Source organism: Gordionus sp. m RMFG-2023, chromosome 2 (genome assembly GCF_954871325.1).
Source record: "Gordionus sp. m RMFG-2023 chromosome 2, tfGorSpeb1-WG-v2, whole genome shotgun sequence".
Lineage (NCBI taxonomy): Eukaryota > Metazoa > Nematomorpha > Gordioida > Chordodea > Parachordodidae > Gordionus > Gordionus sp. m RMFG-2023.
This window is the reverse complement of record NC_088776.1, coordinates 27196217-27256623: the sequence shown is the minus strand read 5'-3', so window position 1 is coordinate 27256623 and position 60407 is coordinate 27196217. Positions and strand designations below refer to the sequence as shown.

At 27.1% G+C, this 60407-nt stretch overlaps 2 protein-coding genes and 1 long non-coding RNA gene across 12 annotated transcripts; all 3 read right to left on the bottom strand.

Annotated features, from left to right (window-relative positions):
- Positions 1-17767: 17767 nt before the first annotated feature.
- Positions 17768-18380, bottom strand: LOC135925135 (uncharacterized). The gene is made up of 3 exons (XR_010571549.1): positions 18158-18380; positions 17959-18109; positions 17768-17896 (listed from the first exon to the last, which is right to left on the bottom strand). It is a non-coding gene; the product is annotated as an uncharacterized LOC135925135 (long non-coding RNA).
- A 471-nt stretch (positions 18381-18851) lies between these two features.
- Positions 18852-44406, bottom strand: LOC135925475 (uncharacterized). 10 transcript variants are annotated; one of them, XR_010571649.1, is made up of 6 exons: positions 44267-44406; positions 44044-44227; positions 43876-44004; positions 43714-43834; positions 19469-19642; positions 18852-19285 (listed from the first exon to the last, which is right to left on the bottom strand). XR_010571649.1 is itself a non-coding variant. In XM_065460809.1 (6 exons), exons 1-6 carry the CDS (start codon positions 44365-44367, stop codon positions 23386-23388), a joined length of 1413 nt encoding a protein of 470 aa, XP_065316881.1. In that variant the 5' UTR covers positions 44368-44406; the 3' UTR covers positions 22692-23385. The 10 variants fall into 10 exon arrangements, 9 of the variants coding, with proteins under 9 accessions (XP_065316888.1, XP_065316887.1, XP_065316881.1 ...); XM_065460809.1 differs by lacking the exons at positions 18852-19285; positions 19469-19642 and adding exons at positions 22692-24158; positions 24207-24311; XM_065460813.1 differs by lacking the exons at positions 18852-19285; positions 19469-19642 and adding an exon at positions 22692-24311 and having other exon boundaries at positions 43876-43904; positions 43946-44004.
- A 670-nt stretch (positions 44407-45076) lies between these two features.
- LOC135924224 (uncharacterized) lies at positions 45077-46243 on the bottom strand. Its single transcript, XM_065459276.1, has one exon. It carries the CDS (start codon positions 46241-46243, stop codon positions 45077-45079), a length of 1167 nt encoding a protein of 388 aa, XP_065315348.1.
- Positions 46244-60407: the final 14164 nt, after the last annotated feature.

Below are 60407 nucleotides of genomic sequence, written 5' to 3'. Positions count from 1 at the left end.
TTATAATTAGCTGAACTGAACTGAACCTTTAATTTTTTCTTAAGAACCGTAACCTAAACGTAACCATTATAATATTTTACATACTGAACCGTAACCAAACTGAACTGTTACAAATAACGGTTCGGGTCCCTGATAAAAATAGATTAAACCACTAGTTCTGAACTATTTTTAATGTTTTTCAATCTGTTTAGCAGATAATATAAAGAAAAATATTAACGAAATAAAAAAGGGGCCAAAATTGGCATCAAGCCAGGACAAAAATTAATAACTCGGAACAGGCGCGTACGCAGGAATTTGGTCTGGGGGGGGGGGGGGATAATAAATTTTTTTAAGAAATATTATTGTTTTTTAAAAATATTAAGCATAAATTTATTAGGACTAAAACTATTTTTCTAATACACAATTTTAAATTAATGTGAATTATAGAAAAATTATCTGTAAAGAATCACTTAAATGACACAAAATAGAAATTTGAATTTTTTAAGCCTATACAAAAAAGGTTTCTTAGGAATAATTGCATTTTGTGTGTTATACATTTACAATGTAAAATCCAATCTTCGTTGTGATTGAGCTAATTTTTCAATTATCTCATCCTTGCTTGTCGTCAAATGCCTCAAAAGATCCAAACCTTTCAATCTACTTTCAGATGTTGTACTTCTTGGTATGTTTTTTAGAGACCTATAGGCCTGGCCCCCGGTCCGAACAGTATTTTAATTTTTTTAAATATATCAGGGCCGGGCCCGATATTTTTTTAAAAAAAACACCCAGGCCGGGCCTGAATCCTTTTAAAACACCCAAACCGGGCTGTATTTTTTAAAATAGCCAATATTTGAAATCGTTATTATTAGCTATAAAAATCAAAAATAAATATAATTTATTTTTAAAAAATCTGGGCCGGGCCTGAAAATTTTATTTTAAAAAAATCGGGCCGGGCCTGAAAATTTTTTAAAAAAAGCCGAGTCGGGCCTAAAAAATTTTTTAAATAAAGCCGGGCCGGGCCTGAAAATTTTTTTTTAAAAACCTAGGCCGGGCCGTAAAAAATCTTTTAAAAAAATCCGGGTCGTGCCCTGCAAATGGTACCTCTGCAGGCCTCTGTTATTCTTCTTAAAAAAGAGAATGTTCTCTCATTAGTTTACTAATGGGAAGAGTTTATAAACTCTTTTAATACATTGGGAATTTAATCTAAAATGTTTTTGAAATAATACAGAGCATAGCGAGCCAAAAACGACTTTCCCATTTTTTTTACCTATCTAACTAATTTCCAGAAATTTTTAACATTTTTAAAAGAGGTCGGCCGAAAATGTGTCTTTTTTGATCGATTTGACATGGAATAAATATGATTTGTTGTATAACATTTTCATTTTGTAACAACTTTCTTAAAAAATTGTTAAACTTGCTATATTTATATTACTTTAAAATGTATTAATATGATATTTTTTTAGCAAGTCAAACAATTTTATATGAAAGTTGTTACAAATATATGGAAATGTTTTATAACAAATCATTCACACAACTGTATATGTCAAAAATATTTTTAATGTAATAATAACATAGGAAAAAAATTTATTTATGTTTATTTGAGATTTGAAATGACAGATATAAAATATTCTTGTAAATTAAATGTATAAAAAAATTTCATTAGAAATTGAAACTTTCAAATTTGAACCTAAAGATAACAAAAAAAAATTTGATAATAATAAATTTATATATTTGAATAAGGCATTTAAAAACAATAAACTCCAACTTGCAGATTGAATATCAATTATATATTTTAACGTATTTATTAATGAATATTATACGTAATCATTTAATTTTTATAACTTGTTTATATCATAAGAAAATGAATTATATCAATTAATAGAATATATAAAAAACATTTTTACCTAAGCATTTGCAGTATACCTTCACATTTGTAGTTTACCTAGGAATTTGCAGTTTAGTCAAACCCTAAAAATAATGTAACTTAAAAAATAAATGATATACTTATAATTTATATCAAGTGAAAGTTGTTTACACTTTTCTCTATCATGTGACATATGTATGTATATAATGTATCATGGTAGAATATGAATTTTTTTTAATATTAACTTTTGTTAAAAGCAAGGAGCAAGAACGTTATAACAGGCACATTGGAACATTTACATGTCAATCTGAAGGTTTACATGTAACAATTTTATTAGAGAATCTTGTCAAAGTTTACTTACAATTTGATAAATAAAATATTGGATTACAAAAAGGTAATTATTAAATTAATATAACAAATAAACATTATTAACTTGTTAGCATATGCTGAAAGGAGCAATTCTTGTTCTCAGGGCTTCTACCTATATTTTTTTTCAATCCTTTACCCTGGCCCTTATTCGTTTATTTTTTAGGTTTTTTTATTATTTATAAATATTTCCTTTATCAATAATAATTTATATATATATTTTTTACATTATGTTAGTTTTCCATTTATTTTTCAAATTTAAATTAATTATTGAAAAACTCAAAAGTTATTTTTTACATCATACGCCGTTTTACAGTATTATCGCCATATTCCAAATACTCAATAATCTTTTATTGAGTGCAACCACCATCTTTTTTTATCCAATTCTATTCTGACAAATAGGTATTACAAGCGCAAGAGACTGAAACTCATCTATAATAAATGTCAATGTTAACTAATTCCATGTGCAAATCCAATCAAAATTTCTGTATTTATTTTGTTCCAAAATGGTCCCTCTTTGATATAAATGAATCCATTTTATTTTCTTTTTTGTATTAATGTTACATAAAATATTATTGGATTAGGTATATTTTTAAAATTTTATTTCATACTTTCTTTTCATAATGATAATGATAGTTTTTATTAGTTGCATGGATATATCTGACTACGCTCCGACCGAAGTTTAATTATTTCTGTTTATTTATATTTTTATTGCTACTGTTTTAGACACCAACATTAGGTAATATTTCCACCATAAATTTTATTGGAGATCTTTAAGTTCATTTATTATAGACCTTTGGCTATGTTATATTTTTATAAAATAATTTTTGGTTTTACACTTTTTTCTAAAAATTCTGAATTAGTTGTTATTTAAAAACATTAATTTTTACTTATTTTTCTTTCAAATTTTGACTTTACATTGTATACAATGGGTGGGGAGGGGGTTGAACAGCCTGGAATTCGTAAAAACAAAAAATGAATGAATACCAAGTAAAAGCTTTGACCAGTTTTTATTACCGAAAGAACTACGAATAGCTATAGGATTCAAACAAATTGTCTCATAGTCAACTCTTTTCAAATTCTTTGAAATATCATGTTGCATCTAGCAGACAGTACTCTTTTCATTGTAAATACCAAAAACGGTCAATAGACATAAAATTATAAATATAATAATTCGCCAGTCCTCAACAAAAGCCAACAAAAGCAAAAATATCATCTCTCGAACCAACTTGGGTGAAACTAGAGGACAATAAACGTCCAGATAAAATATCCCATCCATCCATTGGAAATTGGATCGACTTCTCGCGGACTCATGTATAAACATTTTCGCAACAACGGGTAATAACAACCTTTCTACAGAAATTGCATAAACTAATAAAATTCTTTTATTTCATATTAAATTTTATCCGAGCACCACTATCTGGGTAACTTTGAGAACGCCTTTTGAAATTTTAAAAAATATTCGGTAGAAAATTTACCACAACACTGACAGAGTTGCGGAGAGCTTCTCGGCTTAAATATGACAGTCAAATGTTATTTCCATATATTTTTTTACATATTATATTTTTTGTTTTTTTGCATGTTATATTTATTTTTAGTTTATAAATTATCATACTTTTTTAATGTTTTAACTTTTAAACTGACTAAATGTATATAATTAAAAAAAATCAGTAATTTGTTATATCTATTTCCAGTATATAATTCATACCTACCAGCTAACGGAGTTACAAGCAAGCGAAGTGAACTATTGAAACAAATATTATGTTTTTGTAATTTATCTTCTTCAATTATATATATTTTACAAATCAATCTAAATACATCAATTAATCATCATACACAATTAACAAATATATTTGAATACAATTAATCATATTAAGAATTGCCTTTATTTTCAAGGTTATGATTCTATTACACTAAGGAAAATTTTAAACCCTTTATTACATATGACTACTAATAGTTAAGTGTATTTTTAACCTAACTGGTGTATATTATTTTGGAGTATAAATTTTAATTGTCTTAAAAGTAACATTCTCATTTTATAAAAATCATCTGTTTAAATAAAAATTCTTATATTTATTTCAAGTGCGAGTATTTAATGTTTCCTATATTTCAAAATTGATACTTTTCATAATTTTTAATTACATTTTTTTTATACAAAATAATGTTATTAATATTTAAATAAACAAAATATCCTCTTATTTATTTCCGTTTTTCTGGAAAAGGCACTTCATATATCTACCCAATAAATCGAGAAACCTAATTTCAAATTTTGTTACAAGACTTATCACAAAGTTAATGACAAGGCTTACTAAACCTCTATCACAAATGTCTTATACGTCCCATCAACAAATAGACCTCATTACATGAACAAATAAAATCACACATTGATAATTTTAGCAATATCCAAATGATTAACAACACCCATATCAATAAAAAGCAAGTAGATGATATAACACACAAATGTAATATAATATCAAATAAAATAGATCAAGGTGACTTGGTGATGCGATTGAACTAAGATCTTCAGATAACCATCTTTATCCTATTAATGAAGAAACTAACAACTATTAAAATAACTGCATCCCGAGGCTTCCATAGATAATCTACCCATTCCCCCCAATCTACCAGATTATAATTTTTACAAGTGAAGAAATAGTCAACGCTATCAATTCTTTCAACAAAAACTCAGTAGGTGGTCTTGATGGTTTCAGACCCTCTTATTTTTAATATTTAATTAATTCAAAAACTAGGTTTCGGGATTAAGGGCGAATGTGAAATATTGCGGCTATTATTTTAAGAATATATATAGAAAACCCGCTATTCATGAGGCCTTTTTTTTACTATGACATATGCCTGTTAACCATTCCATTGGTTTACATAATAATACTTATTTTCAAAACATATACAAATATTTCATTTATTTTCACGACATATATTCTAATATATCTTAAACTATTAATAATCCCAGCAATATATAATGGTTCCTCCTCTTATATGCCCCCAAATTCTTAAAGTAAACCAATCTGGTAGTATAAAATGGTTCCTCCATTTATAGACCCCCATTGTAAAAATAAATAACTTCTATTAATAATGTCTAAGCAATATATAATCATATTTTGTCATTTATTATATTATGCATACAAAATAAACTGGCATATAAATACAAGACATTTCTAAAAATAATATTTTTTGATACAAAATCTATTTATTACAGTATAACTATATTCGATTGCTGATATAAAAAATTTTGCGTTTAAAGAATTACAATTGATAAAAAAGTTTAATTAATATATATGCCTCAATTGATAATGGTTTTTAAAAACACATAAGGCAATATAATTCTTAGCATCCTACATTGACAAAATGTCATGAAACTAATATAACTCTGTTACCATTTTACACAATGTTTTTTAGAATGGATTAATAAGGAAAATTTTATAAGCCTAACCAAATCAAGTAATTCTCTAAGAAGAGAATATAAACGACTAATCCAAATCAAAAAACTATATGGTGGTTAGAGCTTCCTCTTAGATGACATGATGGAACCTAGATAAGTAATCAATATAATTATTGTGAGATATTAAATCTCTAAAAGATCATCTTCCATTTTTAATGATATATAAACGACTACAGAACAGACCATTATTGCTTATCTAAAATATGCAATCATATCAGTGGCGTAGCTATGAATTTTCCTTAGAGGGGGTCCATACATATAAAAGCTGGGGAGCTTCGCCCACCAGACCCCTTTTAACGGGTCTTCGGCCCTTTTGCCCGGCCTTTGGCCGAGTTTATCTTACAAATCATAACCATATCTTCGATAATATATAACAAATATATTTTTTTAAATGCATCAATGTTATTATAATTTAGTAGATTATTCTCAATGACTTTATAATAATACTATCCAGAATAATTACAATAGTAATATAATATCCTTCGACAAACATCAAAACCAGAAAAATATAATAGATATAAAATCACTTTTAAGTCTTTTGAACGTATAATCTAAAAAAAATTTTTGCTCTGGGAGGGGTCCAAACCCGAAAACCACCCCCGTAGCTACGCCACTGAATCATATGCTCTCAACAGCTGTAGTAATAATCTTAACTTACATATCCATACAAATAATAGGTGTTGGTTAATTTGCAGTCATAGCCATGACACTCACGATGTTGACTCATATCAGAATTTATTATGTTAAATAAATTGTTAAAACAAAAACACTAAAAATCTTGAAGAAATTATGCAAATATATTGAAGCCTTAAGTTATTTACACGACAAGGATGCCATATTAGAAATGAAAAATTTTGTAACTTGAAAATAAGAACCAGAGTGGTATGATGAAAGCAATTAAGATTTATATATTATTGTCGCACCACATCTAGTTGGTATATTATATCTTAAAATAATAGTAATTTGTAATAATATGAAAAAATATACTCGTATTAAAAATTTAACTCAAAACTGTTTTTCTAATAAGAAAAAAATAGCCTTCCTAAAAACACGTAAAAAAAGAGAAGAAAAGATATTTAATTTATTACATCCATTGTAGGATGATGAATAATAAGATGTTTAATTTTTAATAATATTTTTAAATAAATAGATGGCGTTAAAGAATTGAAAGCAAATTGTTTCTTATATTTATTATCAAAAGCATTTATTAATAAAATTTATTTAAATATTTACTGTAATATATTATATAACTGTCAAATAAAAGTAGTATTTTACCCAGTGTGCTGAAAATGTCTAAACATTTTAAATTATATTTGAAAGGATAGCAGAATGTTTTATTTGAAAAATAATGCCTATGATTATTTGCTATATATAGATTTGATTGATGAATTGTATTATAATAGGTCTATAATAAGAGTATTAAAATTTAAAGCAAAAAATTTTGTCCTATTCGATCTCAAAATTTAATAGATAACCCCCAAAAAAGTTTATCCTACCCCCATTAAAGCCGCCTACCCCCCTAAAAAAAATAGTATGCAAACTGCCCCCCCTCCCCCACGTTCATATAGACGCTGATTTTACCTAATATTTTATAACCAATTATATATAATATGTCTACTTACTTTTTATAATGAAATCTCTTATACTTATATGGACCTTGAAAATATTTTTAGGAATAGGCATGCTAATTAAATTTAAATATGAATAATATAGTCTATTAGTGATTTTGAACTCGGCTAATTACAATATTAAATTTGTTAAATTTCAATTAATTAATGATTATATATATTCAATTAGGGTTATATAATAATTTAATTAATAAAAGTCAATTAAGCTTCAACTGTTAATGCTAAATTAATATTTAGTGAATGATATTGTAATTCTATTTTTAACAAAGAATTTGATTGCAAGCTGACATAGTGAAAATATAACTTGTATGTATTAATCTAATCTCATAATTAAAATGGTATTCATTTAATAAAAATTTATAGTCTTATTAATTTTTAAATAATAAAATTAAATCTATATACTACGTAATAGAATTATCAAAGAAATAGTTCAGGGGGCAATCAAAAATATTTATTTTTAGTTCAAAATTAAATTTTTTTGCTTATGGAGGCTATTCAAATTTTTTTGGAGGCTCGAGCCCTGCCTCGCTTCCCCCCTGCCTAGTGACGCCACACTTTATTTGCTTATTACCTTTCTTTATACAGCCGAAATTTTTATAAACATTTAAATACTTTAATCTGTTACTTCTTTTTATTTAAATTCCACATTATCAAAAAATACACATATTTTTCATTAAAATATCCACGTTGTCAAAAATTCCAATATGTCATCTTAATAAATATTAACACTTTTTTAATATTCCATTTATCATAATATTCTTTTTCTTAAATAACACATTTAACATCACTAATTTTTCTTCACACATATTTAATCCTTTAAAAATATTCCCTTTTTATTTATACAAATTTCCTTTTTTTTACCAATTCAATTCTATTAATAATTTTTTTCTTTAAATATATTCATTACATATTCCACACCACATTTTTATAAACTTTTATCTTCATAATAATACATTCACATTCACATTTAGATTCAATATTTTAATAACATAATTACTTTTAACCTTATTTTCTCATTTTTTTAATTTTCTCTTTCTAAAACAAATTCAATTTTAACTTTTCTTTCTTCCTCTTCTCCCTTTTTTCCAGGGATGTGAACCCTTCGACAAAAAATAAGGGTCAGTAATAAAATTTAAAAAGGGTCCGGGTTCAGTTAAGGGAACATAAAAAAATGACTCAAAATAAGACTTTTTTTCATTCATTTATTATTATACTTCAATATATACACATTCATATATTTAAAAATAAAAAATTTAAAATAAATGTTTTATTCAATCGCACAATCATAATATCTTCTAAAATATCATCCTTGAGGTTTCCACGTATAATAGACAATATATATTTTAAAGATAAATTCCACTTTCTACGCTTACCTAAAATAAATAGATTTGTATCCTACTTCTGGAAACTTTCCCATTAAAGTCAATCTGATGATAATTTGATTTTTTTTTCTCTATCCAAAAGTATTTCAAGATCATCAATGTTGCTATCATTATTATCCCTAAAACCAGTAGCTAATTGTCATAGCCTCCAATATATTGTAATAATGAAGTTTGCGTATGCCATAAATTCTTAATATGGACTTTAACCATTTGTTTTTGTTCATTACTTATTAAAACTTGATATCGAGGGTAAAAAATATAGAAGCGTATACAACACTATTTTACAAATATTGCTGCTCTCGAATTTTTCTGTTTCTAATATTTCATATGAAAAAGGACTAGAAAATTTTTCTAAATCATCTATATGCCATGAAAATCAGATTAACATAATTATTCTGATTGTAATCTTAACGTTGTTATTTTTAAAGGAACTAATACACTAGTAAGGTCTTATTTGGCACCATTCATCTTCCGACTAAATGACTTCACATGCTCCTATAATAAAATCCTTACAGAAATCTTTCAAACTTAATAATCGCTCTAACATCATACAAATTGAGAACCAACGTGTTGTGCAATCTAATATTTCTATTGACCTTTTCATTGACTTAATATTCTTACAATTGTGGGAGTTCTTAAATATTTTGCAACATATCCCTTACTTTATCAATGATAGTTTTAGAGTGATTTTTTTAGACAATCATTAATAACTAATTGTAGCGTATGGGCTGCACATCTGATGCAATATATATTTGTCGGGAAATCTATTAATAAATTTACATAATAATTTATGATATCAATCTCTAAATAAAATGGAAGTCCAGGAAGAAAATTGAAAGAAAAACGCGAAGATAAAATAAATAATTCCACGAAAAAAAGTTAATAAAAATTTTAAAAAAAATTATAACACCTAGACCCCTCCACTTGAGAGTTCAGGGTCCGGGTTCATAGCCCTGATTTTTTCCTTCCATCTATTACAATTTTTCTTTATTTTTATTTTCCTTTTATAACATTAATTATAATATGATACATTTATCTTTTCATTTTGGCTGAGTGATTGTATATTGGTAATAATTGCTATTATTTTGCATTTACCTTTAAGGTGTTTTATCACTATAATCAAGTTCACCACTGTCATAAAATAGTAATAATAGTGGATTCTAAACTTTCTTAAAATTTTAATCTATAATAGTCAATAATAATAGATCCTAAATCAATGTCAAATAATAATATCTATTTCTTTATTGAATCCTTTAATAGTCGAAAATATTTTCAAAATTCAGAAAAAAATCAATAATGTTAAACATGTGATTTTTTTAACAAAGAGAAAAAACAAATAAAATCAATACATATAAAAATATAATACGATATTACTGGTTTTATTGTATATTAACATCTATATCGGTCATCTGTAACTGACAAATGCAACAATTTTCATTTTCAAATATTTGGGACAAACTTGGACCAAGAATGGCTTGATGCTGTTCCAAGGGCTAATCTTTGTCTATTGTCATTAAATGAAGAATTGAGGATGACTATAGAGTCTAGATTAGACTGTGACATATGTCTACCTCATAAATTTAAAGAGTCCGAACTTAAAGGTAGGCATGGCCCGATTTGTATTCTATGCTGGTTAGTCATTATTAGTGTTGTTAAACGGCTCTATTTGAACCGGTTATAGCCACCTCAATATTATATCCAGAAAATATTGCGCAAGCCTAAAGATTTTGCTCGTAGGTGGCACAATGGTTTGGACATGTTAGCGAAATCTCGAGGTTTAGACAATAATTTTTTGGTTAAAATATTGAGTCAGCCGCTTTTAAAAATCGGTTCAAATCTAGCCGTTTAACAACGCTAGTCCTCACAGATAAATTAATGTAAAAATCACGAATAAAGTAAGTTTGGTTAAGATCCAAATCTCCTTGAACCCGTTCACTTATTCCTGTCTGATGGCAAAAGGCCACAATGCCTTACACGCATCCTTTGGTTTAGAGGAAATGTTTGGGATTTCATCGGTTTCTCCCAGCTATCCTCTAATCATGATCCGATTATGACAGCTGGAAAATTGAAAATCAGAAAGAATCACGACCTCTCAGATTTTCATTTTACCCTACTAATTATTTCTACATATGCTTCCTTTCCTTTGGACTTAATTTTTTTCTCAAATCAACTCAACCCAAATATCTGTATACCGAAGCAACTTCTAAGCTTTCGGAATTCAATAACAGCCTTATTTAAAAAAATATTTCATTGTTTTTTTATTAAGGATTTTTATAAAATTAAATTATAATACTTATTTTTAAATTAAAATTAAAAATTTTGATTAAAATTTATTATAATTAAATGTTTGAATTTAAAATGCTACTCATATTCGTCACTAATTTTATATAATTTTTTGTAACATATTATCGTGTTAAAATCTGTGATTCATTCCAAAATAGTTCATTCAAAAATGTTACATCGGTGTAACGGCCTATTCAAACTTCGTTAACAACACTAGTAAAGATTAAATATAATTTAGTGATATTTACATTTATGAATGACATACAGATATTATATTTGCGAAGATCATACAAATTATTTAAAAATATCTGTATCTTAATCATTGCATTCAAAAAGATACAGATACTTTAAGAAAAATTATAGTTAATTTAAATATTATTAAAATTATTTTATTTTAAAATTCAAATGAAAAATTTAAACTGAGTTAGATATTTTAAGATAGGGTATAAAATATTACGTTAGTAGCCATAGAAAATTGCTTAATAACTACCATTTTGATAAAATTGCTACATTACCCCCAAAATTATGAACCAAGTTATAGAAGATATAATTCTAAAATCGGAAAATGAAAACAATGCTTAAAGAGGATACAATTACAAATATAAATTAGCATAATAAATGGAAATTTTTTAAAATTCATTTGCTAAATTTGGAAGTTTTCTAAAATCAATTTTAAATTAATGAAGATAATAAAAGAAAATAATTTATAAAATATTATATAGAATTGAAAATAATAAAAAAAAAATGTTACTTATCGTGGCCGGAGAATTAGCTTATTCAATATGCACTTTTTATCAAAAATGACTTTTACATAAATCAGTTTTTTATAATTATATTATTCTATTTACATTAAAAAATCCGAAATATTTATAAAATAACTCTAACTAAATCCGATACAAGGTTAACCATCCTATTGAAAGCAATAGAAGCTTAATTTTTTAAATTCCTCTCCTATAAAGTTACAAAAAGTGGAGATAGAATATTCTAATTATCAGGCGACGATATATTAAAAATATTTTAAAAAGTCCATAATTTAAATATTTTATTTTTTTGTTTCACGATCTAGACCTCATCTAGAATCATATAAAAATTACCTGAATCATCATAAAGTATTACACAAACAGAAAAAACAAAAGAAATTGTGAAAACTCTAAAATATTAACAAAACATAATAAAAAGAAAACAATACCTCAGGAAAATTTAATAATCTTTATATTTCGTTTAGGAATGGACATTATCTATAGTTGAACATAGAGAATTTAAAAATGTTGGAAGGTAAGTTTTATTTTATGTTTTCTCATATCGTTATCTTCGCTTGTTAATTTATTAGAATGTAAAGGATATGATTACCAATAAAAAATTTCAAAAAAACTATAAGCTTTCCTGGAATGACTTATCACTGGGCAAATGATATGCCATTTTATATATAAATTCAATTTATATTTAAATAAGCTCTCAAAAGATAGTTTAAAAAGACAATCTCCGATCCTTGCTGTAAGAAGAATTTTTGGGAGCCACACATGGAATGAAATAGCAGTTAGTGATGAAATCAATGACTTTGTAATTGATGAAAAATGATTGCTGAGATAAAGTACGAAATAAGCAGTTTATAAATTTTATGGAAAAAGTTCTGAAGAATTATTTTGACATCAATGCAGATGAATCTATTAATTATTCTCCTAACATTTACAGAATTCATCATCCCGTACTAGTCATACTAGTAATAGGCCTCAGAGATTTTGGATAGTACAATGAAAGGAGCACCAAATATTAAGAGTAGAATGCGTGGTGAAACGAGATTATTAAAAATGTTATTAAGAAGCATGGTTAGGGCTATTAGGCTATGGTGGCATGGAATAGCTGGCTTTGTGAAATCCTCTAGGTAAATTACTCGGAAACCATATAAATCCCCAGGCGAATTCATTTTAGATGATTTAATAGCCTTGATGATCTCTAAACTTGTGGATTAGGCGATATGGTGCTGTGTACTGTGATAGAAATATATTCCTGAGAATGTTTAGATAAGAGAGATTTTATAGTTGAATGCTCTTTATTCTAAATATATAAAAGATAGCTCTTCTTCAACCACCTCCCAAAGAAGACCAAGACACCGTTCCCAACAAGGAGTCTCATTGGGAACTGCTCTTTTCCTTGGGATTCATGTAATAGTCAATCATGTAATAGAACAATGTAATTTAAAGTTAAATATTTCATATCTATAGACGAAGGAATTGTGGTAGGAGACCGCAAGAGTTTCCCCAAATCCTAATAATCATAGATGAACTAATTCCCCTTAAGGACTTGCATTAAACAGGAACAAATGTGAGTTTAATTCATCAGATATTGATTCAAAAATCGGCATGACATTCTACCCAAATCAGCTATGACATATTTCGGCTCAATCATCGGAGGCTCCATCGTCATCGAGAATCATTTAAATAACATTGATACAAATTGAATCACCTAAACAACATGATTACCTGCTCACCAGGCTTTCGTTCAAAATTTTCCTATCATCCCAAATATTACATATTCTCTCCGTTAGGCTCCAATGTTTGCTAATACCTTTGCTCTTAGTAATCTTGGTAACTCAAGGCCTTGATAAAAGTAATCTTGGATTCCTCTACTCTCTAGGGTACAGGCCACTTTGCCCAGTAAATTTGGTGGTATAGATGTTCATTTCCTCCTATAGCTCTTTTTTCTGGCTTTATTTATTCAAGACTTGCTTGTTCTAACTAGGAGCTGTGAACCAAATTAGGGAGAAATCTAAAATGGTTTGGTTAAAGATTATGAGGCCGCAGACCTAACATGGACCAGCCCGTTGGACTCGGGGTAATATGGACCAGGGTAGGTTCAGATAATTTCACAATATTGGTTCCAATTATGTTTCTGTATCAAAATTTCTACTAAATAGAGCTTAAAATTACTAATCCATAATTAGGGTTCAGAGCTCTGGTTCTAACTCGAATCCAGTTTTCACGCAATATAATTACTCATAATTGGACATGGCTTTGATAGCTTGGCACCTAAATCATTCCAATTTTCTTCGCAAAAAGATTGGAACTGGCCATTAATATTCCGTTCTTGAACATATAGCAATAAAAGAGCAATCGTTGGCAATAAACAGCCTGCATTCCTTAAAAAACAAAAATGGATATAAATGACTGAAGGCCATATCAAGTGAAAGCTTTGACTTGTCTTTATCACCGAAAGTTATAGATAGGTATAGGATCCAAGCTAATTGCCCCATAGTTACTCCCTTTCATTAACGCTTTGTAACATGCATGTTGCATCTAACGGACATCGTCCTTTGCATTGTAAAAATTTCAAAGGAAGGTCCATTAGACACAAATAACATAATTCACCACCTTAACAAAAGCAGGCGTACCTAACTCTAGAACCAACATGGATGAACCCAGCTGACAATTAAAGCCATAATGAAATATCCTTATCCCCTGGAAATTTAGTCGGCCTCTCGCATGGAAGTACGCATGTGTAGATATAGTCGCAACATCTAATAATAACAACCATTCTACAGAAACTGCAGAATCTAATATATTAAAATACTCATTTCTATCAAATCATCATTTAACCCGTAATAAGTACCATTTGAACTAAAATCAAAAATTTATAAGAAAAGATTGAAATATTTAGAGGATAATTTATTTTAAAATAGATTTAAGCTAAAATTAAAACTGATGCATCTCATTATAATGGTACACATCCAGTGGCGTAGCCAGGATTGATCCATGAGGTGGGGGGGGGGGGGGGGGGGTTAAAAATTTTTTTAGGGGGCTTCGCCCCCTAACCGCATTTTAAAAATTTGCCAATTTTATGCTTTATTGGTGTCTAACCACTATAGTAGCCAGCATACATGAAAAAATATTAGTAAAAAATTTTGGCCAAATTTATGATTAATACGCGACTGAAAGCATTATTTTGAAATTTTATCAATGTTTAGTCAATTGTAAAATTCAATCCATTCGGTGTAGAAAGAAGAATAAAATCGCCCCCCCCCCTCCAAATCTCCCATTCATTCAATATATCTTATTCTATGATAAAAATAATTATTTTAATTAAATTTTTGCAAAACAAAATTTTGCAGAGAATTTCATTATAGATTTTATTTATTATTTATACAATAAAATAAATTTCAAAATGTATAAATTTTATAGATTATATTAAAAATTTATTCTAAATAACTATATTTAAAAAAAATAGAATTACAATAAAATATGGATATTTTAAAAATTATAATTTAACAATTATAATATAATTAATACAAATGAGTATATTAATAAAACATAAATAATTCTTATTAGAGATCTGCAAAAGTAGGAAAGTCGAGATCGGGCTGGGTTGAGCCTAATATTTTTTTAAAAAAGTTCGAGCCGGGTTGGGTCGGGCCTTGGAAATTTTTTTAAATATATCTAAATATATCAATTTTATGTTAAATTTTTTATGTAAAATATAAATATTTGATTTTATTTATAAAAACTAGACGCCATATAACATATATCTTTTATTTTGAATAATTATAAAAATGAATTTCTATATTTAAATAAATTCAGGCCAGGCCGACAAAACTTTTTAAAAAGATTTTCGGGTTCGGGCCGGCAAAACTTTTTTAAAATAATTTCTGGCAGGGACGGGCTTGAAAAATTAGACCCGATGCAGATCACTAATTCTTAGTGCAAATGCAATATTTTTATTAAAAATGGTATAATATATAAATATTATGACTAAGAATTAATTATAATTACGTTTTGAATATAAAAATTTTATGACTAAGATCATATTATAAAAATATATCAATATTATAATTTGAATTTATAAAGAGAGGCCTACTTTTCTCTGAGATTTGACTAATTCATCTAAAATCAAATTTTTATCTAGAATAATCTCCTTATAAATATTTAATATTGCTAATCCATTTAAACGGCTTTCACCGGTACTATTTCTTAAATAGGTTTTTAACCTATTCAATGTTGAAAAAGACATTTCATTAGTGAAGGTGCTAATCGGTAGGGTAGCTAAAATAAAAAGCAATGTTTTGATATTAGACAGGGAATCTAAAGTGCAATTATACATGGAAAGGGCCTGCAAAGCATATTTTGGTCTCATGTTAAAATTTTTATATTAAAATTTGACATCACAAAGTAACTTATCATCTGATCCTGATAATTCATCAGAATAAAATTCTGAGATTTTCTTAATATCCTTTCGCGTTTCAAGTGTATTTAGACTCAACCAAAAGAAAATAAAAGCTGTTTAAAATAAAATTGTGACTAATAAATCTTTGTATCAATAATGGAAGTAAAAATATTTATTTTATAAAAATCCTCAATCGTAGATGCATCAATATTTAAGCGATTGGACTATCTAGAAACTATTCTAGATTTAAATTTTTTAATCCCAAATATTAACGTTCACCTTTACTTTCTCATTATATTTACCAAATTAAATTAATTTTCTTTTATTTAAAAATTATAAAAAATTAATTAAAATTTTTAAACTATTTAATTAGTTTAACAATATAAATTTATTATTAAATTTATAAATATCTAATTTAACTATGCGAGAAAAAATTTACAATATATTTTTATTGTTATTTAATATTTTACATTTAATTTTTAATATATATTTTTAAACCATGTTAACATTTAAAATTGAAAATTCTTATTTGTTTTTTTGAATTAATTTCATTTTCATATCGTATATAATTTTATTTATAAATTGAAACCATTTTTTAAATAAAATTATTCGCAATAAAAAAAAAATTAAAAAAAAAAATTTCGGAGGACAAACAAATAAATCTTTGAATTCAAAAACAAATTTGCTGAAATTTTAACACCATATATATTACTATTTTTTACTTATTTTCATATATTTTGTATGTTTTTATGATATTTTATAATAAAAATTATTATGTCTAAGAGTTCGTGAACTTTGATTGCCCTCAATATCTTGATACCTAGAGCTAAATATCTATTTTGGGTTTTTTTTAATACATTAAATTTCCCAAGTTAATTATCTTAAAATAAATAATATATCAAAGAATAGAGTGTAGTAATTAGGAATTTGTTATATGTTTTATATAATGTTGATTATATACATAGATATTTATGATTAATAAAATAATTTGTAGGGTTAACTACCTAACACCTATATCATCAATTATATTTTGGGATATCCGTTTTATAGTATGTATTTAATGTATGTTTAAATAAATAGTTGTGTATAAATTATACTATGTGATATGTGAAAATAAAATACCCATTTATTATATAGAGGAATCTTAATCTTATAAAACAAAATATTTTAACAATATAATACAAGGGTAAATTAACATTATGAAATATGAAAAAGTACTAAAAACATTTTATTCATCATCTATTTTGATTTCAATAAAAATTCATCCATTTAGAGAAATGAAAGGAACTAGTTATTTCACTTTTTTAAATTTTTAAAAAAAAGTTTTTCTTAGTGAAACGATACACATGTTTAAATATACTATAAAAGGGGGTAAACAAAATAAGATTTTATTTTTAATAAAATAAAGATTGAAATTAAATATGGACAAGCAATTAATTAAGAAGATTAATAGTTGATTAATCATTATAAAAAGAAATGTGTTACATATATATATAATTTGTGATGAAAAATGAATTTTTTTTTTTATTTTCTTTGAGAATGTTCAAGATATTTGATTAAATTTCATAAAATTCTAAATCATTTTTTGTAAAAAGTCTTTTTAATATTTGAAAATATTTTAGAATTTCTTAAATGTAATCTATATTGTATATCCATTTATTTCGATAAAAATATGATAACACTATAAACTTTTATAATAATTTCGATAAAATAATTAATACATAAAAAATATAATTATAATTTATCAAAATATTCCATCTTTCCACGAATTTGATGTTGGTACCTTTTTAGAAATTAAAAGAGTTAATATTATAATTATTAATACAAATCGATTATAAAGATTACCTAATTAATCAGTTGCCCGCGATAACCCAACTCCAAATAGCTTTGCATGTGATTGTAAAAGTTAGTGAAATCATAAGGAATAAATCCGTGTAAGAGTTGAATAATATTCCTAACAATTTAATCTCTTGAATTAGGGCGGGGATTGATTGCTCTAAATTTATTTTTCAAAACTCCAAAAAAATTTTCAATGTGATTTAACTGAGATGAATAAGGTGGTAGGTATTCAATCCTACCTTTAGACATATTTTGCGATGTCTTTTATTTTCATTTGTTGTTTTTCCGGCATTGATAACATTTTGGTAACTATATCTAATTTTTCTTTATTCCAATATTTGTGTATTCTTTTTGGTCTTTGAATTCTCGACGAAGATTGGGAGTTTTCATTTAAATTGGAAAAATTAGTATTACTATTGGATAATAAAGATTTTATATTAAACATTTTTTTTTATTATTTAAGAAAAATTAAAAATAATTAATATGTAAGTATTTTAATTTTTTATTTTGAATTAAATTTTAACACATTTTTTTTATAATGATTAATCAACTATTAATCTTCTTAATTAATTGCTTGTCCATATTTAATTTCAATCTTTATTCTATTAAAAATAAAATCTTATTTTGTTTACCCCCTTTTATAGTATATTTAAACATGTGTATCGTTTCACTGTAGGGGGTAAAAACAAAATAAGATTTTATTTTTAATAGAATAAAGATTGAAATTAAATATGGACAAGCAATTAATTAAGAAGATTAATAGTTGATTAATCATTACTAAATATAAGTTAACATATGGTCATTTTATTTAATATTTATATAAAATTTAAATAATAGTGTAAATTTAATCATTTTAGCAGTCTTTCCTTAAATTAAATACAAATAAATCATTTATAAAATGATTGTCAAAAGAAGAATTTTTATTGAATATTTCAAAATAAATAAATTTAAAAGATGATATGAAAATGAATATAAAAAATTTAGGAAACTATTGAAATGTAAGTTTTTTCCACAAAATGCAATAATTTTGACAGATTTACCATATATAATAAAACATTGATAAAAATTACAAGTAAAATAAAATTAAGAGTAGAATGAGTTAATAAGGCATTGGAAATTATAAAAATTTGTTGATATATATAAAAATTTTATATATTAGGCCATAATAGAATACAATTAATATTAACTATTTATATATAAGTTAAATGTATCTAATATTATTAGCGCTTTCAGTCCATGGCTGGTAAATTTGATTGATTTTATCGATCATTCCTTCATAAAATAGGTTCTTTGTAAAGATTCTTCTATTTGAGATAGACCCAGGAAAGCTAACCTCAATTAACATAAATTTAGAGAAGAATTAAAAAATAGAAATATATAACTTTGCTCTGTTATCTATATCAGCTTGAATAACAATGGAATTATATTTTTTATAATCAAAAAATGAGGATCCACTTTTTAAGGTTGTTTTATTCTACAAACTTTACACCAATAATATCTATTATATGAGAAGAACCTGATTTCCTTTGCTGACATTTCAAGCTCTGTTCAACTGTTGGTAGATAAAGATGCTTGGATTGAAGGCTTACCCATAATAACCAACATGTTGATGTCACAATAGTATATACTGTCTAACGAAATTTGTCAGGAAAAGAAGGAATACTATCAAATATTTTAGAGTCCTCGATCTCTAGAATTAATATGTATAAAATAAATCGAGACCTGCAGGTCCGGTCCGGCCAGGCCCAGGTTTAAATTTATAAAAATACTCGGACCGGGCCGGGTCTAAAATTTTTTTTTAAAAACCCCGGGCCAAGCCGGGCGGGCCGTGCCTGAAAATTTTATTTTAAATACCCGGGCCGGGCCTATTTAAAATAAAATTTATACAACGTGAATTATTATATTCGTCAATTAGATATGGTTATAATAATTATATATAGTTATGTTTTGTGAAAATTAACACTAGCCAACACTCATAGATCTATTACATAATATAATTATAGTTTTCATGCCATGGAATAAATTCGCAAAGTAAATACATTATTATATAATATATGTTATATTTTTTAATTAAAATATCAATTTTATTTTTTTTATAAATACAATTAATATAGTATATTCTCAAAATATTATTTACACAAATTTTTTATAGTTATCAATTTGTAATATACTAAATATCTGTTTAGAATATAAAAAAAAATATGTTAGTGTTGTTGAACGGCTCGTTTTGAGCCGATTTTTAAAAACGGCTAACTCAATATTTTCACCAGAAAAATATTGACTAAGCCTCGAAATTTCGATAGTCTAGACCTTTGCTCCTTCTATGAGCAAAATTTTCAGGCTTGCATAATATTTTTAACATTAGCTAATATGCTTGCTTAATAAATGATAATAATCGCCAAAAAATATGATAAAAATAGACGAATTTTTTGTATATACCAGGTCGAATATAATTTTAAAAAATTCCGAGCCGGGCCTAAAAAAATTTTTTTTTAAGATCCGGACCGGGCCTAAAATTTTTAAACCCGGGCCGACGGCCCGTCAAATGATACCTCTGAAGGTCTCTGAAATAAATATTACCATATATACTGGCCTTCCAAAAATCTATGCCTTTTTTCTTCGAATAATATAGAATTAATAAATCATTCACATCAAACATCTTCAAAATTTAATGGAAGGTTAGGAACATTAGTATCACTCTAAACTCAAGAAAGTTGTGTAATTCGTAAAACTTTTGAGTAATTTTTTTTTAAATTTAAGACATAGCCTAATATAAACTCTTTTTAAAAAAATGTTGATTATGTGATAATAGATTTTTTTGTTTCCCTAATAAAAAATGTGTTATTTATTATTATTTTTAGTTATAAAAGAAAAGAAAAGAAAAGATAAGATAAAAATTTTTTTTAAACTATTACAATTTACAATACAAGATATAGGCTAGTGATCTGCATCGGGCCTAATTTTTCAAGCCCGGCCCGGTCCGAAATTTATTTTATAAAGTTTTGCCCGGCTAATTTTTTTTAAAAAATTTTGCCGGCAGGGCCCGAATTTATTTAAATATAGAAATTAATTTTTATAATTACTCAAAATAAACAATATATGTTATTTGGCGTCTACTTTCTATAAATAAAATCACATATTTTTATTATACTTTAAGGCCCGACCCGGCCCGAATTAATAAAATGTAATGTATTTAAAAAAATGAACACGATGGGATGCATTTAGGTTAAGCATCGTGGATTGATATATTATGAGGCCTATAAATTTCCATTAAAATTAGTAGACGTAGGTAAAAACCTTCCTAACGATCATCAGAAATTAAGCGCATTAGCCAAGTGCTTTGAAAAAATCCTTTGCTCTGGGTCCAAAAGAACCGATTGTATTAAAAACAGGATTAGAGTAACATTGGGAATGCTAATGTATTTATTAATTTTTCTAATTTTCGCTCTAACTTAGGAATTAGAGCTAAATGATAGTGCAAACCGATCAACACATGTATAAACCCAATAAGCGGGATTGTCACAGAGATTAAGACCTACAGATTTCAAAGTTGATGGAATATTAGCTGAACGGAGAGTTCTAGCAATAATTAAATTTATTGCTTGGTGGCGTGGATGCCTTTAGAAAAACGACAGTGAACGTTTGCACGATGAGGGTAAAGTTAAAATCTCCTTTGGATCAATACTCAACCTCAAATTATCGCCCAGTTGCTGGATGCCAGCCACTCTCCCGTGCAAATTTGGGAGTATAGGCTTTCGATTCCCAGCCTCATCGAGTATTGCAACTTTTCTTTATACACCAAAAGTGAAACAATTCTTACATTTTTACCACCACTACAGACCCCCATCTGGGGTTGGCACTAGACCTATGGAAGTCAAAGGCCCAAATGTTTCCTTGCCTTTATCCTCCAGACAACAAGATTGAGATTTACCTTCCAGCAATCCGTTGAATTCCTTTACTCGAAGGATGCATTGAAGGACATTTCCTTGATTTTTAACCCAGATATCCCCTCCCCAATAAATAAAAGTATTGATTCCTTCCCCCCAATAAATCAAGGTAGTAATTCTCTATCATCAATTCATCATTTCAACACAGGCTATGAATGGCTTGAGGATATCCTTAGCTCTAACCTTGGTTTGCTTAGAAGAACTTCGGATTGAAGAATAGGTCTTCGTTTAGACTGTGATATCGTCACACTCTCATCGTGCAAACTATGTCAGCTCCCTATCGATACGCTAGGTCACCACCCTCTTAACTGCCGTTTTTCTAAAGGCCGCCATCCACGCCACCAAGCAATAAATTTAATTGTTGCTATACCTCTCCGTTCAGCTAATATTCCATCAACTTTGGAATCTGTAAGTCTTAGACGGAATGACACTTATTCCATGGAGTAGGGAAATCCAGCTTATTGGGATTATACATGTGTTGATCGGTTTGCACCATCCTTTGGCTCTAATTCCTTAGTTAGAACGGAAATTAGAAAAATTAATAACACAAGCATTCCATATTACTCTAACCCTATTTTTTCTGACACAATCGGTGCTTTCGGACCCAGTGCAAATGTTTTCAAGGCACTCGGTGCTTATCAATGGAAATTTGTGGGTCTCATAGTATATCAATTCACGGTGAAATAACCTAAATGCACCCCCTCATGTTCATTTTTTTAATACATTTTATTATTTTATTACCCCTTTTTAAAAATTAAATATATATTATTTTTATATAGCCTATATCTTTTATTGTAAGTAATCGTTTTAAATCGAAAATTTTTTATTTAATCAAATAAATAAAAATAGTTATATTATTAATCAATTTATATTTATTTTTAATAGATATAAAAAAGAAAATAAATTATTAATTTTCTTTACGTTTTTTTTTGCTGTCGAAAAGAAACAATAAAAAGGTGAAAGGAAAATACATAGGAATTAATAAATTTAAAATCTATCAATAAAAGTAAAAACTATATATAAATTTTAAAAAAGGAATAAAATATACACCCCTAAGAAGCTTAGTCCGAGCCTAAGAGGAACTCGAATAAAATATATTACATATTTTTTTGTGAGCTTCTACTCGATAACAACGAAAAAACCCTGTATTATACTCATTGTAAATTTTAAAATAAAACATAAAATTCCTTCTAATTTTCTGAAGTTATTTATTTATTATTGATGTGTGTTAAAATTGAATTAAAAATATAGTATACTTATAAAATAATATTTAGGGCAACTGGATTCTTGAGTTATAAAGATTTATGAATAAAAAGCTTATTCATAATTTAATGCTATAGGGTTAGAGCGCTATTAAACGATTCTTATTATCGCAATCACATAGGCCAATTTGACTTTATAAAAGAAATATTAATCAGACTTTCAAATTTTTTTGACTCATTATAATTTAGAGAAGTTTGCATATCTCCTTAAGCACTTTAAATTGTCAGTTATGTTCGTTGATATTAATGTGATTGGATGAAACATCTTCAAACTCTTCATGACTTGAATCATTTTCATAACTTTTACTTATATTTTCGCTTCCCTGCAGGTGGTTAATCTTAAATATGTAATTTTGCAACTCTGATTCTAACAAACATATAAAATTCCACAATTTTTTATTCCACGATGTACAAATTTGGTGCATTTCTTTATTTGCTTTCTGAGAATCTTGTGAATATTTCAGATCACTTATTAAATTGTAATATTTGGGAAGATCTTGAGCAATCTTCTCAATAATATGATATATATTGCTATGTCTAAGGTTATTCGTTAAACCTATATTGGTATGAGAAGTATTGCATTGCCGAGATGCAGTAATATAACAATTACCATCTATTTTAGATTTATAAGAAGGTTTTTGCAATGAAAACAAATTTTTTGATATAGATATTGTGTTTCCCAACTTTTTTATGTTTTGCATTATATTGCTGGATATTTCTTCGTTTGTATTAAAGATGTTTTCAAATGTAAATTTCCAACGCCATATTTTAAATATAAAATTTTCTATGTAATGTTTCCGCTCATTAAGATTCTCTCGAATAAATTTATCACACAAAACTTTGGAATTGGAAATTTGAGCTGATGGTTGTGATAAAGGTATATTAAAATTACCAAATGATTTAATGTGATAGCCATGTAGTCTAGTAGCTTTCTTCAACCCGGATGTCACCAAAACACTGTTAAAAAAATCCTCTGTGGAAGTCTTATCATCATAACCTACGGAAATATTTTTGAGAATATCATCTGCACTAAATAAGACATCACCTTTATGATAGCTGTCAATGACATTAAAATTTTCTGGTGATGGTATAATAATTTGAAATAAATTTACGATTTCAATTATATTATTCCTGATATCGGGTATATAATCTGTATGTTTTTATTAATAAAAAAAATTAATTTTTAATTAATTGATGTGCTATGAACTAGAAATCTAAAGCCGGGTAAAAAATTCAGGCCAGGACGGGCAACTTGTGCAAATTATTTTTCCGGCCGGGTTGTCAATTCGTGAAAAATATTTTCAAGATATTTTTTTAACGTTGAATAATGGAAATTTATGATTCTTTTATCATATAAAATAATTATGGGCCAGGCTAAAAAAAATTAAAATGCGGCAACCTGCGCAAAATATTTTATAGGCTGGGGTAGGCTGAAAAAATTACGCGCAGGGCCAAAAAATTTCGCAGCAGCTAGGGCAGGTCGTGCAAATAGATCTCTGAAGTGAATAGGGCATTTAATAATTTTATATTTAATAACCTAATTCTTTGGGTTCCAATATTTGGATTCAGATTTTATGAACCAAAGTTTCTTTTAAAAATCAAGGTGTAGGGAGAAAATTGTCTGTTTATGGGTATGGTTATCGGAAAAAAAATAAAATTACTCAGATTTTTATATTTATTTTTTTTTTGGTTTCTGATATGACAAGGGTGTTGCTATTGATGTTTGTGTAGAGAGTGATCAATTTACCTATAGCCCAAGTGATTAAAGAAAAATGACAAAAAATTTTTTTTTTCCCTTTCAATTGTTCCTTATTTGGATAAATATAGCTAATATAATATATTATTTAAAAAATAAAGGCATATAACTATTTTTTTCCTAAAACAAAATTAGTAAAGGCGATAAATATGAAAGAATTAAGGAAAAGGGATAAAAAAAATTTTAAAAGATGTACAAAAAAGAAAATAGTTCGCCAATTCTTTAAAAAAGCGTTGAGCTTTTCTGCCGAAATAGGTAGGAATGGAGCAGGCGATGGGTAAAGATGTGTTAGATCGATTTAGCTGTATTTGGTGATTTTCCGGATTTCTGCCTGCAAGGGCGAGAGCATATAAGTTGTGGTTGAATAGTGCATTTGGATCGATGCAGGTAAAGTAATAAATAATTCCTTTTTTAAATGAATCTTTTTATTTTATTGTGGGACTTTTCCTTTTTTTATATTATCTTTTCCTATTTTTGATAGAAACTATTCCTAAGTTTTTGTTACTAACCTTTTTTGATCCGACCTTATCCTATTTTTGAATGGGAAATCCTGAAATTGTATTTATTATTTAAATGTAATAAATATATATAGAAAAAAAATAGAACATTATAATTAAATTAATAAATATGATGTAATTATTTTAAATATAATAAAACGATATTTAATCCATGGTAATTTTCTAAATAGGTAATAATTAGTCGTTTTATTAAAATGGCGATAGATGGCGATTCCTTAAATGTAGAAAATAATTCTTAAATGGAGATTCAGAAAATTTGGTGGATAAAAGAAAATGAAGGACTTATCTACGATTAAATTTGAAATTCGATGGCGAATGTTCGATTTATAGATATTTTTCTCAATGGGAAGCCAGTTTTCGGTTAAAAAAAGTAAGCCCTACTGAATGTCAATATAAAAAAATATTTTTAACATGTTTTGGCAATAAGATTACAGACGGCTGGTCTTAAGGAGAAATTGACGAAAGTCAGATTTTTACAAAAATCAGCATCATTTTTACGGGTGATTATTGATGAATTCGGTATACATCCTAATTCTGAAAAGGTGAGGCTATCCGAAATGCACCAAAACCTAAGAATATACAACAACTTAGATCTTTCCTAGGACTCGTGAATTATCATGAACGTTTTAGTACCGCGTGGACCCAAGATGTACATGAGGTTAAAAAATTATTGTCTTTGGAGGAAACGTGAATTCCTATAAGGCGCAGTTGCCTATAATTTTGGAATGCGCATCTGATTCAAGATTAGGGGCTGTGTTACATCAATTAGTAGACGGAAGGACACCGCCTATTTCTTACGCGTCGCGTACTAGAATCTGAGAAACACTACTTTCAGATTGATAAAGAAGCTCGAGCACTTTTATTTGGTATTGAAAAATTTTATTCATTTATTTATGGCAGAAAATTTTTACTTCGAACTGATCACATACCATTAGAGCGATTATTTGGGGAGAAACGCGATCTACCTAAAATTCCCAATAACGTTTGACACGTTCGGCCTGGAAGATGGCTTCTTATGATTTTACAATAGAAGTAGTAAAAATGTAATCGCCGACGCATTATCAAGGCTTGCGATATTAGACATGGAAGAGAATCGAGATTCTAAACATGCTTTGGAGATTCGAAGTATTAATTTAGATGACATGCAATTGTAGAAAATATTCTACGAAAAGAGTAGAAGTTAGATTTAATATTTAAAAAAATTAGCAATGCATAATCAGCAAAGGCGAAACGTTGATCGTCATAAAGATAAAGAAATTGTTAATTTCTATAATCGAAGAGAAGAGCTTTCTGTCGATCGTGATATTATGGAATGGAATGGGAGGTTTGTTATTCCTAATAAATTAATAAATGTAGCGTTAGGAATGATTCACAGGGGTCATCATCCTAGGAATGTATTGTTGGTAGCCCAGATATGATATTGATATAGAAAATTTTATCAAAATATGCTCTAGATGCCAGAAAAATAGACCTGAATTTCAAGAAGTACCTCTGTATTATTGAATTGTAGGTAAGAAATCTTGGGAGCGAATCCATATTGATTTTGCTGGACCAGTGGATTCACGATATTGGCTAATCGGTGTTGATTCCTACTGCTAATGGATTAAAGTTGATCTAATGTAGAATACGTCTTCTGAAGCTATGAGTAAACGATTAAAAAATGATTTGCTAGGTTAGGAATACCCAAGTAAAATGTGTCAGATAATGGACCACAATTCATATCTGGGTAATTCCGTCGGTACTGTGAACTAAATAACATATATCATATACGTTTGATGCCCTATTATCAGAAAACTAATGGATTAGCTGAGCGTACAATACGAACTTTGAAAGGTCGATATTACGCAACAAGTCAATTTCTAATCCAGAAGAAGCTTTGATACAGGTTTTAACAAATTATCGATTGGGGGAGCATAGCTCTACATGGAGATCTCCTGCCAAGATTATGTTTGAAAAACAATTGAAAACTAGTTTGGACTGGATAAGACTAAATGTAGAACATGAAATTGAAAAGGCAAATGAAAGACAATGTCAAAATCATGATTTATCGAAAGGGAGAGAATTCGAGATTTCACAACCTGTGTGGTTAAACAATGAGAACACCAAAGATTGGAGAAAGGGAGTGATTAAAGAAAGGATAGGGTTATATTCTTATATTGCTGTAACTCCCGAATGAACATTGCAGGAACACGCAGATCAGCAAAGAAATCGTTCAATTATTCCGACTCATGAAAGTTCATTGGGAGTTACAGAAATAGTTGAGCCAGTAAATGAAGCAGGTACAAATACTGCATTACGTTGTTGATCAAGAAACCGTAAACCTACAAAGAGGTTTATGAGGAAATCTAACTAAAAAATGTTTGAAGGAATAATAAATTGTATTTATTATTTAAATGTAATAAATATATATATAAAAAGAATAGAACATTCTAATTTAATTAATAAATATGATGTGAGATAATTTTAAATATAATAAAACGATATATTTTAATCCATGATCATTTTCTAAATAGCTAATAATTAGTCGTTTTATTAAAGATAGCTAACAAATTGGTAAAGGAAAAAGGTGTTCTCCACAAATTTTTAAATGGAAGTGTTTTTCGAACCTATATTATTGAAAAATTTCATAATTCCGATTAAAATAGTATGATGCCAGGTAAAAACCGTTTTATAACAATAAAGGTTTAAAGAGAGAATTGAAGAAAATACTCATATTATATGCGATCATAAGGAATTATATTCTAATTTTAAAACAAGTCATATTGATATAAAAGTGAGCTTTAATAAATTTGCAGATTTAAGACCAATTTTTCTTTTAACCTTAAAATGAATAATTTTCTTAAAATCAAAATTTATCAAAAATGTTTTTTTTCTGATGATGTAGTACTCAATATATGAATAAATTTCATAATCAAACCATGAACTTGATTTTGGAATCAAAGCGGAATGACATTTTTTCGTAACAGCCCATGCATAAGGTTAGCAGAAATTTCAGCGTCAATGAGAATGAAATATTAAACACCTTCAATTTATTTAATTTTTATAAAGCAAGTTGTTGCAGTTGGCATTTATATATTTTTTTATAATACCTCAATCATATATTTTGTTTCAAAAATATGTACCTCAATCATATATTTTGTTTCAAAAATATGTATTGATTACGACAATTCATTACTAATTTTCATTCTTGGATTTAAAGAAAATAAAGATATTTATTGAATTGAAAAACTGATTTTTATATTAGTGACCGTATTCGACCAGGTTAACAACCTTGACTAATACAGATTCTGACGGATATAAGATCGTCGATTTGAAGAGTTAGTGATGTGTTGTTACATATTTAGGCTATATAAAATTCTGGAAAACCTTAGGACAAGTTATATTCTAATTTGAATATTAAGATAGAAAAGATAATAAATATATAGATTTGAATATAAATTGGGATATTTTGTTTTAAAACTAACACAACACAATAGGTACTAAGGACTTTAGAAATAATTTTAAAATATTTGGTGAACAATTAATTTTTTAAAATAATTCGAATTTTTCGGAATTGTTGTTTTTTTAAAAATAAATGATTAAAATATTTCAGAATAATTAAATTTATTTTAAAAAATTAGTGTTGTAAACGAACGCGTTCGTGAACGAAGTTCGTTTTTTTGAAAAAAATGATGAACGGCGTTCCTTTTATTTTTGACGAACTTTGAACGTGAACGCGTTCCTTTTTTATGACGAACGCGTTGAATTAAACGTTCGTTCAATTTTAAAAATACTTTTATTTATATTTATTTGAAAAATTTAATATTTCCGAATTTTTTAAAAAAAAGTATATCTATATTTTTTAATCGGCTGTGTATTTCCTTTTCACATTTCAATTTTTTTAACACAGTTTATTAATTTGAATATTATTGTTTATATTTTAATTTAATAGAGGATAAGCATGGAAATTATTATTTAATCCTCATCATTTGATTCTGAAAATCCAAAATCAGATGAATTATCATTACCATGGCCAAATATGATAAATGTTTTAAAGTAACATCCTATATTGAAGGAACTAATTCAATGCTTACCAAGTATAAAATGTGGCCAAAAAGTATTATATTGTCAAAATGTTCAGATTCCAATTTAAAAAGAAATTTGATTGTAATATTAATTATTTTATTTTATATAATATAATATAACTAAGTAAAATCATTAAATTTGAAAAAATAATGCATTTGGGATATTTGACCCCAACAATGATAGTTATTTTTATATTAAAAAAAAATAGTGGCCTCAAATATGGTCAACCATTGATAGACGCCGTATTAAATGGGATTAATAAAAGGTATTAAACCTATCACTCTCAATTAATTACATATATTTTATTTTTTTAAGGATTTGAACACATATATAAAGATCAATATGTTCTTTCTGCAATTATACATCCAGCATTCAAACCTCAATGGCCATGGATAAAACTTTCACAGAACGAACCTATTAAAAATAAACTTATAGCGCTATTGAAAAAAATGCTTTGAAAACTCTAGAGAACTGTTAATTTCGAGATATCCATTTTTTTGTCGAGGAAGTAGAGAATGGATTGGAGGAAGATAACTTATCTCAATTTTTTGAAGCAAATAATAAAACAATAAATGTTTTTAATTAATTCTCCACGTTAAAGAGCTGTTTATTAAGTATAATACCGCAATCCTCTCATCTGCCCCTGTAGAGCGCGTTTTTAGTATAGCTAATGCCGTATTAACTGCCAAGTGTTTTTGTCTATCAGATAAATATTTTGAAATAAGAAAAAAATTTTATAAATAAAAATATCTTTTTATTCGCTATATATTATATTATTTTTTAACATGGCTAAAATATTGTATTAAAAAATATAAGTTTATTTATATTAAATTAAATTTTTAAAAAAATTTATCAAAAAATTTTGAACGGTTCATGAACGTGAACGCGTTTGTGAACGTGAACGCGTTCGATTTTTTTAGAAATGTTTACAGCACTATAAAAAATAGATGATGGTTTATTCCTTTGAAAGCTTTAATATGAGGCCTACCTTTAGTAAAATACCACCTTGTAATAATATTTATAAAATAGTTAATGAAATGGATTTGACCAACAGTGCATTTTCGGCCATTTTATTTTTCATAATATATTTATTTTTAATTGTTTTTACGCAATTAAGAAAGTTAGGAATAACTCATTTTCAAATAAGGAAAAAAAAAAATAACACATTTATTTTGGGTCAAATTTCAGTTTCAGTGGATAAGACGTCAGATTTTTCTAAAAATATAAATTAAAAATTAGCAAAAAGAACTACCTTCAGCGTCCATGTGAGAATCAAATATTAATAACCTTAGATTCATTTAATTTAAAAGGTGAATATCATTAGAATTATTTAAGCATTTGTAAAAGATGATGAATGAAAAATTGTATTGTTCAAAAGGCCAATTTCAGGAATACAAAAGTTTCATGCTATTAAATTGAAGTTAAATTATTTTCATATTGTCAAAATTATTGAATTTACAATATATAAAAATTAAATTTTGTCTTCAATAAATTATAATCAAAAATTGATTTTTATTTTTTAGTTATAAAATAAATTAGTCAAACTCCCCCCTTTTAAAAAAAATTCAGATTATACAACTATTCTTTTAAATATTAAACATAAAATATTTGATAGCCTTTGATTTATTTACAATTATTGATTAATATCAAATATTTATTAAGAATAAAGAAGATTGAAATTTAACGAACATAAATAATAAACGTGTTTGTCAAAAAAAAAGAACGCGTTCACGTTCAAAGTTCGTCAAAAAATAAAAGAAAAATTCGATCATTTTTTTCAAAACAAACTTCGTTGAACTCGTTTACAACATTAGTCTATAATACCATTGTATATTGAGTTGTATTTAAATTGATTATTGTTACTGATGAAAAGTTCATTGAAAAAAATTGTCATGAGTGCAAGGTTAACCCGTTACTGGTTAACGGTGCATATATGCACCACCTCCTATATACCTTATTTTAACATAGTAGTTTTTTTTAAAAATAATAAAAAAGATTTTTATATAGTTCAGACATTGTAATTCAAAACTGGAAAAGAAAAATATGAAAAGAATATTTTTTATGCCCCTAAGAAACCCTCAAACTTTGCGAATTTATGAGGTCTAAAATGCAAAATTTTCTAAGTGATCTCACGAGCATATTATAAAATTATTTCGATGAAAACTAGTGTGTATATATTCTTTATAGATATATCAATATTTATCAATTATTTTTGAATTTTTAAATAATTAATATTTTAGTAGGTAACCACATAAAGTTGACTGGTGCATATATGCACCGTTGACCATCTAGCAGTATATATTATTTAAAAAAATTCAAACAAATGAAATTTAACATAATGAATTATAATTTTTTATATTATACTTAAAACCACTACCGTCACTAAGGGTGGGAAGGGGAGGGGTGGGTGGCTCGAGCCCCTTAAGAATTTTTAAAAAAAATTTTATACCCAAAAAAGATCTTTTGAAAATAATTTAAAAAAATTTTTTTCCCCTGAGATTAAATCGAATAATATATTGTTCCTATTATAATTTTTTATCCCGATCAAATTATATGAAATTATTAGGTTCATAAATATTCAAAAGTTTAAAATTATTTTTAGCCTCTTCCTTTCTGAAGATTTTATTTTATTTATATAAAATATTATGCACCTGTTTTGTCAATTCAATCAAAATTATCAAAATAATAGATGACTAATAAAAAAATCAAGATTCTACGAAAATAATTTGTCTAGATATTTAATTTTTAATAAATTTTTTTAACGTTTTCTAACAATTGAACAAGCGCTTGCTCAACTTTTTGAAGAGGAACCAATTGAAGAAAGAGATATGGTTATAATTCCGCCAAACCCCTCTGCAGTTAGTGATGAAGAAGATTTCGATGAAAATGACTTAACAAATGTCGGAGTTTTGCCTTCAGATACAGCTGGAGAATTGGAGATTCATAATTCAGTTGATGACGACCTTCCAGAACCATATTCTACAAGAAGCTATTCTCGAATTTCTCATAATTTAAAATGGAGAAAAACGGATGCAATATATTCTTCAAGCCCTTTCAATGGAGAAAAGGAAGATGTAATAAAACTTGAAAATGATTTACATGGTAAAAGTCCATCAGATATATTTTGTTTAATTTTCGACGAAGACTTATATTCCCTAATTGTAGAACAAAGTAATATTTATGCTAAACAAATGAATAGACCTAACATATGCATAACCATCCAAGATATTCAGAGATTTATTGGAATTCTATTATTTACTGGTCATTCTCTCCCACAAGAAAGAATGTACTGGTCTAATGACAGCGATATTTCTATTCCAATAATCCGGGATACAATGACCCAATTACAATTTCGAAATTTGAAATATAATATCCATTTGGCAGACAATACTAAAATAGATATACATGATAGATTTTATAAAGTTAGGCCTTACATTAATATATTGAATAATAAATTTCAGCAATTCGGAATTTTTAAACATCATTTATCAATAGATGAACAGATGATACCATATCGAGGAAGACATTCTTGCAAAATGTTCATAAAAGGAAAACCAATTAGATTCGGATACAAGTCTTGGATATTGGCCTCGACGGTTACGTATTCTCATTTGATATATATCAAGGAAAAAGCGAAAATAAATATGAATATGGATTAGGTGGAAATGTAATCATAAAATTATTAAAGGCATTGCAAAAACCAAATTATCATAAAATATATTTTGATAATTTCTTTACATCATTTAAACTCTTGTCATACTTAAAACAAATGGGATATTTTGCAACTGGAACTGTGAGGGACAATAGAATAGAGCATTGCCCAGTTGAATCTATAAAGGTTGTAGCAAAAAAAGAAAGAGGATATTATGATTATAGGTTTGAAAAATTAAACGAAATATTTGTAGTTCGTTGGAATGATAATTCGGTGGTGACCGTTGCATCGACATGCCACACTATCTCTTTGCTTTCTAATGTTTCAAGGTATTCTAAGAAAATATCTTCTAAAATAAAAATTCCTCAGCCAAATATGGTAACTGCTTATAACAAACACATGGGTGGAGTTGATCTATGTGATAATCTAATATCTACATATAGAATAAAAATAAGAGGAAAAAAATGGTGGTGGCCAATATTCACCAATTTTATTGATGTAGCTTTGGTAAATTCATGGAAAATCTGGAAATTCGTGAATCGAGATGACAAGAAGAGTTTGCTTGCATTTAGACGAGAAGTTACTAACTACCTCCTTCGAACGCCAGTAAAAATTGAAAAAAATTCAAGTACAGGTCACGCCAGCCAGTTTGCATTACAGTGTGAAAACCCTATTGATTCATCTGGACATTATTTATCCAAAATTATAGATGGAAAAAGACGAAGATGCAGATATTGCCATACGCACTCAAGATATATGTGCCAAACATGTCAAATCGCACTCCATATTAAATGTTTCAAGGATTTTCATAATATATAAACATTTTCTCGTTTTTATTATAAATTACAAAAAAAGAATAAAGATATTTGTTGTTTTTTTGATCTTATAGTATTTTATATAATTTTTATCTTTTTTAACCTCTTAATGGTTAACGGTGCATATATGCACCAGGCTAGATTTTCTATTTATGATTATTTTTTTTGGCTGATTTTTTTAGAATATCATATTTGAGCATTAATCAATATAATTTGAAAAAATTGAGCATTTTTATCCACTAGAAAAATCTTGACCATTAATGGGTTAAATGGTAACTAATTCTAATTGATTTAATATTTTCGAATAAAAAATTGGTTAATCTTTTTTTTTACAAAAAAATTATCTATTAATTTTATTTGCTTTTGATTTCCAGATAATAATAATCCGATTTGTTAAAGTATATAGAAAGGTGGTATCTGTATTTATATCTAGAATGCAAAATTCATTTTATTTCATTAGCATATCTATTTGTTATAATATTCCTCAAAAAACGTCAATAAATTTAATCAATAGTGTTCTTTTAAAAAATATTCGTCCAATGATAATCATCATAGCAATTTTAAGCCAATAGTAATTCCCATGTGATTTATAATATGGCGAATATACTCAACACAATATCCATATCAAATTCCATTGCAGGTAAAATATTCTTTTTTCAACAAATTTTATTTAGATAATATTTTTTTAAATCAAGCTTTGTTGCTGAACACCAAAGTAAACCTATTTATTTCAGTATATCCAAAGAATAGGAAAGTTTAAATTCTATTTTATTTTTAATGCGTAAACAGAGTCTATGAGATCTGGGCTGAAAAAAGGAGAGTTTTAATGTTACACAGTATGTCTCTAGGAATTTAGGAGTAATTAATGAAATGTTCTCGAAATTTGTTATTAAAAGATTTTCTAAAGTATACTTTGATAATATCCATATTAGGAAAAGGATTTTGAATTAAATATGAATGGCATGCTATTTTGACTTATCCCTTAACACTGAATTAGTGATCTGCATCGGACCTAATTTTTCAAGCCCGGCCAGGCCCGAAATATTTTTAAAAAAAGTTTTGCCGGCCCGGCCCGAACCCGAAATTAAAAAGTTTTGCTGGCCCGACCCGAACCCGAAATTTATTTTATAAAATTTACCGGCCCGGCCAGGCCCGAATTTATTTAAATATAGAAATTAATTTTTATATTTACTTAAAATAAAAGACATATGTTATATAGCGTTTAGTTTAAATAAATTAAATCAAAAATTTTTATTTTACATAAAAAATTCAATATAAAATTGATAAATTTAGATATATTTAATAAAATTTCCAAGGTCCGACCCGACCCGGCCCGTTTTTTTAAAAATATTAGGACCGGCCCAAACCCGATTATTTTAAATAGAATTCTCGGGCTGGACCTAACTTTGCAGATCTCTACTGAATCCTAATTATTATGGATTTTGACCCATGGAACTATTTTGCTAATAATCTTCTAAATAGCCAATTGCAATGGGATGGATACCACCAGAGTTTTTGTGAAACAATCAGGTTGGCCCCATATTTGATTCAAATCTATGATAAGAGGTCTTTGTTTAAAAGAGTATTTATGAAGGTTTTAAAAGCATTTAAATAATTTTTTGAGATAAGTGTAGGTTTTATATGAAATACATGTGTATATTTAATAGTACCTCATCACTTAATTATATAAAATACCATGATATTTCTTAAAAAATCATTTTTATTATTATTCTAAAACTGGAAATAGAATAAATCAAATTTTATTTTTATTATTTTAAGAAATATTATTCTATTTTCCAAACAACTTCTTTTTAAATCCAAAAATTTTATTAAATAAGACCAAAATTTTATTTTAAAAATTTTAATATATTTTAATGGAAAATTATGGTAATATTATTTTTCTTAAAATAATAATAAAATATATTCTTTTAATTTTTTGTTTTTTGAACCAGTAATATCAGGATCTATATATAAAACCATACAATCAGTTAAAATAACTTTTTATTCCATTTACATAATACGAAAACGTTTTAAAGGATCATGCTGGATGAATTGTTTATTTTTTGTTAATGGAATAATATATTTTTATCAATAAGAAGAAATAGGGAGATAGAATAATCTAATATTAGCTATAATTTATTTTATAAGTTAAAATTCTAAGATTTTTTATATAAAAAGATTAATATATTCTTAAATAATCAATCTATCAAAAAAATTATTTGTGACAAAAATGGAGATAGAATAACCTCCAACTCAGATGACAAAATATTTTAATGATTGAAGGTTTAACATTTCAATCAGAGATCTTCATGGGGAGGCTTGCGGCCCATGGGGTGCCAGGTATATATTTACTAATGTGCCTTTGCCAGGACTGGGTTTTTGATAAAAAGCCTAAATTTCATTTTAATTTAGCCTATTAAACTGAACTTAAAAATATAATGCATTTTTTTCTTATAATGATAATAAATTTCAGTATTGCAAACAAAGTGATTGCCTAAATACACTTAAATATTGTTTATTTACATTTAAAGCAATAAATTAAATTTTTGGATATGGGCTTGGGCAAAATTCTTGAAACTTATGATGGGCTTGGGTTTGAATTATTTTTTATAAATATGGGCAAACCATAGATATGCCTTATTTATATCATTTGCAAAAAAAATTCTGATTTGCTGGATTCAAGAAATTGTTGGACACAGGGAAATAAAGAAAGCCATTGTAAAGTGTATAATGGAGGAAATATTAATCCATTTTTTTAGCATAAATAACAAAAAAAATGCCTTTTGCGATCTTGCTTTAAATTTACATATATATTTTAGGGATTTTTTAAGAACTCGTTATCAAAAATGTAAGTTACTAGCTCATAACCCGTCAAGAATGATGGGGAATCAGATTTTATTCTTTATTAAATGATGGATGAATAATAAATTTTACCTTTATTTGATGATGAATGAATCAGAAATTTTCCTATCTTATGAGATGCGATTCAGAAATTTATATTTATTTAGATGACGGGTTATTCTAAAATTTTCCATTATTTTTTATAAAATATGTTTATGAAGTATATGGTTAGTAATTTTAATTTATGTACTCAATAAAAAATCTTTTAAACTAAATTTCTATTCATTTGTATTTGTAATTTATAATATAAAAAATATATTCTTGCTAGATGAGTTTTGTGTAAAAAAATATAAATTTATAAATCACATCTCATAAGATAGGAAAATTTTAATTCATTCATCATCAAATAAAGATTTATTATTCGTCCATCATTGAATAAAGAAGAAAATTCTGATTTCCCGTTATTCTTGACGGGTTATCATCTAGTAATATATAGAAAAGTTGTGTCAAAACGTCAATCTAATTTAGCCTATAGTGTTCTTTTAAAAAATATTCGTCCAATAAAAATCATTATAGCTTATTTGGTCCAATGATGATATCATACCAAATTCAAACATTCATTCACATACTTTCAATTCACATATCTTACATCTTTTTATAGGCCTGAATAATATATATATAAGCCATGTCACAACGTAAATCAAATTTAGCCAATAGTGTTATTTTAAAAAATATTTGTCCAATAAAAATCATCATAGCTTATTTGGCTCAATGATAATATCATACAAAATTTAAACATTCATTCTCTTACTTTAAATTCACATATCATAAACATCTTTTTATAGGCCGTGATATTTAGTAAAATATACTAGAACTAACACCCATGATATTTAGTAAAATATACTAAAACTAACACCTATGATTATTAATACCATTTTGTCACATGACAATTCATTTTCACATGATAACCCGCTATATTTAAAATGTTTTAATTTTTCCATTTCTTGAGAAATAAATTGAATAATAGGGACAACAACCATAGGAGTTAGACGAAGTAATATTGTTTTTAGCCTACCTTATTTTTAAATTTTAAAAATAGCAACTTGCCAAAGTATAGGAGTTATACCCAGTAGATATCTCATAAAATACTTTTAAAGTAATAATTTTTCTTAAACTACTTAATTGGATGAATAAGATTTACCTTAATTTTATTTATGATAATATTTGAAATAAAATTAAGATAACATAAATTTAAGAAACTTATTAGAGGGTTAAGAAAATAACTAATGTACTATAATATATAAAAAACAAGTTAGATTATAGAATGATGAAAAGAAAGATAAAATTTGTAATTTTGAGTGTAAATTTACCTTAATTTTATTTATGGTAATAGTTGAAATAAAATTAAGATAACATAAATTTAAGAAATTTATTAGAGGGATTAAGAAAATAACTAATGTACTATAATATATGGAAAACAAATTAATTTATATCATGTCTTTTTTTTAAAGATTTTAATGATACTCAAGAAAGCTTCATATGATAACCCATATAGTTACAAATTTATACCCATTATTTGTAAATATATTTATATGTGTCAATAAAATAAAGGCAGGTTTGTAATAAATTTAGAATTTATCAAATGTTAATTAAAAAGAATGCTCAACCATAGCTTATTTTTTTCAATTCTAATTGTTTGTACCAAGTTAATTTTAATTTGATTTTAGCTAAATTATTTGACCTCTTTATAGGGATTGGTTAAAATATCAAAAGTTATAAAATATTTATGCCTTCAAATTATATTTATATTCAGCCTTTTAATTTTTTAAGTCATGATCCTATATACTCAATCCAGACATAAAATTGTTATCTAAGAGATCACAATTTTATAGCATACAATTCAGAGTTTGTTTTATAACTAGAATAGATATTTTTATTGTTCGGTGAAGAGGAAAATTTATTAAATAACAATATACAACATTTAATATGAAATATAGATATTCTACCATAAAAATTTTTGAAAAATTTTAATTGTGATCTCTCATATAATATATCATTATGTCTGGACTGAGTATAAACTTAACAGAGTTGAGCAGGTCCTCTGAAAAAAGAATCTAGATACAGATACAGATTCTTTGTGAAAAAATGAATCTAGGATATATGCTTAATTAGAGGATCAATATACTTTTAAATTATCAATTAAATTAGAATAGTTTATATATTATAGTTTTTATTATTTATTTGTGAAGAACATAACATACGCATATAATAAGAATGAATATTTACAATAATTAATAAAATATTTAATGATGAGTTAAGTATAATAATCAGGCATTTTAATGTTAGTAATAGTCCATTCTTAGCATAGATAGGGAAGAGAGAATAGAATTCAATGGGAGTTGATATTAATTTGCAAAAGAGTATTTAAAATAGATTCATTATTTTATAGGATAATCAAATTTTTCAAATAATTTATTATTAGATCTTTACTGTTTTGGCCTACTTAACAGTGTACCAAAACTAAATTGCCTTTCAATGGAACTGATGAAGGTTTTGCAATATTATATTTATAAAAAATTTCCTACTTTCCAGTTCATTATTATTTGTATTATTGAACTCAACAACATTTGTTTCACCAAAAGAAAAATAATCATGATTTTCTTGATTAGATGTTAAATCTATCGGTGTTATAGTTTGAGCTTGATTATATACTCTGATACTACATTTAAAGCTTCTTTTATTAATTTTATCATCTGACTCAATCCATAAGTTCTTAAATATGGATGTGATATTGATGTCAAAAAAGCCTCATTATATTCAAATCATAGGAAAATATTTTCTTAAAATCTATTGCCCATACCACCTAGGTAGCTTTTAATAAAGGTAGACAATATAGTAAACAATATTTAAGATAACATATGTCACTTTTAACCACATATAAATAATATATTTTAATGTTTAACAAAACTTGTGTTTAACCATTTATCATTTTTTTGTTTATACAGGTTTTACATCTATCCTGTACATTGTCTTTTTTAACTTTTATTTTTAAAAAATTTCCATATAAAATTTTAAGATTTGGATTTGATTCATGGGAATTTATTTCCATAATTTAAATTTCACTATCTTCTTCTTCACTACAATGAGTGTTAATTCCTACAAATTAAAAAAATATTACATAAAATTGGTAATATTCTATCGAGTTACATTTATATATAAAATATAATCTATACTTATTATGTTTTGGTATTGTTATTTTTTATCTATCTACCTTAATATGAGTTGTAAAATTTTCAACTAATTTTAATTGTAATTATATTTAAAATATGGTGGAAAAAAAGGAAATTAATACATGATTCTCAAAGAAAATAAGATATATACTATGATATGTAAAATTTTAAATATGAATATTAAAAAAAATCTATCTTTTGTCAATAAAATGAAAATGATAAAGATTCTTTAGAATAAAGGATCTTAGATACTGATACTAGTATCTTATTAAAAATGTCAAAAAGATACTGAGAAGATACAAAAGGATCTTGTATCTTAGATACAAGTATTCGCCATACTGCCTAACCCTGAGACTCAGAATATAAAAATTCGAAGGTTGAATAAAAATACTATAAATTGTATGGGTAAATATTTTACCACTTTTGACAAATAAACTTAATCCAAAAAATTTAATCAATTTAACTAAAATCAAATTAAACCTATTTGAAATATCATATATTTCTCACATGCAACTTTTAATTTAAGATACCTCATTCCCCTTCATCAAACATTAAGTATCTATATCCTTCTATAAACCAGTTAACTTTGAGCCATTCACGATTAGTAGCACTTAGTTATTTTATCTTTCATTTTGCCTGTCAAGATGATAGTGAAATCAGAACTTTCTCCCTTATTCGTTGATTGATAATTTAAAAATTTCCCCTTTATTTTTCTGATTTATCCATCATCAAATATAGAATAAAATTCCAATTCCCCATCATTTTGATGAGAGTGTGATTCAAATATTTTCTTTTATTTTCTGATTTATATATCATCAAATAACGTGGAAATTTCAAAATAAAATTTATTATATTTAAAAAGTTTTAATAGGTAAAGGGAGGAGAGAGATATTTGATTTTTACAACATATTATGACACTAATAATCTACATTATTTTTAAATAACTGATAGCCAGTCAAGAATAACGGGCTTTCAGAATATTTTTTTTATTCAATGATGAATAAATAATAAATTTGGGAATCAGAATTGCCCAGCACTAATATTTAAAAAAAGCCTGGCATATGTTTATAACAGAGCAGGCCTGCAGGCCTCCGATTTGTTTTAATTACAAAAATATTAAATTGTATGTATAATTTTTAGCAGGCCTCAAATTTATTTTATTTATAAAGTACTAAATTGTAAATACAATTTTTATTATTTATTTTAGATAGATATTCCTGCACAACAATCATTGGTACAAGAACATTATTGTGGCTTGCTCAACACTAAGTGCCAATGTTGTGATTCTCTAAATTTTTCTTTGGAAAAACGTTCAGATGGCAGATTCAAGAATTGCTGTCATAAGGGAAAAGATTAGATACCATCAATCATATATATTTCTTTTTTACAAGACATTTTAAAATCCCAAAAATGAATTTCATTCAATTCACCCATCATTAAATAAAGGAGAAAATTCTGATTCCCCATCATTCTTGGCAGGCTATCAGCTAATATTAAAATAAATATATATTAAAAAATATTAAGACTTTTATAAAATATTAATTAAATATTATTTTTTTCCTATCAAATCTATAAATATCATTATCAGTTCAAGAGTATGAGGAATATTTTCTACTGTAGAGGAATAATAAATCCTTGCTAAGTCATGACACTATAATTATTAAAAACAATACCATTGATGCACAAAATTATTTTAAGCAAATAATTTATTTGGAATTTTAAAAAATAATTTTATACATATTCCACTGACATTTAATAAATTATAAGTTTTAAAAAAAATTTCAAATAAATGAATGTTTTAAATAAGAATTTGTTCAAGAGAATGATAAAAATAGGGGCATTGATATTTTTTTATATGATATTCAAATTGAATGAAAACAAAATATATAAATGTTGTTTACAAATTTTGTGCTCTTATAATATATTTAGTATAATATAAATTGTATATGTATCTAGATTCATTTTTAGACAATGTATCTGTATTTTAATCCATTTAAAAAGTACAACTAAACAACCAGAGTTTGGGCAGTACCAAGAATACTTGTATCTAAGATACAAGATCCTTTTGTATCTTGTACTCAGTATCTTTATGACATTTCTAATAAGATACTAGTATTTGTATCTAAGATCCTTTATCTAAAAAGAATCTTTTTCATTTTCTTGGCAAAAGATACAGATACATATTCTTTTTAATATTCTTGTTTAAAATTTTACATATCAGTATATATTTTATTTTCTTCGAAAATCTTGTATTTATTTCCATATTATTTTCTGTCATATTTTAATATATTGACAGTAAAATTTACCAGTAAAATTAACAACTCATATTAAGGTAAAAAGATAAAAAATAACAACACCAAAACGAAATATGTATAGATTATATTTTATATATAAATGTAACTCGATAGAATATCATTACCAATTTTCTGCAATATTTTTAATTTGCAGGTTGATTAACACTCATTGTATTGAAATTTAATTTATAGAAATAAGTTCCCTTGAATCGTATCCCCTTAAAATTTTATATCGAAATTTTTTTTAATAAAAGTTAAAGACAATTTACAGGCTAGATGTAAAACCTGTATAAACAAAAAAATGATAAAGGTTTAAACACAAATTTTTTTAACATAATAAAGTGTATTATTTATGTGTAGTTAAAAAGGGCATAAGTTATCTTAAAGATTCAAGTTTACAATATTGTCTACCTTTATTAAAAGCTTCCCAAAATGGTATGGGCAAAAGATTTTAAGAAAATATTTTCCTATGATTTAAATATAATGTGGCTTTTTTGATCAATATCATATCCATATTTTAAGAACTTATAGATTGAGTTGGATAATAAAAAAAATTATTTAAAAATATCTTAATAAAAGAAGCCATAAATGTAGTACCAGAGTATATAATCAAGCTCAAACAATGATTATTTTTTGTTTGGTGAAACAAATGGTGCTGAGTTCAATAATAAAAATAACTTTGACCTGGAGGTTTTAAATTAAATTAAGTCTAAATATTATAAATGCATAATTATTATCCTTCCATTAAAGAAATCTTTTATACATATAATACTGCAATACCTTCATCAGCTCCAATTAAGGTTATTTAGTTTTAGTACAATGTTAAGTATACCAAAATGGCAATGGTCTAATGATAAATTATTTGATGTATTTTAAATACTCTGCAAATTAATAATTCAACTCCAATTAAAAATACTAGTCTCCCTTCTTATTCTATGCTAAGGATGGGCTAATACTAAGATTAAAATGCCTGATTATTATAATTAACTCATCATTAAATGTTTTATAAATTATTGTAAATATTCATTCTTATTATATGTGTATTTTATGTTATTTACAAATAAATAGTAAAAAATATATTTTATAAGCTATTCTAAATTAATTGGTAATGATAATTTAAAAGTGATATTTTGAAAAAGATACTACTATCTATATCTAAGATTCATTTTTTCACAAAGAATCTGTATCTAGATTCTTTTTTAAGAGGATCTGCCCAACTCTGTTAACAACTCTGATAATAATTATAAAAATAATATAATAGCAACACCTTTGGTATGCCTATGTTAACATTAAAAAAAATATGTAGCATAACATGTTAAAATAAATAATCATTCTAATTTTAGTAGACATAGAATAAAAAAATAAGCAATTATTAAAATACCTATAATTTCATTCAGAAACAATTCTTTGTTAATTAATAATCTGTATTTACAAAGTCTCTTTTCATTTTCAAATAACATATTAGCTTCTTTTTCTTCTATTATAATTTTATTTAAGGGTAACTATGATAAATATATATAAAATTAGTTATTATATTCTTTACTGATTCAATTCCTATAAAGTAGTTATAAGCTGATATTAATATAAAGTAATCATTTTTATAGAGCTGATACCAGTGATAAAAAAATTTAAGAGCCAGAAATTGAGTTTGGGGCTGGATTTGATTTGATATCTAAAAAATGTTATAAATTTTAAATTAAAAAAAATTTACTTTTGGAAATTTTGGATATATAACATAATTAGCATATTCTTGGAAATTTTCAATTATTATTTCTCTAAAGTTTTTAAGTTTAATAAACAATTCATTTGTAAGATGGATGAGAATTTTATGTTTTTTAGTTTTTTTTGCAAGATTATCCATAATTTGAGGAAATATATGAGAAGGATCATGTTTACTAATTTACATTTTAAAAATAACTAAAATGTTTTAATACCTGCAAAGAGTTATAATTTTTTTTAGCTTTATATCTTCCATTTTATTATATCTTGCAATCATTTTCATGATTGCAATTATATCTTTTTTATGTTCATCCATTGTATGCAGATCATCTAATTATATCATTCATTCATTCATTACCACGCCAGAAATTGCCGTACAATTTCACGTGCAATTTCATCACCCACCAGGAGTTGAAGCGTGCATCATGTATTTTCACTAGTATATAGATCCCATACATGATGTCTACCCGTTTTATTATAGTGGACGGTACCACTATGTAGCCTGTTATCAAAGTAAAGAAGGAAGAAGTACAATAATGGTGATGTATTAGTTCCGTTTCCGGCAGAATAGTGTTAAGGAAAAAATAAAAATAATGTCATATAAAAAATGTACCTGCGTCCTTAAGTGGTATTTAGTGAGGCAACAAAAAAAATAACCCTTATATCTTGTTAAGTATTGAGAGTTTATGTTAAGTTTGCATGAAAGAGTCTCTTCCTTGTTTGTTGTTCGGTGTGCCAAAATATTGTATGTCCTGTAGATCTTATATGTTCTGTGCCAAAGGTATTTGGGTTCGTCAGATTTATTGCATTATTATTATAGCCAGTTTATCTTCTCATTGCCTGTTATACAGCTAATATTTTCGTAATTGTTATCGTTATCGCCGCCGATATCGTGTGTCCAGAAAGGAAGGTCGTGGGTTATTAAAGGAAGTTAAGTTATGTTGTTGTTGTTCAGGTTATTATCATTATCAAATACACTTATTCCATTTATTGCAAGAACGTAAAGGTGAAGAACGATTGCGGTATTAATTTAGGCCATATTTTAGCATGTATTGTAAATGTTCCTTTAGGTGTTTCTTGTTTTTGCTAAGTGCCATGAAATCTGCAAACGAGAGGTTAATCAGGTCCATATCTTTCAGACATTTCGCCAACCAATAGTATTTAGGGGTTTTCTTCCTACCGTCAAGGCACCATTTCAAGGACGAGAATATCATATTTTCCTGCGAGTGTCTTAAGCTATGGCCTAGTAATTCTAGTCTCCTCATGGGTATGAGACGATTGATTGATAAGATGTCGCTTCTATTCCAGAGCGTTGTATTTGATGTGTTGTATGGGTAATACGTTTTGGTGATTCTTCTAAGGCATTTGTTTATAAAAGTCTGAATTGTGCTGATGTTACTTTTTGAGTCTTGCCAAGTCTCCAGGCCGTAGGTAAAAATGGGTACAATTAGGGGCTTGAAGAGTATTATTTTTAAATTAGTTGATATTTGGTTGGATGACCATAATTTCGACAGTTGATGATAGCGGAGTCTAGCATTATTCGTTCTCGATTTCGTATCTAAAAAGGTAAGGCCTAATGACGTTATCCTGGTTCCTAGGTATTTAAAATCTGACACTAATTCTATCGTATTACCCTCATAGTTAAAGGGGTTTAAGTGACTCGCATCAGTATTTGAGGTGATTAGTTTGGTTTTTGTGTAGTTTACTCTTAGACCATATCCATCACAGTTGTTGACAAATAATGATAAAATATTTCTTAATTTGTATTCTGAGTTGGCTAGAATACATACGTCGTCAGCATAACATAGAAAGTTTAAAGAGTTGTGCATATCATTGAGGTGTTGTTGCTCACTGTAATATGTGTTGAGTGCATATTCCTGTTTAAAGGATTTATTTAGGATATCATTCATTATTACATTAAAAATTATCGGTGAAAGGATGCATCCTTGTTTGAGGCCTCTATTTGCTTTAAAAGGTTGCGACTTCATATTTAAATGCTGAGGAACTACGCTATGATTGTCGTCAATTATCTTAATTAACGCTATCAGATGTTTATCTATTCCAATGTTTTCCAGCAAGGGCCATATCTTATTCTGAATTATGGAGTCAAAGGCTTGACTTAAATCAATCATCAGGGCAAAGATGGGGGATTTATGCATTCTGGCCTTTTCCAGAATGACCTTAAGTGCCATGGTCAACTCCGTAGTATTTCTGCCCTTCCAGTTTTAAAGCAGTCTTTGTATTTTTCTTTGCCAACAAATTCACAGAATGACAATCAATAATTCTTAGAAATTATATAATATTTCGTATTATTTATAGAAGGTTAATATTTGCTATAATAATGTTAATATCTAATTATATCAATTTTGTAAAGGCAATTAATCTGTGCAATATATTTCAACAGAATCTTATCTTATCTTATCTAGCACGTAGGTCATAGACCTGCTCAAAATGAGCGAACGTGAATTTATGAAGGCCCACTCTTCATAAAATTATGCCGATTTTTTTCTCAAGGATACCAACAAACTTTGTACCCAGTTGTAGTTTAACTAAATGAGTGGAACTTACCCTTTCCGATATTGTAATAGTAATTTAATAGTTATTTTTATAAAGGAATATAAATCTTATTTGTTTTTTATTCTTGAATAACCATTTTCATGATAAAGAGTGAGTTAAGAATATTTGAATCCATAGACATCAAAATTCCATTTCATTTGTTAAGTCATATTCTTCCAAAAAATGAACCGGAAAATCTTCGCTTGGATTTTATTCAGAATTCTGATATAACTTTATTATCTTATCTTATCTAGCACGTTGGTCAAAGATCTGCCCAAAATGAGCAAACGTGAATAATATGAAGGCCTACTCTTCATATAATTTAGCCGATTATAGGCGTAGCCAGGGGGGGGCAAGGAGATATTCCCACCTCTCAGAAATTTATCACTTTTTGTGAATATCATTTTAAGCTTATAAAAAATATCCCACTTTGTCCTCCCCCCACTCACTGACCCACAAAAATGTATGTATATATCTTAAACAACAATTTGAAAGAAAGAATGTAAAAGTTAATATTTTTTTATAAAACTATTCATCATAATTTATACATTTTTAAAAAAGTGAACCAAAAATGCTTTATAAGAAATAGAATATAAGCCAAAGATAAGTCTTAGACAAAAGTGATTATAATAATAATAGATCTGTTGATAGATTGATTTTTTATTTAACTTAAATTGTTTTTATAGCCTTTAACTATATATTTCGTTTAAATTGTTTTTTTATAATATATATATATATATATACCTTATTTTATATTTATTTAGAAGTATCATTTTAGTTTTAGAATAAAATTATTATAAATTAAAATCTCCACCATTATCATTCACCACTGTTATCGCCTATATAACATGGTGCCCCGGCCCCGGAATGATAGCTCACAATGATATATAAATAAATCTCATATATATTGTGTATATGCCGATCAACTGGGAAGGAGAATTACTAAACTTAATATCAAACTAGACTAATCTATCATGGATGATGGAGTTGTTATAAATGGAAAAAATTATTAAAATTGGGTATATGAACTTACAAGAACCGATATGATAGTTAGACAATATGTTATGAATTCTATGTAGTAAAACCAATGATGATTTATAAAATATTCTAAATCCACTTAAAAAACAAAAAAGTTATTATAAAATTCCAATATAACTTAATAAAATAATTTAATAAAAAATTTAAATATAAATTAGTCATAATGGACATATATGAATACTTAGATAACCTTAGAAAATATTTACTTAATAATGAATTAACAGTTAAATTTCTTGATGACCTACCCATTGATATTTTTCGTATTTTTGATTTCTGGGATTATGACCAAATGTGGGAATTAACTGAATTACATAAAGATAAATTCTTAGCTATAATTAAAAAATATTATGTAGATAAACCACATTTAATTAAATTCCCGGATCATTATAGATTTCATATTTACAAAATTCAGTCTAAAAAAATATATAATACTAGGGACATAGGTTATTATAATAATAATAGAAATAAAAATTATAACAAAAGAAATTATAATGATTATAAACCTAATGAGCATTTTAAAAACAACTTTGGACGAAACGTTGTTAAAAGATATGATATTAATTATAATAAAAAGCAATAAAAATAATTTTAGATATTATGAAAATTGTAATTGTAGAGACTACAGTAATTTTAACTTTAGATGTCATAACTGTGAATCCCATGATAAGAAAAATGTTTATAATAAAAAAAAATATAAATCTAATAATGAGGAGTATTATGAAAATAGAAAATTAGACAATAAATATGGTAAAGAAACACATTATAATAAAAGAAATAATCATTGTAACAAAAAATTGAAAAATATTGAATTAGAACCAAATATTCAAAATGAAAGAGATTCTTATAAACTAAAAGAGATAAATTATATAATTAAATTTGAAATATTCGTGATTATAGAAAATAAGGAAATAAACATTAAAGAAAACAATGGAACAAAGATTAAAGAAAAAAATAAAATTAAAAAAATTAAAAAAACTCTTATAAGTGACACCAAATGCGATATAAAAAAATTGAGACTTATAAATTTGAAGACAATTAAAAGTATCACTAAGAGAAGTCATATAAAAACTAAACGTCTTCATCCTAGAATAATACTCAAGGATGTGATGAAGAGATCTTTTTCTAAATATTTGAGGCTCAAAAAATTATTTTTTACTAGAAGCAATCTTATGAATAATTATTATTTCAAAATACTTTTTAAATTAAAAAATAAGGGCATAAAGTTTAAATTTCTGAAGAGAGAGATGGATGTACAGCAGGGGCGTCGCTAGCCTTTACAATCTCAGGAAGCTCAACTAAAAAATTTTATGGGGGCCTTGGCCCCCCATACTTTCGTCCGGCCTTCGGGGTTTATATTAATATATTATATTTTTTTTAAATTTACTAACTCTAAATAATTATTCTGAATGTCATTTATTATAATATTTTCGATTGTAGATATAAAAAAATTTTGCACCTAAAGAATTATAAATGATAAAAAAGGTTAATTAATTCATATATATATATGCCTCAATTGATAATGGTTTTTGAAAACTACATAATAATATAATATTAGCAACTTACATTGACAAAAGGTCATGAAACTAATATAACTCATTATTACCATTTTAGACAATGTTTATAGAATGGACTAATAAGAAAAAATTTATATACCTTACCAAATCAATATAAACGACCAATCCAAATCATAAAACTATATGGTGGTTAGAGCTTCCTCTTAGATGACATGATGGAGCTAGATTAGTAATCGAGAAAATTTTTGTATGATATTAAATTTCTAAAAGATTATCTTCCATTTTTAATGATATATAAACGACTACACAGTTGACCATTATTGTTTATCTAAAATATGCGATCATATCATATGCTCTCAGCAGCTGTAGTAATAATCTTAAATTACATAGCCACACAAATAATAGATGCTGGTTAATTTGCAGTCCTAGCCATGAAACTCACGATGGTAACCCATTCAGAATATATTCTGTTAGATAAATTGATAAAACAAAAACACTAAAAACCTTTAGAAGAAATTATGCAAATATATTGAAGCCTCGAGTTATTTACACGGCAAAAATGCCATATTAGAAATGAAACATTTTGTAACTACAAAATAAGAACCAGAGTGATATCATAAAAGCAATTAAGATTTTATATATTATTGTCGCACCATCTCTAGTTGGTATTGGTATATTATATCTTAAAATAATAGTAGTTTGTAATAATATTAAAAATATATTCGTATTAAAAATTTAACTCAAATCTATATTCAGAAGAAGAAGAAAATAGCTTTCTAAAAACACGTAAAAAGGAAAAGAAAAGATATCTAATTTATTACATCCATTGTGGGATGAATAATAATACGCTATATTTTAATTATATTGTAAATAAATAGATGGCGTTAAATATTTATAAGCAAATTGTTACTTATATTAATTATCAAAAGCATTTATTAGTAAAATTTTTAAAATATTAACTGTAATATATTATATAACTGTCAGATACGTCTGTAAAAGTGGCATTTTACCTAATATTTTATAAAAAATTATATATAATAGAGGATTATAAACTATATGTCTACTTACTTTTTATAAAGAAATCTCTTATACTTATTTGGATTTGGACCTTGAAAATAATTTTAGGAAGGGACATGATAATTAAATTTAAAAATCAATAATATAGTTGATTAGTGATTTTGAACTCGGCGAAAATATTAAATTATGAATCAATTAATAAATGATTATATTTATTTAATTAGGGTTATATAATAATTTAAATAATAAAAGTCAATTGTGCTTCAACTGTTAATGCTAAATTAATATTTAGTGAGTTCCCAGGATATGCCAATCCCCGCTAATGATCGAGTTATCTTGCCGAAACAACTATTTCTTATAGGTTAGGAAGCGTTTGAGGCAGTGGCGTCACTATGGGAGGGTCGCAGGGGCTCGAGTCCCCTGAAAAATGTGAATATCCCCCTGAAGCAAAAAAAAAAATTTTAATGGAATCTTAACCCCTTGAACTAAAAATAAATTTTTTTGATTGCCCCCTGAACGATTTCTTTTATAATTATTAAGTAATATATAGATTTAATTTCCTTATTTAAAAGTTAATAAGACTCTCTAAATATTTATTAAATGAATACTATTTTAAATATTAGATTAGATTAATACATATAAATTATATTTTCACTATGTCAGCTTGCAATCGAATTTTGTGTTAAAAATAGAATATTAATATAACCCACTAAATATTAATTTAACATTAACAGTTGAAGCTTAATTGACTATTATTACTTAAATTATTATATTACCCTAATTAAATAAATATAATCATTTATTAATTTAAAACTAAAAAAATTAATATTGTAATTAGCCGAGTTCAAAATGATTAATCAACTGTATATTTATTTTTAAATTTTATTATAATACCTATTCCTAAAAATATTTTCAAGGTCCAAATAAGTATAAGAGATATAGTAAGTAATTAGACATATAGTCTATAATCCTCTATTATATACAGTTGTTTATAAAATAATAGATAAAATGCCACTTTTATAGACGTATTTGACAGTTATATAATATATTTCAGTTAATATTATCATAAATTATACTAATAAATGCTTTTAATAATAAATATAGTAATAATTTGCATATAAGTATTTAACGCAATCTATTTAGTTTTAAATAATTTTAAAAATTAAACATTTTATTATTCATCCTACATTAGATGTTATAAATTTAATATATTTTCTTCTCTTAGGAAAGCTATTTTTTTCTTTTCCGAAAAACAGTTTTGAGTAAAATTTTTAATACAAGTATATTTTTGATATTATTACAAACTACTATTATTTTAAGATATAATATACCAACTAGAGGTGGTGCGACAATATATAAAATATTAATAGTTTCATTATATCCTTCTGGTCCTTATTTTATAGTTAGAAAATATTTTATTTATAATATGGCCCTTGCCATATAAATAACTCCAGGCTTCAATATATTTGCATAATTATTTCTTCCAAAGATTTTTAGTGTTTTTATTTTATCCATTTATTCAACATAATAAATTCTGATGTTAGTTTACACTGTGAGTGTCATGGCGATTACTGCAAATTAACCAGTATCTATTATTTGTGTTGCTATGTAATTTAAGATTATTACTACAGCTGCTGAGAGCATATTTTAGATAAACAATTGTTGATTTAAGAGGTCAGAAGTTTGAGGTAGAAGGTAGTTGATCGGAAGAAGATTGAGGGAGCCAGAAGTTGGATGTAGGGGAATGTTGGTAAGAGGAATTGGTTATATGATGTGTATGAGGTCGCAACACTATATGGGAGTGCTGATTTTGGAGGCCAAAATTTAGAGGGTCGTTGAGGTTGATATTGCAGAGAGAGTTGATAAGTTGATGGATTAGAATAGTCAGGAGGAGACATTGTTTTTAAATCAGTTGAAATATTATTTGATGAATGAGAAATTTCCTTTACACTATAGAATTTGATAAAGTGGGATATCCAAATTTCTATTTGCTCTATGGGGTCTGTAATTGTTTTGGTATCATGCCTGAGTTTGAAATAATGCTCTTTCTTGAATGACGTAAAGGATTTCAATAATTTGAAAGCTTTATATAAATCAATTGTATTAAAAGAATTATTTATTTCTGTAGCCCGATCTTTGAGATACTTCCTCTTATCTCTTCGAAGTTTGTGGCTAATATCTTCGAGAATATACTTAGCTCTATTCTTCCTATAATGTCCTGTCCCCACAAGGTTTGTAATCAACTTTTTTGATTCAGTTGAGATTCAATCCGGGTAACTAACTTTAACGGAAAGGAATAATGAAAATATCTCGAGTATTTTCCTATAGTGTGTTGTAGGGTAAGGTGTCGACTGAGTCCTTTAAACTTACGAACTTTTCTCTAATTTGTTCTATATATTCTTCCTTTCTATTTTGATCCTCTAAGGCCATGATATCTAACTTGGGACGTTTTCTATTTAACTTTCAATACTTTTTTTTCTCTAATACCAGATTTTAGGGTCTATATCATATAACAAATTCGGAGTTTGTGATCTGAATTGAACATAACTTGGTGAAGTACTTTAATATTTTTTATCCAACCGATCGGCCTAGAACAAATGAAATAGACAATTTGACACCATGTATTGTATGATTGGCTATAATATGTATATATTTCTCTATCATCAGAGTATTCAAAAAAGGTATTCGTGACCAGGGTTGCCATGTCTCTCCCCATCAGCGGGAGACTCCCCCAATTTTTTAGTTTACACGCAGACATCTCTCCCGCAAAACTACCGAAATTGGAAATCTTCCCTCAATTTTTTAATTTCTCCCGCAATTTTTTAATTTCTCCCGCAATTTTTTCTTTTAGTATTTTAACGTTTTTAATATATAAATAATAATTTTGAAAGACATTAATTGATTATTTTTATATTTTTAAAATAAATTTTAAATATTTATTTGAAAAACATGTCTAGTTTGTAAATTTATTTCTATCCTGTTTTATTTTTATCCAATAATAAATCAACATCATTTCATTCATATAAGTCAGTACAGGGGAGTATATCAACATCGATTGCAATACAAATTCTCAAAAATAATAAATAATACAGTTGCAGCGGAAATCGTATACATCTATCATGTAGTTTAACATTCACAGAGCTATATCATCACAATGTGGGTCGAATCTTTTTCTTATGATATTTAACGATTTCAATATAAGTGCAAACCTTACTTGTGGTAGAACAAAAATGAGCAAGGCTATCACAAGTGTTTTAGTACCTGAATCCTAGAGGTCAATTCTAGACGATTTGAAAGATGGGCATCCATATGCAATTCTAACAGATGCACCTAATAAGGGAAATATCAAAACATTTCCCTCGATCCTTCGCTATTTCAACAAGATTAAGAACATTTCAATAAAACTGTTAAAATTTTTTCCTCGGATAGTGAAAAATACAACGATGTAGATAGCCACATAATGGTAAATATAGCTGATTTAGGGTTATCAATGATTTGCATGTCAGCTTTCTGCGCTGATAATGCCTCTGTATATTTTGGCAAAAACCAAAGTTACCTAATTGAGGCAGCACATTAATGAATTAATACCAATTGGCTGTATATGACATATACTACATAATTCTTGCAAGAAGGCAATAAATGTAGTATCTATGGATGTCGAAATAATTGTGATGAAATGTTTTAACGAATTCATCAATTAAAAGAGTTATTGAATTAAAAGATTTGGTGAAGTGGTCTGACTTGGAATGGTGTGAGTTGTTGCGATATATACCTATCAGGTGGTTGTCATTTATACCTGCCATCGATAGAATTTTAAAATTTTACGAACCATTAAAAAAATACTTCTTAAATAGATTTTAAAAGCTGTCCAAAATTTTGAAAAATTTTTTCGAGTATGAAATGGCAGCATATTTGGGATTAGTTTCACATGTAGGAAATCTACTTCCTGCTGTTAATATTCAGTTACAATCAGAATATTCTTTATTAAAAAAGATTTACAAAATCATGCTACAGCTATGTTCATCTCTACAGTTAAAAATTGATAATAAATTTTATGGTGCAATTGCTAAAAATATTATATTCAAATGTTCAAATAATACTCTAATTAATACATTTTTAAATGAAGCAGATATTTTTATTAAGACAATTTTAGAATATTTATAATCAAAATTTGATTTTAACTCTATTTGCAAATGTATAAATATTATGATCTTGGAACAGAAACCATCATTTGGTTTTTATAATTTAATAAATATATTAAAAATACCGAAAGACATTGATGTCTTGTTTGAGGAAATAGTAATTCTCTCTATTTTTTATGATTCGCCAAAATACTTAAAGTTAGATGGTCTAAAAGCAGAGGATAAATGAGTAGAATTTTAGAATTTTTTCGTAATAACGATAAATCCCCATGATTGGGAAAAATATGCGAGTATGTCTTCTCCTTACCTCATTCTAATGCCTCATCCGAGCGCATTTTTAGCCTGATGAGGACTGCCTGGAAAAAGGAGAGAAATCGGATTGCTTTAAAAACATTTGAGGTCGAGTTAATGGTTAAACAAATATATAATATGTCATGCCAGGAATTTTATAAATATCTCAATTACGACGGTAAACATTTAGTTCTATTATTTAAATCTCAAATAAAATATAATTAAGTTTTAGCAATGGCGCCATAAAATTTATTGTCAATTTTTAACTGTAAAGATGTACACATTTGCAGCATAATTTTGTGAATCTTTGTTAAGATTCTTCTGATTGCAACTACACATTAACAGCATGTAGTAGATTTCCTACATGTGAAATCATTTCTAAATATATCTCTGCCATTCATTATTTAAAAAAATTTTCAAAATGTTAGGACAGCTTTTATAATCTTTATTTAAGAAATATTTTTTCAAAGGTTTTTAAAATTTTAAAATTCTATCTAAGGCGGGTATTAGGAACATATCGCAACCAACATTGTGCTGATTCAATTCTGTAAATACAGTCTGTTTTTACCAAATTCACTGAGGCATTATCAAATCAGAAAGCTGACATTAAATTTATTGATAATCTCGAATCTGCAATATTTACCATTATATGGTTAGTCTTTGAATTTTTCACTATTTGAGGGGAAAAAATTTAATAGTTTTATTGAAACGACCTTAATTTTGTTGAAATAGCCGAGGATCCTTATTAGATGCATCTGTTAGAAGTATATGTATGCCCATCTTTCAAATCGTCAAGAATTGACTTCCTGGATTTAGGTCCTAAAACATTGATGATAGCCTTGCTCATTTTTGTTCTACAAGTATAGTTTTCATTTATATTAGAGTCGTTAAATATTATGGGAAAAAGATTCTACCAACATTGTGATGATAAGTATCTCTGTAAATGTTGTACTACAAGATAAGTGATTACAATTGCCGCAACTGTAGTTGCATCTGTATTATTTCTTATTTTTGGAGTACCTTATTATATATTTAAACGTGATACGTGATAATTAAGCGCCTACTATCCCTATAATGTTATACACACACACGGTAGATTTCCAATTGCGGATGTTTTGCTGGGGTCATTCGCATAAAATATATTTTTTACATTGTAAAATTAAAAATTTTTTATCTTATATTTAAAAATGATCATTGGTTTTTTTTTATAAATTAATATATTTTAATAAATCAAGATGTTATTTTAATTTGAAAAATAGTTCCGACTATATATTTATATAAAATAATTATAAAAAATAATAACCGGATCAATTCAAAATCCCGGCCCGGCCCGCAAAAATTTTTTTTTAGCAATTTTTATATTTCTACCGCAATTTTCATATTTCTCCCGCATAATACCAAATTTCTCCCGTAATTTGAAAATTTTGACCTGGCAACCCTGTTCGTGACACGAAGATCTAACAACGGTAAAAATAAATGGGCGAGAAATTCAAAAAAAATGGAGCTTATAGCATTAGTAGTGCTTTGGGTACGCTAGTACTACTATTAAAAAAGATTTAAAAAGCAAATAAGCTAAAATAGCTCTCAAAATAGCCCCTATAAATTTTAAGCGAGAGAATTTATAATTGAATATACGGTAACCAAAATATTGCAATTTAATCATTCTCGATATATATAAGTTTCATAAATAGCTGACTTTTTTTTTGATCTTTGAGCCTCTATTAATTTAATTGATTATAAAAAATCTTGTGTCAGTAAGATGGGCAAATTTTATTTAAAAGATATGATTAGTTTTATTGAAAAGTATGTTAAACATGATATTTGATAAATAGGTATCTAATAATCTCATTTTTTTTAGCTTTACATTGATAATAATATACTTATATATTAATATTAAAAAATTCTATTCCACTTTCCATTTACATAACATTAAATCTTATAATATATTGTAATTATATATCAAATAATGAATTAATGTGAAGAATTGCATTTTCATAGTAAAATAATATATATAAATATCAAACATTGAAGCTCAGCATACACATATAATCTCATCAAATAATCACACAAATGAAGAAAATATAATCTTTTATCAATATTAAATGTTGAACAAATAAATATAGTTGATAAAGAACTCAACAGATGGATTCCAGACAACATAAATGTGCTCGTGAAGATGTACGTTGGGCGATTCTTTAATTTCAGTGGTTAAAGAAGATGGGAGTCTCATGCTATATGCCGACTTTAAAGACAGAGTCAATTCTGCATTAGAAAATTTCATATAATACCAAGTGAATGTTCATTCTCATATAACACAGGAATAAAATGGGATTTACTGAAACCAGTCATAGATAAAGATAAGATAACGACAATAATAGAAACACATAGTAGAATAATAAACAAAGGAGGAGATAAAGAATGGTATAAACAATTTTTTGAAAACGTATAAAGGGATTGTTATAGAAAAAGAAAGTGATTGAATCATCACAGGATATAAAACAAGAAGACTTATTAAATAAGGAAAAAAACATGCGAGATAGAAGATTGTGCTACAAACAACGAACCAATAAGGATTTTTTTTTAAAGAGGGAAGAGATGTAGAGGTGAATGAAAATAAAAGCATATCACGACCAACAAAAGAAAGACGTTTACCTATTCATTTTAAAGATTATTTAATGAACATTTTTTTTTCTTTTTAGCTTTCATTTTTTCTGGTGGTAAGCTCCTTCGACATCTCTCTCCACTTTATGTTATTCATACAATCTCTTTTATCTAATTTATACTTCTTTATATTGGCTCTAACTTTATGGTCTCATTGAAGTTTTGGCCCTCCTCTTTTACGTTTGCCCATCACTTCCAAATTCTCAACCTTATTTTCTATGTAGTTCATAGGCCTTCTCATTGTGTGCCCATACCACCTAAGTTTGTTCACCATTAACTTAGTCTTAATGAGCACTATCTTTAAACTACTTAGTATTCTTGTACTGCGCACCTTATCCTTTCTTGTTACCCCAGCAATTATCCTCAGCATTCTCATCTCCATAGTTTGTAGACTTCTCTCGTCTGATTCCTTGCATGTTTCCGAACTATATAGAATAGTTGGTTGTACTATGGAACTGTAAATTTTTACCTTTAATTTGTGTGGGATTCTTTTGTCAAATAGCACTCCAGATAAAGGTCTCCACTTTAACCACCCTTGATTAATTTTACTCTTTACCTCTTTTTCTATTGTACCGTTTGTTTGTTTAGTGGAGCCCAAATATTTGCAACTTTCCATTGCCGATATCTGCCATTCATTTATATCAATGCTCTCTGTTTCATCTCCTCCTATCATCATGTACTCCGTCTTTTCTCTATTTACTTTTAGTCCGTGCTTTTCTAGGATATTTATCCAGCTCACTAATCTTTCTTTCATTAATCACAATATATTCTGCAAATATCATATTCCACGGGAGTGTTTGAGGTATAGACTGTGCTAATACATCTATTACTGGTATGAAGAGAAGTGAGCTGAGAGCCGACCCTTGGTGAACTCCCTTGGCTATTGTGAAGCCTGTTGAAGGTTGTGCTACGGATCATTGTTGTATGGCCCATATTTATATCCTGTATTACTTTTATATATTTTTCGGGAAACTTTTTGTGGCGTAGCGCCCACCACATAAGTTTTCATGGGATTCTATCGAAGGTCTTTTCTAGATCGAGAAAGAGCTTTCTTTTCCCTGTATTTTTCACTTAATTGCGTGGATAGCATCAGTTGTTGATCTTCCAGGCATAAAGCCAAACTGAGTCTCTCTTATTTCGATTATGTCTCTTAATCTTTTTTTCTATTATTTTTTCTTATAGTTTTAGACAGTGTGACATTAGTTTTATGCCCCTGTAATTTTGACAATTGTGTGGATCCCCTTTATTTTTGAAGATAGGAACTAGATAGCTCTGCCTCCATTTTTGAGGGATCTCTTGATTTCCCAGTATTTTATTGTATAGATTTGTGAGGAAATATATTCCATCATCTCCTAGTGCTTTAAGGCTTTCTATTGGAATATCATCTGGACCCCTAGCTTTATAGTTTTTCATATGCTTGAGGCATATGATTATCTATTGTTCTGTTATTGGTGGTATAAGGTTTTGACATGGGGAGTGTTCGTCTAGATGTAGTATGTGGGGATTAAAGTTGAGAAGCTTCTGAAAATATTCTTTCCATCTATTCATTATTTCATTTTTTTTTATTATCAATTTCCCATCTTTATTTTTGATTACTTTCGGAGCTCCGTTTATATCCCTAGAATTCTTTTCTCGCTGTTTAGCTAATCTGTTTATTTTATTTTGCCCTTCTTTGGTATGTAGTTCTTCATACATGTCATCGTATATCATAGATTTGGCCCTAACCACCGCCTTTGTAGCTATTCTTTTGGATTTTTTGTATCTTGTCTTGTCATCTGGGTTTTTGGATTTGAACCATATTTTATAAAGAGCTTTTTTCTCCTGTATAGTGATTTGTACCTCTTCATTCCACCACTGTATGATTTGTTACCTCCCCTTGTCAAGCCTAGTGTCGATTTGATGAAAGGTCTGTCCACATTTTTTCACTGACTTGTGAGGAATCTAATGTTACAATGTTTGAATTAATTGCAAAGCATCTGTCATTGTTTCTAATTTACCCCATTTGATGTGGTTCAAGTTTTATCTTATTATGAGTGGATTTATTTGAGATGTTTAAATCCATGACTAGTAGCTTGTGTTGCGCGGCTATATCTTCTCCTGTGATGACTTTGCAGTCTATTACATCTTTTAATCTTCTACGAGAGATTAGCATGTAATCTATCTGTGTTTTCCTTGTACCACTTTCATATGTTATTAAATGACTGTCTTTTTTCCTATAGTAGGTGTTGGTTAAGGCAAGGTCGAAGGCTTGCACAAATTTCAGTACATGCTCTCCTTCATCATTCCTTTCTCCGTATCAAAAACCACCATGATGCCTTTTGTAGCTATCTCTTACTTTTCCCATATGCGCATTTAAGTCACCACCTATTATGACTAGGTCATCCTTAGGGATTTCCATTACAGCTTCATCAAGGGTAGCTCTAAAGTCATCTTTCTCTTCTTCCTTGCAACCCGTTTGAGGAGCATATACTGAAAGGATGTGTAGTATTGATTGACTAATGCAGAGTTTTATCTTCATTAGTCTATCAGAGATCTTGTTGACTTCTACTACTGAGGAGATTAGATCTTGACTGAGGATGATCTCGACACCGTTCCTATTGCTAACAATTCCATTATAGTACAATTTATACCCATCTCCAATCATTAAAGTCTTCTGACCTTTCCATTACGTCTCTTGTATGCACGCTATATCAACTTTTCTCTTGTTCAACATTGATGCCAATTCTCTCGTTTTACCTTTAAGATCCCAATATTCAAACTTGCTAACCTTGTCTTTTTTGCTTTGACCTTTATTTTACTTTTCGCAGGATGGAGGTCTACACCCTGCACGTCGCTTGGAGGGATCGCCCTAGCTTTCATATTCATATTTTCATTTGTTTCCTTCACTTTGTTTATTGGACAAGTATCCTTAGCACCCGGCTGTCCAGGCCTGTCGGTGACCGGGGTGTCATCTCTAAGCTCCGAGATTCATCTTACCAGATGTCTTTACACATCAGTCATCGAAGAAAAACCTGAATTTTTTATGCTCCTTACCATGATTGAACCTGCGTCCTCCAGTTTCTAAGCATACATCATAACCCATTAGGCCACCCCAGGGATAAAGATTACTTAATAAACATAAATGAATATAAAAATTA

Coding starts and splice junctions, on each gene's coding strand:
- LOC135924224 (XM_065459276.1), bottom strand. CDS start 46,243: ATGGCACTTAAGGTCATTCTGGAAAAGGCCAGAATGCATAAATCCCCC.
- LOC135925475 (XM_065460808.1), bottom strand. CDS start 44,367: ATGGATGAACATAAAAAAGATATAATTGCAATCATGAAAATGATTGCA. Junction 44,228..44,266: donor AAAATTATAACTCTTTGCAG/GTATTAAAACAT, acceptor AATGTAAATTAG/TAAACATGATCCTTCTCATA. Junction 44,005..44,043: donor TATATCCAAAATTTCCAAAA/GTAAATTTTTTT, acceptor AACATTTTTTAG/ATATCAAATCAAATCCAGCC.